General features: G+C 45.2%; 1 pseudogene across 1 annotated transcript; it reads left to right on the top strand.

Moving 5' to 3' along the window:
- The first annotated feature begins 54,191 nt into the window (after positions 1-54,191).
- LOC144792177 (uncharacterized) lies at positions 54,192-68,498 on the top strand (annotated as a pseudogene). The gene is made up of 5 exons (XR_013602515.1): positions 54,192-54,470; positions 60,450-60,546; positions 61,962-62,093; positions 64,878-65,041; positions 66,532-68,498. The product of XR_013602515.1 is annotated as an uncharacterized LOC144792177 (transcript).
- Positions 68,499-72,089: the final 3,591 nt, after the last annotated feature.

Below are 72,089 nucleotides of genomic sequence, written 5' to 3'. Positions count from 1 at the left end.
CAAAATCGTGCTGCACCATATGTATGTATGTACTCTGTATGCATTGGTATTTATATAGCACAAACCTAGCCAGGAAGCAGACGAGTGCTGTACATAAGGCATGAGGCAGCCATAATCACATAGTCTGTGACTCATCCACGGTCTGCCGAGATTCCAGCTTCTCAGAAAACTATTAATAGGAAAAAGAACTGGAATAGTGAAGAAAGTGTAAAACATTTTATGTGGCAGAGTTAACTAAACTATGCTAATGTACTACAAATGAAGGCACATTATACATCCACAAAAGTTAAATATGGAGTGCATTAAACTATTAAAGGAACATTATACTGCACATTCTGTAACATTGTTTTGCAGATAGTTTAGCATTTTAACAAATATCCACAACAAAAGGGGTGCAAATGCTTTAAAAAAAATAGATAGTTTATCCGAGAAAGAAAACGACACATATTCAGCAGACCTGTTAAAAATGTAATCCACCAACAATTAATGATTATGTCTTGTAAGGAAGCTCAGGAACACCATTTTTTTTAACATTGTACTTTCTCCCTCAGAGAGTAAATTGCTTGTGTTGTAATGGATACACGTTTTTTTTGTTTTTTTTGTCTTCATTGTGAAATAAACTGGTTGAGATAAAATGATAGGATTTTTGCAGAATGGAGGCCGTAGAGCTCGACCTTTGCTTTCAGGCCCTGTCCCCGGACATACACCTACATTTGAAGGATTGGAGGATTTAGTGTATGTGGGGTATCCTTTCAGCCTCCCGGCCCCCCTTCCACACCTCTTCTCACTCTTCCAAGTGGGAGTTATATCTGCACCAGCAGATCCCACTTAATTTCATTGCTTGGTTTCTTAATCATTGAACTTTCCAGATTACCTAGGCATAGCTGTTTCACTGTTACAATTTTCCCCATGCTGTTCCAATACTTCCCAAAACTCTTGTCTCTTGATATGTATTCCCACCCGATCTTGTCTGTTTGCCCTACGAACTGAACCCAGCCATCCCGCGAGGGTTGGAGGATTATGATGAATCCAGTTCATGCGAATTTCCCGAGTAGCTAATAAAATCAAGAGGAAAAGTAAGTTGTTTGGCTTTTTACTTAACCTGGAACTTCCACTACTGTTAATTCCACTTCTAGCCCCAAACATGACTAGCTCCAGGCGTACCTCTATTTTCTGGTATAGAACTTCTGAGAGAATCTTACCCACTTCTTTCCAGAAATCCTGTAGTTGGGGGCATCTTTGGAACATGTGGACATCGTCTGCTCTCTCCTCCCCACATTTTGGACACTTTTTGACCTCTCCTCTGCTTAATTTGGACAATTTCTTTGGAGTCCAGTATACCCTATGTAATGTGAACAAATGGTTCTTCCTAAAAGGTGCAGACTTGATTATGTGCCAACATGTAGACAGTGATATTTGCCATAAACTCTGTACATCCACCATCGGCAGATCTTTCCACTAGATCTCCATGGGTAAGCTGAATACCTCCTCTCCTGCCGTTATAAATGACCAGTACCAGGAAATTGGGCCCGCCCTGAGAACTACGCCTAATAACACTACAAGACACGGACGCAAAACTGTTTGGGGGGATTTTGTTGTCAATCAATCAATCAATCAATCAATCAACAGGATTTGTAGAGCGCGCTACTCACCCGTAAGGGTCTCAAGGTGCTGAGGGGGGGGGGGGATCGCTACTGCTCGAACAGCCAGGTCTTGAGTTGTTTCCTGAAGGAGAGATGGTCCAGGGTCAGCCGAAGGTGAGTGGGGAGGGAATTCCATGTCTTGGCCGCCAGGTAGGAGAAGGATCTTTCTCCGACGGTGGATTTGCGAATGCGTGGGACGGAGGCGAGGGCGAGGCTGGCGGAACGGAGCTGGCGGGTGGGTGTGTGGAATGTGAGGCGGCTGTTGAGGTACTTTGGGCCCGTGTTGTGGAGGGCTTTGTGTGCGTGGGTGAGGAGTCTGAACACTATCCTCTTGTTGACGGGGAGCCAGTGCAGGTCTTTCAGGTGGGCGGAGATGTGGTTGTGGCGAGGGATGTCCAGGATGAGTGGTGCTGAGGCGTCCTGGATGCGCTGCAGTCTTTTCTGGAGTTTGGCTGTGGTACCAGCGTAGAGTGTGTTCCCGTAGTCCAGGCAGCTGGTGACGAGGGCCTGGGTGACAGACTTCCTGGTTTCGGTGGGGATCCATCGGAAGATCTTTCGGAGCATGCGCAGGGTGTTGAAGCAGGATGACGAGACTGCGTTGACTTGCTTGGTCATTGTGAGGGAGGAGTCCAGGATGAAGCCCAGGTTGCGAGCGTGGTCCGTTGGCTTGGGGGCGGTGCCCAGGGCAGGGGGCTACCAGGAGTCGTACCAGGCGGAGGGGGATGGTCCCAGGATGAGGACTTCCGTCTTGTCTGAGTTCAGTTTCAGACGGCTGGTCTTCATCCATTCTGCGACGTCTTTCATTCCTTCCTGGAGGTTGGCTCCGGCGGTGGCGGAGTTGTTGGTGAGGGAGAGGATCAGCTGGGTGTCGTCGGCGTAGGAGATGATGTTGAGGTTGTGTTGGCAAACGATGGCTGTGAGAGGGCTCATGTAGACGTTGAAGAGGGTGGGGCTGAGTGAGGATCCTTGCGGAACGCCGCAGATGACTTCGGAGGCCGCGGATCGGAACGGGGGGAGGCGGACTCTCTGGGTTCTACCGGCGAGGAACGAGGTGATCCATTCCAGGGCCGCTCCTTGGATTCCGGTATTGCTGAGGCGCTGTATCAGGGTGTGGTGGTATACGGTGTCGAAGGCTGCCGAGAGGTCTAGGAGGATGAGGGCAGCAGTTTCCCCATTGTCAAGCAGGGACCTGATGTCATCGGTGGCTGCGATGAGGGCGGTCTCGGTGCTGTGGTTTGCTCAGAAACCGGACTGTGAGTGGTCGAGGGATCCGTTGGTCGCGAGGAAGGCGGAGAGTTGTCTGTTGACGGTCTTCTCGATGACTTTGGCTGGAAAGGGGAGGAGCGAGATGGGGCGGAAGTTCTTGAGGTCTGTGGGGTCCGCAGTGGGTTTCATCAGAAGGGCGTTCATCTCGGCATGTTTCCAGCTCTCCGGGAAGGTGGCGGATGCGAAGGAGCTGTTGATGATGTCCCGGAGTTGGGGTGCGATGATGGAGTCGGCTTTGCTGAAGATGTGATGTGGGCAGGGGTCGGTAGGGGACCCGGAGTGGATGGTGTTCATAAGGTGGGTGGTGTCTTCGGTGCTGACAGGGTTCCAGGTGCAGAGGGTGTTGGTGGGGGGTTCTGGTTCGGTGGTTGGGTGCGTGGTCTGTGCGCCAAAGCTGTTGTGTATGTCGGCGATCTTGCGGTGGAAGTACGAGGCGAGTGAGTCGCAGAGTTCTTGCGAGGGCGTGATGTCGTTGTTGCCGGCGCTGGGGTTGGAGAGCTCTTTGACGATGCTGAAGAGTTCCTTGTTGTTGTGGGTGTTGTTGTCTAGTCGTTCTTTGTAAGTTGTCTTCTTGGTGGTGCGGATCAGTTGGTGGTGTTTGCGGGTGGCGTTCTTGAGGGCTGTCATGTTCTCTGCTGTCTGGTCGTGGCGCCAGGCTTTCTCGAGGGTGCGGCAGGTTTTCTTGGAGATTTTTAGGTCGTTGGTAAACCAGGAGGCTTTCCTGTTGCGGGGTCTGTTGGGGGGATTCTTCATTGGTGCGATTTCGTCGGCGCAGTTGGTGAGCCACTGTGTGAGGTTGCGGGCTGCTTGGTTGGGGTCCGTCGTGTGGGTGGGAGGGTTCTGGCTGAGGGAGGTGGTGAGCTGGTCGGCGGTGATCTTGCTCCAGTTTCTGCGGGGAACCTGTTGTGGGAGGTGGCGGGTCGTAGTTCTCCTGAAGCTGAAGTGGACGCAGCTGTGATCTGTCCAGTGTAGCCCGGTGGAGTGGCGGAAGGAGATGTGCTTGCTGGAGGAGAAGATGGGATCAAGCGTGTGTCCGGCGTAGTGGGTGGGGGTGTTGCTTGAGTCCGAGGTTGGCGAGGTTATCCAGCAGGGCGGCGGTGTTGCAGTCCTTGTTGTTCTCCAGGTGGAAGTTGAGGTCCCCGAGGAGGATGTAGTCAGTGGAGATGAGGGCGTGCGGACTGATGAAGTCTGCGATGGCTTTGCTGAATAGTGTGCGCGGTCGCGGGGGTCTGTAGATGAGGGTGCCTCTGAGGGTGGTCTTGGGGTCGGTGTGAATCTGGAAGTGAAGGTGCTTGGCGGCGGTCAGGGTGTCGTCGGAATTGGTCGTGATGCGGATGGTGTTTTTGTGGACGATGGCGATGCCTCCTCCGGTTTGGTTGCCGCGGTCCCTCCGGGTGATCTTGTAGCCTTCCGGGATGGCTACGGCGATGTCGGGGGCTGAGGAGGCATTCATCCATGTTTCCGTGAGGAAGGCGACGTCTGGTGCTGTTGTGTCGAGGAGGTTCCAGAGTTCGACGGCGTGTCTGTGGATGGAGCGGGTGTTGAGCAGGATGCACTTGAGGTAGTTGTTGTCGGAGCTTGGTTTGGTGGGTGCGGTGCAGGTTTGGAGGCAGGTGAAATTGCAGATTTGGCAGGTGAAGGGTCCGTGGGTGCGTTTTGGGGTGGCTCGGTAGCAGGCGGGATCCCGGCCAGCGTTGAGTGCGTGGAGGGTGGCGGTGTCGTAAGATCGTCGGGTGCGCTGGCATCTTCGGGGACCAGGGATTCTGGCGCTGGGCGCGGTCCAGATGCGGACGTGCGCAGATGGGCTTGCCTTTGACGCGCCTTCGGCACGCCTTCGGCGCACCCGCTGCGCACGTCCGCTGCGCTCTCATGCCATAAATGGCGAAGTAGGAGGGAGGAGCAGCTGGGAGGCGGGAGCGGGGAGTCCAATGGCCGGGATACAAAAGAGAAAAGTGGGCGGGCCGCAGGGGAGCAGCGGCGGGGAGGGGGAGAAGCGGCGGGAAAGGTACACGGGGACGGCGAAAATACAGGGGCACAGCAAGGACAATGAACAGCAGACTGGCAAAATACAGGGGCACAGAATAAGGCACAACAAGATACAAAATGCAAAATACAGGGGCACAGGCTAAGGCGCAGGCTAAAGAAACAGGCAACAGCACTCCAGGCACACGGCTGTAGCGAGGCAGCAGCGGAGGGGTCAGGGGTCCTGGCACTCACGGGGGGGAGCCGCGCAGTGTGTGGAGCGACCAGCCCTGTCAAGCCTATCGGACTGGGTAAAGGAAAATAAAATTCTCCCGCCCAACCAAACAGGCTTTATTAAAGGCCTAGGTACGACAACAAATAACCTAGCCCTATCGATATTAATGGATAAAGCTATTGCAATAAAACAACCACTGTACCTTTGCTTTGTCGATTTTAAATCAGCTTTCGACTGTGTGGACAGAAATCTACTCTGGGTTAAGCTACGACTGCAAGGGATCCCTCCACAACTATTACAGCTGATTTGTCTCCTCCATACAAACACCTGGGTAAGAGTGCGGATGGTTGATGGCCGTTCACTAACCAAGGAAATCACGACATCAAGGGGCCTGAAGCAAGGATGCGTACTTGCTCCATTATTATTTAACCTGTTTTTAGCAGACTTAACGGCGGTACTTAATGATGTAAATGAGCATCCACCTAAGCTTGCGGACAAACATATATCAAACCTTCTATATGCGGACGATGTGGTCCTTTTAAGCAATACAAAAGTGGGTCTACAACGCCTCATAGCGCGATTATCTGAGTACGCAAAAGATAATAGGATGGTTATAAATGAATCAAAGTCTAAAGTCATGGTGGTAACAAAAAATTTAAGAAGGAAATATAAGTCCAAATAGTTTCTAGGAAAGTCACAATTAGAGCAAGTAGAAACCTATAGATATTTGGGGGTTATATTCAATGACAACGGAAACTTTCTTCCACAGAAACTCAAAATCCATAGGAAATCAAATGCTTTGACAGCAGCATTTAGGACTATTCAAAAATCTATTAGTGACCTTACCCATCGCCCGTTTCTAAAAGTGATTTCTGCTAAACTTCTACCCTGACTAACTTACGGAAGTGAAGCCTTAAAAGGGAAAGATGCAGCCACCATCAACGATGTTATCTGAAAAATGTATAAAATTCTTTTCAATTTGCCCTTCAATGCCTCATAAGCACATGTCAGGCTGGAATTAGGTCTAAATAACCAGATGTATGCTCGAAAGGGACACACATGCAAAGTCTGGTATAGAATCAAAAATGACCAAGACAACCTAATGTCCCAGTTAATCTGGAGGGAAATTAGTGGCAACAGCAAATCCCCAGTGTGGAAATACTTGGATGAGGCCTTGGAGGAATTTAAGGTCAGGCAGGTATGGGACTCTTCTATTACTCAGGAATCATTAAAAAAATTGTTAATAAAACAACAGACCATTTGTCATTGATAAATGACAAGGCCACTTACGCAAGAAGGAAGCACGCATGGCCCATAATAAATGGTTTTACAAAAATGATGGCTCAGCAATATATGGTCACTCCATGGTCGTTGAAAAATAAACAAATCTTTATGAAAGCGCGTTTTGGTGTATTGCCGGGTCTATGCCATCTACCTCCCTGGAAAAAGCAAGCAACGGAAACTGTATGTAGGCTGTGCAAAGCTGGTGAGGAGGATAGTATTCATCTCCTGTGTCTCTGCTCTGAACTGAGAACTGAAAGAGTAACTGTACTAAAAAGTCTATTAAATGAAAGAGGGGTGAGAACTTGCAGAAAGGCACTAATCTTATGTCTTTCCCCAGACGATTTACCTTTGAATTCCGCCTTGGCAACATTTTTAACAAAAGTATGGAAAAAATTAGAACTCTATGAAACAAAAAATTATTAATTATTTCATATTCTGCCCTTTAAAAAAATGTTTTAGTGAATATTCTCCAAGGGATTTTTTGCATTTTAAAAAATAAGTGATTTCTATTTGGATTCTATATAATGGTGTACTGCATGATTTTGTTTTATTGTAAAATTTTTATTAATCAAATAATAAAGAATATATATGTATAGTATATACAGACCAGTACCACTGTGCTACTTCTTTCTTCATTACAGCTCTTTGAATATTCATCTCAAAGTCTCTATTTCCTGTGCCTTCCTTCCCCAATGACTGTGTCCAGCTCAGCAGTTGATAAAATTTAAACTTGGAAAGTGCCCCTTTAGACACTAACGAGAGTTGGTCCCAACTGACTAGTGAATTCTCACTTATTAGTTGTCCCCATCTTGTTACCTCCATCTCTCAAGGGGATTGATAATACATCGGCTAAATATTCTGGTGTTCCTGGTGAATCCCAGATTGGGGTATTCTCACTATAGTACGAGATTTTTCCATAACCGTCTAGCGTGTTATCATAACTTAGCGGCGGACCATAAAATCTTTAATTTCACTTTTTAAAAACATTTGGATGTCCAAATTTGTATAGAAAGTAACTTCCTTCTGAGGTAGTCATAGCTTGCAGGTAAGGTGGATATAACTAATGTTCTTTAAATAAAACTCTAAAGTTCTTGAAGTGGAAAGCCCTATAGTATAGAAACAGATCCGTGCTGGCAATCCCGCCATGTTCCTTCTTCCTCCTGAATTTCTTCCAAGCTGATCTAACTCCTCTTGATGCCTAGATAAAACTGGTAATAGCTCCCTGTATTTTATTAAACCACTCTCTCCTAAATTCCAGAGCTGTAGAATTAAAGATATAAGTGAATTTTGGCAGTATCATCATCTTCAGCAAATTTGAGCGGCCCAGGAGCAATAACAGGAGTCTTTTCCATGCATTAAGTAATTTTCTTGTTTCAGCTAGGACCTTGTTAAAGTTTACTTGGGCTATTTTCCCTATATCCCCCACTACCTTTATACCCAAATACCGTATTTGTTGCTTTGCCAAGGGGTTGTTAGTCTCCCAAACTGCTCCAGTACATTTATTGTGCTAGGAAGCGAGCCTAGTAAATCATCTGAATATATCATTAAGTCATCCGCATATAGTGTGACCTTTTTAGCCCAGTGTTTATATTTAAAGGGAGTTATCTGTTGGTTAAATCTCAGGGCATTTGCTAAGGGCTCCATATACAAGTTGAACAACAGTGGTGAGAGGGGGCATCCCTGCCTAGTATCCCTTCCAATGATTATCTTATCCGTTAGAGTTCCATTTATTAATATGTGTGCAGATGGGTTCTTGTATATGGACTTTACTGCCCCGCAAAGCTATTTCCTAGGATATACATTTCAATCACTTTGTGTAAAAAAGCCCAACTAACCCTATCAAACGCCTTTGCAGCATCGAACATGATTACAGACAAGAGGATTTTCTCCTGAGTAACCACATCAATTGCTCCCACTAATTCATGTGTTAATTCTTGAATCATTCTGCCCTTTACAAAGCCTTTCTGATCCTCATGAATCAAACTACCCGCCACTTTACTCAATCTTTTTGCCATAATTTGGGTGTAAATCTTGAAGTCACTGTTTAGCATAGAAATTGGTCTATAAGATTCACACCATTTTGGATCCTTCCCTGGTTTTAGTAAAACACAAATTGTCACCTCTTCCCAAGACCTTGGTAAGTCCTGTCCTTTAACAAATAACTCATTAAATAGTTCAGTTAGTCGAGGAACGAGCTCTTCTTTCAGAGATCTATATAGCTTGTTTGTCAGGGCATCTGGACCTGCGGTTTTTGATGTTTTCAGTTCTTTTACTACTCCCATTACTTCTTCCTCTGTTATTTTGGAGTTTAAATCCCCTCTATACTTTCCTGTTAGGGTCTGTTTTATCCAAATCTTGAGATAGTCTACTATTTGTTGTTCACTAGCCCGAGTATCTTCTGTATATAAATTCTTAAAGAAACGACTGAAAGCCCTCCCAATCGTGGTTTCATCTAGACCTGCTTCTGCTTGGTTTTCCTCTTGGATACATAAAATCTTATTGCAACTTTGCTCAGTCTTTGCCTTCCAGGCTAATCGTTGACCCCAGCCCTCTCCATATTGATATTGCGCTAGTTTACTTGCCTCCCATTTTTCCTTGATTACAACTTCAAATATATTAGAGAGCTCCTCCTTCATCGCATTCTTTTCCTGTTTTATCTTATCCTTTCCATGTATCGTATTCTCCTCTTCCAATCTCCTTTCTAGAGCTAGGATTCCCTTTTCCAAGTTGCTAATCTTATTCTTGAAAGTCTTGTGCCTAAAAACAGCTGCACTGGTTACAATCCCTCTCATTATGGCCTTATAAGCATCCCACCGAAACTGCCATGAAGTCTTGTTTGTGTCCACTAAGAAAAAGGAATTGTTTCAGTTTTCAGGCTTTCAACTATTTTGGGGTCAAGAAGCAGGGTTCTATCCAAGGTCCGCCTGTTTTCACACTGTGGCTTCTGGGGGCTTATCTCCGTCTGGACGTCTGAGTGGTCAGAGGGGTGCACTGGGAGGTGTTCCACCCTTTTTACCTTGTTACATAGTGCCCTGTCTACTGAAAAGTAATCGATTCTCGATGATAGGCCTATTTTTTTATTCTTGAAGGTACATTTTGGATGTGTTGCTCCCTTTTCACGCCAGATATCTACCAGGCCTAGATCCTCTAGATAAAGTTTTAGCCAACTCCTCATTCTGGGCAGTGTAGAATTATTCCTGATTGGTAATCTATCTTTTCCGCTAATTATAACTTGGGCTGAAATATCTAAGAGATGTGTATACAAGTCCTGTGCTGCGGCAGGATCATCCATATTGGGGGCACAGTACCCTTCTAATACATACATTCTCCCAGATATGTGTACTTTTGCTATGGCCCATCTCCCTTTCGAATAAATGCTAGATGACTCTATTATTGCATTTGCTGATCTCTCAAACAGAATGCTCATTCCCTTGACACAACTAGCCTGATCTGTGCATATATAGGAGTCTACTCAACTTTTCTTCTTCAATATTTCTTCCCATTCTACTTTTAAGAGATGCGTTTCTCGGAGAATTATTATATTGCAGTTGGTGCTTTTTAGATATTAACTCCCATGTCCTTTAGTGGCACCTTTAATGTTTCTCTTGATATTGCACAAGTTAGACCAATGTTTTTTCCCCATATGCTCCCACACCCTTAGTGAACTTACTCTTACACACCCCTTTACCCAACCTCCATGTGCTCCTAACCCACCCATGGAGAACCCTCCCTCTAACTCTTTGGTGAGACGGTCTCACCAATTTGAGCAGTAGCGGTCGGTAGTGGGAGTAGCTACCGGGTGGTGACGTGGGGAGGGGGAGGGGCAGGGTGGAGGGTAGTAATCTATGGATTACGGAGGTTTACAGGTAAGTCAACATATAAATAAATAAAACGAATTTGGTTGCGCACACTGCATCCCCAAATGCGATGCAGTGCACAAACAAAATACATTTTATTTATTTATATGTTTACTTACCTGTAATCCTCCGTAATCCATAGATTATTACCCCCCATCCTGCCCCTCACCCTCCCCACATCACCCCCCCCACCTCCCCCCCGCAGCGACTCCCACCACCGACCGCTACTGAGTTTGAGCCCCTTGCTCCATCGGCATTCCTTACACTTAATGCGCCTGAATCTTATTTATTAGGGATTCTACTTCTTTAACCTCCCTCAGGTTGTGCATCTGGTTTCCCCACATTATTCTCAGGGACGCGGGGAAGTGCATCTCTTTTGACTCCCCCAGAGATCCCAGCTCCTGCATGTACTGCCCTGGTTCCCATTGTCTATCCTGTGTTGCTTTTGAGATGTCCAATCTTATTGTAAAAGTCTAGTCACTTTTCGTGTGGGATCCAGCTCTTATTGCTTCCCCTAGAATGTTCTCCTTTAGGGTATATGTTCTGAAATTGATTAGTATCTTCCTTGGGTTCTTCCTTGGTTTGCCTTTTCCGAATGGATCCCTGTGTACCCTCTGAATATCCTCTGTCAATACCTTCATTTCTATCCATGAGAAGAACTTTTTGAGGAGAGTTATCACAAATCCTTTAATGTTCTCACCCTCTTGACCCACCAGTACATTTAGGATTCTCAGGTTATTTCGCCTAGCTTGAATTTCCATAGACTCGATTTTTCCCCAGAGGTCCTTCTCAGTCCCCTTCAAAACACGGATTTCCTCTTTGTTGATTTCCACACATTTCCCCAGTTCCTCCAAGGTAGCCTCCACTACGTTAATACAATCCACTATGGAGTTAATTTTTATCTCCAAAGCTTCACAGCTCCCCTGAATTTGAATTTTTCTCCGAAATTGCAAAATGTGTTCTTATTTCTGAGATCAAAGTCTCTATTAAGCGCTCTGTTCCTCTTGCTCCTTCCTGGCTTTTCCTACGCTTCTCATGAACTTGTCCACCTGTGTCTATGGAGCTCTGAGGGGGGGGGCACTTGTGGCATTGACATATCCAGACCCACCGCAGGTAATCCACTGCTGCAATGTTCTGTATTGTGCGCCTCTCGCTTCAAAAATCCATAATTGCCAACGGAGCTCGTGAGCTCACGACTGGTCCACTAGCCGACAGCCAAGTTCTCCTAGTTGCTCACTAATGCTTTAAACGGATACACAATGTTGCCCCTAAACAACAAAAATGCTTTGGTGTACACACTTCTTGTGATAAAAGGAGTGTCGCTTTCATTATGCACATCCCAATTATGTTCTAAAATGTTATTGCATTCTGCCAATATCTCATCTTCACTTTATAAGACAACTGGAAGCATAGTTTCCAACAATAAATAGCACCGTAAATTTTTATTAAGTATTTCATATTTTCAAGTGCATATCTCACTTGGAGGAGCTTACGTATTCTGTGGGGCCTGCATGAAATACCTGCAGATTTGAGAACAATGTCCAGATATATATTTAGTCAAGACAAGAACCCCTTTTGACATTTCTAATGAAAAAAGAAATGTATGACTGTGCAAGAGAACAGGATTGTCATAGTAACAGATCATAAGGAAATCCTTATGTGAGTTTAATCTTTAAAATTCATACTCTAACCCAAGGAGCCCTCCGAAAGGGTTTCCAAAAGAGGAGCATGTGAATTATACGTATAATAAGATGCTGTTTATATCAAGTTAAAAGACTACAGCGCAGAGATTTAGTTCCTTTTCCACCAGGAAGGTTAAAGAGCCGAATATAAAAATCGCCCTTTTTGCAGAGAGTTAAAATTCAAAACTAAAAATTGTGGACAAATCTACTCACCTTTTATCAAACTAGATATAGAGGTGAGATAAACATGTTTTAACTCAATAAACATGTGGTTTGCAGATGGAGGAAAATATTGTAACCTTTCTTTTATTATGTGCCCATTACAGGAGACTAAGAAACAATCTTATATACTTACAAAGAACAGATTCTACATCCTACATAGAGCATATCAAACGCCAGAGCGCCTCCAGCGATTTTACCCAGACACCCAGTTCCTCTGCCCCAGATGCCAATCACAGGAAGCAGATTTCCACCACATGTTCTGGAGTTGCCCTACACTACAGCCGTATTGGAGCAACGTTCACAAGACACTCGGGGATCTCACGGGGCTTTCAGATATGAACACCTGGGAAGCCTGTGTATTAGGAATCTTTCGAAAGCAGAAGCAACACAAAGTGTCAATCCGCTTTGTCTCACTGGCAATAATGCTGGCCAAAAGAGGTATAGCTATGCAGTGGCAATCCCCCACAGGTCCCCCGATTGCGGCATGGGTGGGAGCAGGTCTAAAGTGGGCGGCAGCGGAGGAGGAAACACTCAGTGAGTAGGAGGTGAAGGGGATACACAAGCACCCCATTGCTACGGAGTGGACCCTTATTGTTGCACCAATTTTTTTTAAATACTTACAAAGAACAGTATCTCAAAATAAAAATGTGTGTCTCTTATAAAAGTGTTATGGGCCCAAAACTGTGCACATTTACACATTTTGTAACTATAACTGTAAGGATATGGTCAATGTAATCCCATTTGCAGTAGATGTTTATGTACAATTTGCAGAACACTTGAGTCTGAGGTTCAAAGTCAAAATAAATTAAGAATGAATTCTCCAAGACTAATTTTTACCTGGGAGTCAATACACAGATTGTGGAGTTTTCGGTTACTGAAATTCTGAATAATCAATTTATAAAGATACTAATACATACATATGATAAATTCAAAATTGAGTGAAAGAATGTGGTATTGTATTATTTGTTTGTCATTCTAAATTTGGAATTACTTATATGGGTGATGAATTTTATTAGTAGGTTTTACAATGCTGTTATGTTGTATTTATTATACTGTTTGCAAAGGAATGGATAGTATTACTGAATTGTATGATCATTTTATGCCGAATGTTATGCTTGCCTCCTTTTTGCTTCAAATATAGAATTGTATTTCTATACTGCAATATGCTTTGTTTACAGAAACAAATCAGTGAGAATATATCATTATCTGCAGCTTTAAGGGCAGTGTCTGATCTAAACATTAATCTGTTACAGTGAGTTAAACATGTTCCTGAGAAAATGTAAGCATTCTTCATACAGTGTTGAAATTGCATTTAAGTAATTACGATTTTTAGGTTTCGGCTACCGTGCCACTGCGTGAGCAGTGGGTGGGCGGAGCCGAAATCTTATGTCTCTACATATGGGGCTTTGGTCCCGCCTTGTCTTCCATTGGCTAGCTCCATAAATGGAGGCTAGCCATTGGAAGAGATTGGCCGTCAATCACGTTTTCCAGAGAAAACGCGATTCGGGGGCGTTTCTGGATCTTTTTTTAAGCCCCGCCCCTTGTTGCCATGTGTCCCGGGCCGCTCTGTGATTGGCTGCAGGCCCGGGGCACCCCCGTGACGTCATTTCCCGAGCCGCGCTGTGATTGGCTGCCGGCCCGGGACACCCCCGTGACGTCAGCCAATCACAGCACGGACCGGGCCTGACTTGTTTTCACTCCTTGCAACCTCGCCCTCCAGCGAATCATTTAAAGGAGGTGTAAAGTAAAATTTTACACGTGCACTTGCAGAGAATAAGGAGCACACGGCGCTCAATTTTTCATCTGGATTAAAATGTATCGAAAGCTATAGGTTGGCAGCAAACAAAACGTTAGTATAAAATATTTACGAAAAATCATTTACCCCCTTTGTATTTGTGCACCATTTCCACCAGGTATGGTGCTAACGAGCTCATGATTGACAGTAAATATCCCCTGCCGCGCGAGTCCCATCGCACATGATGCTCCGACCCCCCATCTAGGACCAGAGAAGCCTGGAGGGCGGCGGCCCCGCCCCTTCGAAAGGCTACAGTCAGTCCTGGCTTTTATGATAGTTTATGACAATGATGACATCAGTTTATTACAGACTTTGAGCACTAGCGTCGTGGCTTCCAAGGAAGGACACATCGGATGCGCACAGATCAGCTGTGAGGAGGAGTTCAAAGGTCACTGCGGCCTGTAAAGCAGATCCAGATGAGTGACGCGCTGCCTCTTAGGGCTTGACAGACTTTTATTGAGTAGACATAAGTTCAGCCAGAAGGGGCAGCGCCCAGACGCAATTCACTTTATGATGTGCCACTGACACTGCTTAACACCGGGGCTCTAAGTGGCCGGGTCTTGCCGGTGCCCAGCGCCGGCAGTTCTTAAAAGCAGGTGCCGAGACGGGTCCCCATCCGGCTCTCCATTTTTGCCCTCACCCTCAGGGTTACAAAACATATCTTAAATCTGCAGCAGTGCCACCCTGCACTGCCTTTGAGGTAACTTCGAAGAGGGAAGCATTTTCAAAACTATATACAACAAAAGCATAGTTGTTGCTAATTTTATCGTATGCAACTAACAACCATTGGCAAAGCCAATAGTCCTGGCTTGTTGTATGTGTAATGTTACTTTAGGTATCTGGATGCAATGATAGAAACAGCAAAATACCAGACGGGTGGCACACTATGCTAAGCCCTCAAAGATTTTTAGCTCAGGTGTTTTCAAGCCACTTCCTGAATTACATCGGTCACGCCCCTTTAAGAGACCCCCAGTTTTTTCATCCCACTTAAGCCCTGCTTAACACCAGGTTCACGCTCACGCCTTGTTTTGAGTCCAACGCTGCTTTGAAGGGGCGTCATGGCTACATAAGCGCTATAAAAGAAATACGCCTGACGAAATAACAAGTTCCCTTCTTCCTTAATACTATCTATCCTCCCCTCTTCTGTTCCTCTAAGCGCCTTAAAGCTTCCTAAGGGAAGAATACGCGCTTTCCAAGAAACCAAATAAACCAAAAGGCCAATGTCTTCAGGCTACTCTCGGGGATGCCCTCTTTCCCCCCATATTTCCCGTGGTGGTCCTTCCTTCACACCACACCCACACACACTCCCCCTGCCAGCACTCTGAAGAGAACAGAGAGTGTGCCGCAAGCAAGCAACCGGTATATTTCACAATTACTTTCTATGCTATTATGAAGTATGGATGTTATCTATGAAATGTAACTTCCGTTCTAATTGCAGTTGCAAAAATACGATGGAGCTTAATTTGTTAAGAGACTTAGAAATTTGACATCAGGCGACTGAAGATGACGTTTTGGTGGTCGCTATGAAGGTGAGAAAGGTATTTTTTTTTTTAAGGTGCGAACTCGTTCTTCTCAGCATGCAGCGCTTACCAGAGAAGCAGGTCCCTTTACTCTGGCGGGCCCAGGTCGAACCGCTGTCCTCAGGCCCGTTTCCCAGCCTCGGCTGACAGGTGTCGGTCCCGCAGTGAGCCCCCGCGGGCCTCGGCGTAGGCCGGCCTCCTCGCAGCGTGCATAAGTGGGCGCAGGGCCCTGCACAGCAGGACTGCTGGTGGACACGACCACATGGGGGCCATTTCTCGTATTTGCTTAGGGATGCGGCGCGCTGGCCCAGCCCTCTACACATTTACAGCCCTGCTTTGTTAATGGGTTGAGAAGGGGAGGGGGGGACACCTGACCTCTGAGCCCGCGCAGGCTGAGCCCATGTCACTCAATGCACAGGGGGATGATGGTGTGTGAAGAGGGCCCGGCTCAGCTATTCACACTCACTGGATCTATCCTCCCTGCTGAGGGGGAGGGGAGAGGGCCCCAGCTCAGCTCCTTGCTTCTCCCAGCCCTACATACAAGAGGGTGCCTACAGCGGGCACTGGCGCGTTCACATCAAACAGAAAATAAATAGACAATATGGGATCCGGCGCGTAAACGCTGGGAGAAGAGATGGATTCTGGGCCTGCTGAGTGGCTTCTCAATAGAAATGGGGCCAGGTTCCACTCATGATAACTTGTTACTTGTACCTTTATGGCTGTAAGTGAAAATTATACCTAAGCAACCTACATCTTGACGAACAATCTCACGGTGTGTGTATCTAAAGCGCTCCGATACCTTCGGGGCAAGCTAGCGCTATTTAAAACGTTTACAATAACGGGGGCAGGGCGTCCTGCCGATAAGTACATACCAGGCAATTTTGAAACCCACCACCCCCTCCCCAAACAACTTTGCTGAGGCTGGTGCCCATGTCCTGGGGTGTTTTCACACCCCTTAATAGACATCGGCATTTCAAAGCCTCGGAAAACTAACTGGAAAACCACTATTTACAGTGGTTTAAAACTCGTTTTCCCTTCCGCCGCGAAATCGGCTCCTCGCCAGGAGACCCTATGGATATCCTGTGCACCCTATGGGTTGGCTGGAATGCCTAAAACCAGGGCTTTAAGTGGTCTGGGTCCTGCCGGAGCTTGTTCTAACAAGCATTTACAATGCAACGGTTTCGCCTTTGGAAAAGTTAGAGCTATTGCCAATGTAAATGACAATGCCATTTATTTATCTGTTTTCAAAACCAACACATAAATACAAATTTTGTAATTTACAATGCCAATAGCTCAAACTTTTCCAAAGGCGAAACCGTTGCATTGTAAATGCTTTTTTTTTTTCTCTTGAAGTGAAATTGCCGTCTCCCATTTCGTATATTTTAGAGGTTTACAGTGTCTGGAGAAAATTGTCAAATCTTCAAATGCCTGAATAGAGATAAAATAAAGCCAGCATTGTGTTGGCAGATAAAGTTCAAATGCACTTGCTGTGGGGAAAACACTTGCCCAGAAATATTCAGGATTCCTGTGGGTCTGGGCAGGAATCCCCAATAGCAAGGGGGCCTTCTTGCAAATTGGATCTGACTTACCCATTTCGCAGAAGCCGACTTTCAGACCTTCTGATAGTCCAAATGACAAGAAGGCTACCGGAAGTCACAAGGAGGACACCCGACATAGTGAGGCACAGTAGGGCAATAAGGAAAATTGAGACTGCTGAGAGACCTAGGGCAGGTGTATGTGCAGCCAGCATGATATTGTTGGCTACCCGCATTCAGGATGTTGTAAACACCCTCAATGTGGAGCAAACATAATCACCAAGAGCAAACCATTTTCAACAGACAAGCTCAGCAGAAGCAGGGGCTCACAGCATCTCAAACGTCCCCTATCAGATAAGTGAAGTCAGGCACGCAGCGACCATTGGGCTAAGAGGGCTTTAGCCCCCATCAGTTGCAGAGGGATGGGTTGACTGGACTGGCCTACTGACCTGGAAGTCTGTGTCAACTAAAGGCATCAATCAATCAATCAATATAGTCTTTATTTCGATTTGTTTCAATCATAAAAGACAGTGTACAACTTTAAAAATAATTTTAAATGATTATGATACAATTATTCAGCAACCGTCAAGCCTTCGATCCAATAACATGTAATGTTCACCAATTTTAAACATTATTACAATAAAATCACAACAAGATAAAACATGTGATAACATGATTTGATTGTGTATTAAAAAAGCTAAAAACGGGGAGTAGAAGGGATCTGTTGGCATTACCAGACGATATTTAGTGATTAACAAGGCCAGCTTCATTTTCTTTCCTCTTTGAGCCCTCACCCCCTCCCCCACGCCCCTTGTATTCGCTTCCCCATGGTTTCACTTGTAAGGGGACCATGAGCAACATGTGGTGCTGGACTTGTCCAGTTAATAATAAATAAGCTTGTAAGTGGTATTATCACTTCCCCACCTCAGTCATAAATACACAGCAGGGAAGCCTGATGACGCTCTAACTACAACAACAGCCCAATGCTAGCTCTCTTCAGACTTTAATTAAGAAAGGGAGGCATCAATACCACTGCAATGTTCTGAGAACGACATTTCCTTTAAAAGAAAAAGTAAAAAAGTGTCTAAGAGGTTTTACTTCGCTTTTTAATTGTATTTACCCATGTTGCACAGCAAAATGTATTAAACAAACAAGTGTGGATGAAAAGTGTAAAGAGATACAACAAAATAACAAAATCTTATTTCACTATACTTCCATGTGATACATGCGCACTTATTTCACACGGGCACATTTACTGTAAACCGATCTTATTTTGACTAAAGTAGCGACAAACACCTGAGGACTCGAACCTTCAACCTGCCCATTTCTCAAAAGAGGATGCACAACTCAGTACACTGGAGAACGTTGGCTGTTATAAAGAGAGACATAGGGATCCTAAATCTAGATTTAGGGTTATATTTGCACTGTGGGCGAATACAGCGTAAAAATGAACTTTTTGGAGCAGGTGCCACATCCCATACTCCAGTTGCTGGGCCTCTCTGTATGGGTGCATCTTCCTATTGCTGGCACTTGGCAAATGGTCCTGCGATCATTATTTTTCTGTGTGGCACCGACTGGAAGTGATGCCACTCATTGACTAAGGGCCAGATGTAGGTAATTCTATTTTACAGACTCATAAATACCGAATTTTACCTATTCGGTATTTATGAATCGGTAAAATAGAAGTACCGAGATTTAGGTAAATCCAGATGTTGATTTACCGAATCGGTAAAAATCGGTATTTACCGATTCGGTAAATACCGACCGGTAATGCCCATTCATTCCTATGGGCTTTGAAGCCCATAGGAATGAATGGGCATTACCGAATACCGAATTCCACAAGGGTTGCAGGGGGTGTCACTTTGACACCCTCTAGCACCCCCAAAACAGGTTCGGGTGCCATGTGGCAGGCATACCTGCCCTAAGGGCAGGTCTGCCTGTCATATGGCACAGGTGTGCATGCACACATGTGCATGCACACCGGAATCGGTATTTTACCATCAAATAGAATTTAATGGTAAAATACCGATTCTGTAATGCTTGTGGGACTCAGAAGAGTCCCACCTACATATCAATTTTACCGAATCGGTAAAAATACCGATTCGGTATTTTACAGAATAGGTAAATTTACCGATTGGTAAATTTACCGATTCTGTAAAATACAGGGCCCTACATCTCAAATTGCATTTACCGGTCGGTAACGGCCGAATTCGGCCGTTACCGACCGGTAAATGCCTACCTACATCTGGCCCTAGGTCACTCAAGAAAACATTATTTGGCTGGTTTTTTTAATACTGCATGGTGCAAATGGATCACTTCTAGACATTGATAATGGTGTTGTTAGCTATCGAAAATGGGGCACATGGTGATAAAATGATTTACCCAGGATCAAAATGTTTTTGTCACTTAGGGAAGCCATGATTAGAACCCGCTCATTTCTTAGCCTTTAACTGAAACCTCCACCACATTAATTTGACATCCACAATTTGAGTGCCAAATCTATGACCCCACACATGCTCCTCCAGAAGCGCTTAAGTCGCTCGATATATCATCCCATATTAAATGCAACTGTGGGAAATTTTCAACAGATAACATTTTCTTATTGCTTGATTTTTTGTTCTAAATGCATTTATTGTCAGAAATAAAACACAAAACCACTGAGCACAGTGGAACATTTCAGGATATTTCCAAATTGAACTGAAAAACACTGTCCAATAAAATAAAGGAAAAAGTAAACAGTTGTATCCCAAAGGAGTTTTAAGTGGACATTTCTCAGGAAGGTAGGTCATCATAGTCTACACTGGGGCTCATCCTTAGCCTGATCAAAGGAAGGGTAGAACAGAGAGACAAGAAATAGAAATTCATAACTAAACTATGCAAGATGCCGTCTCTCATCTTCTAAGAAGAGTCCTCTGGCCTTTTTCCAGGGCCAAGTAACTCCCCAGGCCTTGGGCATATTCAAGACTTCAAAGTACCCTCAACATAGTTGGAATCAAGAACCTCCACCACAATTTCAGCTGTAGTGACTCACATAAAGTCATCCAGTCCCTACTGTAACCTCCCTGGAAAAGCCCTTGGAGTCAACGTGGGTATAGAAACACCTTTCCCCGTGGTCAATGTAGCATCGTCACTTCCTCTTCCTACTTGCCTGTCCTGTACGCCATTGTCGCAGCGCTCTTGGAAATGACACACCGACACAGGAGTATGCTATCTGCTTCCTTCTTTATTCTCTGCCAGCCTCACACTGACTTACAAACTACTAACTTCCTGTGTCGTCACTTCCTCTTCCTACTTGCCTGTCCTGTACCAAGCAAGGGTCAGGCGGGACGATGCTACAGTCAATTCCCAGGCATACAGAGAAGCACAATAAGGCTGTAAACATCTTGAAACCATCTCTCATACGACCTCTAGAAGGGCATTCTTCCTGCTAAGTGTAGTAGGATGCATGTTCTCGAAAAATCTAAATGCTTTTCCACTAACAGAACAAGTTTTTTTGCGGTGGTCCCACACAAAATATTATCTCTCCCTTCATTGGATTCCACTAACATCACAACTTCTCTAGCCATCTTTTTGATTTGGGGAAGAGAAAAGTTTGTTTGCCTTTCAGATCAATCCACAAATTTGAGTAGACAACAGGTCCAACAAATTTAGTATAATTTGCATTTCTCTTGTGCCACACTCTCATCTGGGATGCCTAGCACTTTTAAGGGGGTGCCCCTTAGCCGATTATGGACAGCCTCCACTGTTTTGCCATTCTCACAAGATTAGCACTGTACTGAACAGGAAAGACTTGATTTTTCACAGCTCTGTCGCAGCCTAGGCATATTCCAATTCTATTGTTGCCAATGTCTCTCAATCTTCTCTACTTCCTGTTTCCCAAAAGGCGTTCTCCTGGCCAAACCTTCCATTTTCTCCTCAATGCCCCTCACAAATTTCAAATGAGCTAATGTTATCTTTCCACTCAGAGTGCAAGGCTTTGATGGAGTTAAGCTAGAGACATTCACCAATCACCTTTTAATAGTATCCATGGGCCTCCTCATACAGATGCTCTCAGCCTTGCAGACCAAGCTTGGCTTGGTGTAATGAAGTCCTGCTTTTCCTTTTTTTCCTGCAACCAAAGTGAGGTGGAAGGAAAAGGAAGGGGAAAACTGCACAATTAGCCACCAATTTTCTAATGCATCATGATGTGAGGGAGATTTAGTAAATCGCTCCAAAAATATTTTTAAAACTTTTTATACTGCCACCAATTCAACTGGGTCCTGTTCGTTTTACAATACACCATTTGACATTGGTTGTCCCAGAAACCCAGGTCGCACAGGGGGCCTGTGGTTGGATACCACGGGGGGAGAGGTGGCCGCAGGAGTAACAGCAACCGCAGGTTCAGGGGCTAGGGTGCTCAGAGATTAGCCTTATTGTGCTGAGTAAGCGCTCCGGAGGGTCATTCGCAGTCTTGTCTGCTGTTTTATTTAGTTAGAGTTGGAGCGTGGGGCTCATTGATTTCATGGACATGAAAATCAAAACTGAATTGCTGCGAAGGCCAGCTTATCGTCCAGCCATCATTTCGTCTGGATTCCTCACAGGGATGTGTTTTCGATGTTTTTATTTGATACATCGTTTTGAATGAGCACCCCCTGTTATCTGGTCATACACCATTTGATGTGTGGAAGTTCCAGAATCTTTCACAAACTTCATCAGGCGTAACGCGCAGTCCGGCCGGGCCGAAGTTGCACCTGGATCCAAAATGGCCGCAAGTCTGACCGGTCCCCGCGGCACAATGCCCGAGGGCGACCGGGCACGTGGTGAGCGGCGGGTTTGCTTTCTGCCGGGTGCTTGGAATTTTCTTTGCCTCCCGCGTTCCTGTCCTGAATTGCATGGCCTCCTCGCCGAGCGATGCGAGTGGGGCGGGGGACCGCAGGAATGTTGCGGGTGGTCGCGCATGAGCCATGGATTTGAGCACACATGGTAATTTGCCCCGCATTTTTCGTGGGTCAGCATTCCGATGCACACCCCCACAGAGCGGAGATTCATTTGTGCCGCTGCGATAGTGCCCCCCGAGCGCCATTGCTGTTTACGAGGTGCCATAAATGCGTTCATGATGGCACTTCTCTCCCCTGCAGCCACGCGTTTCCTCAGCAGGACGCGCTACAGTGTTGTGTGTTTCCTGTACCCGTAATCGTGTTTCTTAAGGATGTCCTTGCATAGGCGATTGCAGGCGTCCATATAGACTCCTGATGTGGCGTAGCCCTACCACCCGTGGGGTAGTTTGATGTCACCGCCCGCTCCATGTTTGGGGTGCGCTGATGGCCTATATCTTTAAATCCATTCACCATCCGAAATCTGTGAATATATGCCGACGGTCAGAGCATGTGTGCGGAACACTCGGGTCCCGAGAAAAGTGAAGCGTCACACCTGGTTCTCGTATTTCTCGGGGCATCGGTAGCAAAGGAAAGGAATGTGGGGGCCTTGCTTTACTGGTGGACCCGCTAGCACCATAAGCATAGTGGACTACCGGCATCTAGCACATGCTCATGTGCCCCTAGTAGAAATCTGCCGACATACATGAGCTCGAATCATGATATATACAAATGCTATTTATTCTACGTTTAACAGGCAAGTTTGAGTAGGTGGAACTTCAGAGAAAAGCTTCACCGCTCTGTGGGTGCCTGCTCTCTATGCAGGTCTTAAGGACTACCAGGTTCCTGTAGGAGATTCATGATGGGGTTATGGAGAATAAATGGCTGTGGTCCGTGGCTTTTACTCCAAATTATCTAGGATAGTGTTTTGGCTGATTTCCAAGAGATTCTCTCAGATTCCACCTGGACTTATCAGTAGCTTTATCAAGCGTACGGGGACCATTGCACTTGGCTAAAATGATGCATTATGTTTAGTATTCAGTAAATGAAGAATACAGTCTATTATATTGCATTCATATTGCATCTGCCCTCTCTCCTCTCGCCTAACTGACCACCACTGTCAACACTAGACCAGAACCAGCCTGACCTGTTTTGCTCACATTTACCATCTACAGGAGGAGAAAACACTCACATGCTACCTGTCAATCATCTAAAAACATAGCAAAAGCGTACTGCTGGAGTTTGTCAATGTCTGTAGTTGATATAAGCTGCCCCAGCAAAAAGAGGGCTAATAGCATTGTTAAATACAGACGAGACCGACCCTGGAGAAAACAGTGAACGAAAAGCTCGTTTGTGGTGCGTTCCGCGCAAGGAAAGCATTCAATCTGATATTGATTAACATTAAGAAAGTAATGTTTCTTGGCTCAGTGCTAAGGCTCCCTATTGTGAGGGTAAATGAAAACAGCAAGTGAACATCGTGATAGAGATGCCCGTTTGACACCGTTGTGACTTGAAACAGAGCAGATGCCGAAGCGAACTTCCGGGCATTCCGACGCGAAAATGAAATACCGCTTCAAAGCTGTGGCGTTAATGTGCATTCATCTCAAAAAGAGCGGCCGCGCTTTCTAAACAACGCACAAACGACTGTGTTAATTGGCGCAGCCTCTCCAAAACCCAAGGGTGGATTCAAAGTTGCCGGTTGTTATTGTAGACAGAATTTCCAACCGCACTCTTTTGACTAAATTGCATTGCGAGATGAGTGATACTTGTTTCCCTGAGCGCTCCTAATTCCAGTCCTTTTCTTTTTTATTCTGTACGAAGTCAACAACAGGCAAATAGTTTCTAGTTTTTAAGTGGTGTATTTCCATAAATTAACTATCCGTTTTAAAGCTCCATGAAGATGATGTGCTATTGCTACAGTCTTTTTTCAGTTGGTGTTAGTGATGGGTCGGTAATTTCTTCTGGTAGTTTCTCAATGCAAAACCCTCATGCTACCTCTAGTTTACCGCTCAAAAGGTGTTGGGCCCTTCACACCATGTATTACCTTCAGGAGACTTAAATAAACCTGAACAGTCAAAAATGCAATTTATTATTCAAGCCAATAAAGAGAGTTGTTTAGTATTTTAAAGGGTTATATTTTCTAGTCAAAAGTTAATTTTTCTCTGACCCTTTATTCATTAGTAAAATATCAATCAGGTTACAGAATTTGGAGAACAGGAAAAATATCAATAATACAGAACACATTACAGTCTGCATATAAGCATTACATGTAGTTATGAAAATGTGGTGCACAATATCAGTCAAAATTCTTAAAGAGTTTCTAAGAAAAATAGTCCTGCAAAGCTAATCAATAATTAAATAGTTTGCAAAAAATCTCCCATTAAGAGAAATAAATGCATAAAACAAATAAATCTTTTTAGACCTAATTAATTAGTCAAAACATAAACTTAAAGTTTAGCATCTAAATCTAAAGAGCCTTTCTATCTGTTGCTGCTCTGTGCATCTCTGTGTCTAAAGAGCAAAAAGGAGCAGACAGCCCGCCCTTCACAGGCCTCAAAGGAATGTGGCCTGCAGTGCCAAAATATGATGTGGAAGCAAGAAACCTCCCCCTGAATCTCCTCGGACGCACCTCCCCTTCAGCAATCTCCCGGGACGTTTCTCGTACCTAACCCATAGAAGCCAGTTGAGCTGAGAAAAGCCAGCCCCCATCCAGAGAGGACATTATTTTATACTCTAATTATTGGCAGACTACACAAAGATGTAGCATCTTTCAGGAAAACCTGTACGTGATTGGTCAGTCATGATGGCATGAGTTCTCACTACCCTGACTCATTCTAAAATCCTGACTTTACCAGTTTTAACAAAAGAAGCATACATGAATAACTACATTTATAAACATTTGCAACATTTAGTAAGAAAAATGTTTCATTCTAATTCTCTTCCTTCCCTTCTCAGCGCAATCAGATGGATACTTTTAACTAACTGGTACATTGGCACAGTCACAAGAATCTACAGTTCAAGATGTCCTTCACTTCTTGTCATGAGGAAAGCTGCCACAGTCTGCGCATGCTCTCTTCTCTTTAATGCAAGCCATAGCCTTGCTGGATTCACAGGCTGCCATTTAATTGTAGGCCCCAAAAATAAAAAAAACACAAAGATAATATTAATTTCATGTAAATCAGCCCATTATGTTTCCCTCCCTCATACTAATACCCCTTATAAATGTTTACCTAGCCAAGCTATTAGTGAAAAGCAGCTTTTCTATTATTTATGACAACATGCAAAATAAATGTGAAATGTGCAACATAGCATTTTCATGCTTTAGTGTAAAATTTAAAAGCACACATAGTTAATACAGCGCACACAGCAACATGCTTTAGTGTTTTAGATAGCTTTTCATGTAAAAAAGCATTTAGTCCCCTGTGTAGTGTTTGGTGCATTTGTTAATTCACACACATTATAAAAAGAGGTGTTATTAGCTGAAAAGGTTTATCAAAATATGCAACAAGTCAAAGTCTTTTAAGACAGAAATAGTGAATTTTAGATTGCATGGGATGGGCTGGGAAGAGAAAAACACATTCTATTAATCTTCAAAGCTAAAAAGGCCACTTTTCTCTACACTGTAAAAACATGTGTTAATTCAGCACAAGCATTTCAGACTGAATAGGCCTCACTTTCATGTTTTTCATGTGTCATGTTTTTAACTTGCACCAAAATGTGCATGGCAATTTAAATGCAGTCTGTCTGTAGCATAAAAACAAAACAATGCCTGACTAGAAATGAAATCTGCTCCATCAATCCACCCTTCTGATGATTCAAATCATAATAAAATGATTTATAATTCATCACACAATTTTCATTTCACAAGTGACAATATATATATATATTTTTTCTTTTTTAATTGCAAAAGCTGAGCATATAACAATGTTACTTCTATTTCTAAGGCAAACACAAGTTTGGTCTGTAATCAGATCATATATAGCCAAGCTCAAATGTTTTAGTGCAGAGTTCTGTATGTAGCTTCTTGGAACAGTTAGTCTTCTTTAAAACAAGTAACTAAAATAATAAAAAAGAATTCAACAGGACAGTTTCAGCATTTCTTTGCTCATTGTCATCAGCTTGGCATCAGTATGGCTCATACTTTCCATGCAAATTGGACTACTTAGGTGCTGTGAAACTCTGACAGAGCACCATCAATCATTTGCACTTTTTCAACCAAGGCCTTTCACTCTTATTTTCACTTTGATCAGATTCAGATGTTTCACCACAGCATCTCTCAGACCAAAGCTGTTGCACCATCCATTATGCAGATCTTGTGTAGCAGCTGCAATCTGGTGAGAAATTGCACACTGTACATCAACCAGACCTACACAGCCATGGCTAGTGTTCTCAACAGTGTTTTCCACAAGTGCATTTGCATATGCATTTTCAAGCCACTCTGGTGATGCTGAAACACAGTCTTTTGCAAAAGGTAACTCTGTGCTGCCATTGTGTTGCTTTATTATGCTTGACACTTCAGGCAGATAGCTACAATCCATTCCTAGTCCAATCTGTTGTTCTGCACTCATTATCTTTGAGACCACATTATGATCTGATTTTAGAGAAACTGGCAATCTATGCCTGGGCATCAGTCTTTGCAATAACACATTTGCCACTTTGCAGTTGTCACTTTTCTCAAAAACAGTTCTGATACAACCCTGTTGTTCTGCTTCAAAAACATTTTCTTCAGCCTCTTTTAATTCAACTGTGAAGATTCCATTGAATGTATGTGCTAACAGAACACAAATGTGTGCAACTGAATTAGCATTTCTCTCTCCCATGACAACAGTGATTCCCAATTGAGCAGATATTCTGCATGTTATGGTAAGGGCAATCAATTTCGAATTTTGGGCTGGGGTAATTACTAAAAGCCATGAAGCTTTGACAACATAATGTATAAGGAGCACAGCATGTGCTGCTTTTAATGTGTCACCTTTCAAACATGGGCCATCTACAAAATGGACATTGTTGGGCTGACTCAGACGTTCATCCTTAAAGTCTGAATTTGGCTTTATGCATATTTTCATGATATTTAGACACTCATATTCGTTTTCATCATAATCCAATTCATTTGCTGACATTTCTGTGAAGTTTGGGTCAAAGGTCATTGGGCAATACATCACAAACCTTTGAACACAGTCATCTTTTTCAATAGGCAATGAGAGAGCGCAGCCCTCCCTCTCACTGCAAATTAGTGTATTTTCTTTCAAATAAACTTTCATTCCTAGTGCTGGGGCGCGACATTTTTTCTCTTTCAACTCTAGGAATGCTTTTGTGCAATTGTTGTCCAATGGAAGCGGATCAGACACACCCTTGTGTGTCAGCCTCAGTAAAGGCTTAGCCACTAGGGAAAGGTTTAGTAACCACTCTCTACAGCAGCTAACCATTCCCAAAAATTTCCTGACTTCTTTCTGAATTTGAGGTGTATTCATCTTGGAAATTATTTCCACCTTCTCTGGTGACACCTTTCTACCTCCCTTTCCAATTTTGTGTCCCAGGTATTCATCTACTTTTTGACAGTACTCCTTACTATTCTCATCCAATGGCACTGTGACATGAACTTGGCAAAAATCAATAAAAGTAAGCCATTCTTCAGCACGTGGAATGTGAAAAAATATATTGGCTGGATTCGGTACCACAGGACAACATGGAAAAAATATGCTTTTAATCTCCTGCACTATTCTGTTCTTTTCATTTATTTTCTGTGAACCTGTGATCAGAAAGTTACACAAATTTCTAATCAATTCCATCAAAAATCCTTTTATTGGTAAAATTCCTGCAACTGATTGTGTTCCTGAATACATGTCATCGTGTTCAAATTTTAATAAGACATGTTCTGCACATTTTATTAATCTGGCATCCTTCTCTTTGAACTCTCTTATTTCTGTGTTTTTTATTTTTTCCAAAGCAGAAGGTAATTTTTCAACTGTCTTTTCTGAAAATAATGGTACAACTGTCTCTTATTGGGCCATTTTAAAATTTACATCCACATCAGCAATCTGAAAAATAACATTATCTGGTGTACAGTAATCTGTGCTGTTTAATTTACAAAACAGTTGTTTTTCTGCTAGGCCTGAGTCACAGACAACAGTTTTGCAATCTTCCTCAAATGGGCCTAATTTTGGTGCACATTCTTTTAAAACTGGGTTTGTAATGTCTTTGTTTAAAACTCCTGCAATTAAGTCTGGACTTTCCACTGCCTTCACAATGGACTTGGTAAATTCAGAATTGTGAGGGTAAAAACTCTCATTTTCAAACACAGCAAACTGTTGAACTGGTTTCTGTTTTTGTCTCTGGAAATAATTCACATTTGCTCTGGACAACTTATTTAAATTAATTTTAGCATTTTCCATATTTTGTGGGACCATCTGTGCTTGAAAAATTCCTGCCTTGGTACCTGTTTCTGAACTAACATTTGCATTTGCTTAACTGGCATATTTTGCATCTGCATTTCTCCATGTTTTTGTGCATCATGTTTAAAGTTATTTTTCTTCTTCCAATGCTCAAATCTGTTATAAAGACGGCAAAAGGACACATTTTCCAACAGTACAACATCCATACCTGAATTTGCACAAACCAAAACACCTTTACTTCCGTCCTGTGTTCTTTAAATCTGTACCCAATCAACATCCTTTGCTGGCACTCTGCCCTTCAGGAAATAAATCACTGCTATGTTTTCTCCATAACAACAGAAAATGATGGTGCATTCATGCAAACCCCTTTTCATTGTCTCTTCACTTGGCCTTTCCACAACTTTAGATTCAAACCACAATTCTTTTTGCATGGCAATGTAAAATAACATTTCCAAATTATTGCACAACTCTTTTAAAATGTCAACAAATCCATCAGATTGTGGGTACCACAGCAGAATTCTGTCTCTCAATTGTGGGATGATGTTCAGAAATGCTGCAAGTTCACTTTTATCCTGTTGCATATGCACATACATTTCTCCCACCTTTTCTCTCAATGAGTAAGCAAAAGCTTCTCCCTCATTCTGCTTACTAATTTTCTCAACTAGGTCTGGTGGCTTCTTTTCCTTATCCAGTTTCCTTTCTAGGTCTGGTGGTTTCTTTTTCCTCTCATGTTTTCTTGCCCACTTGTCTCCTAATTTCTCAAGCCCATTGCATTTAAAAATATATTTTATTTCTGCAATGTGCAAATGCATTCCTGAAGAACACATTTTCTCATTTGCTTCATCATCCATGTGTACCCTAAAACCTTTCTGAAATGGAAAACTTCCTGAAACATCAGTTTCATATTTTTGAGCCAAATCTGTCAGTCCATTATGTGTAGTAAATGCACATGCAGCTGTTTCCTTATTCAGGGAAATTAATTCTTTTTCCTGACACTGGTTCACATTTCATTATTTAAACAGCAAGGACTGTTAATTTCTTCATGCTCACATGTTGAATTTAAAACACTAAGCTGATTCTCTTTTTCATGGTCTGTGTTAATATGTTCTCCCGTGTTCTCTATCTTTTTAATCACTGCTGCTTCCTCTAAGCAGGTTTAAAAAATCCCATTTTCAATTACATTTATTTTATCCTGGGCTGCAAAAGTTGTAAATACCATTTTTCCCTCACCTTTCAGTGCTTGGGGTAATTTCTGTTCAATAATCTGTGTATTCTTAGTTTCTGAAATGAACCCTGGCAAAATCACTGATTCTGCAGCTCTTTGAACTTTTTCAGTAGGGACCATATTAATTGGGACAGTCATTGTTGTAGGCATTATCTGTGCATCTGCAGTTTGTAATTCTTGAACTGAATCAGGCACATTTGAAGCAGTAACACCTGGAGGTATCACTGTCAGTTCTGAATCAACAGGTAATGGTTCAATCTGAAATGTCTGCACAGTTCTCTCAGTCTGTATTTCTCTCTGTTCAACAGAAGCAGTAGCCCCTGTAGTTTTTACTGGTGCACCATTTTCAGTATTAATCATGTGAACCACCTAAAGTGGTGGACACTCAGTTAACAATTCATCCATTATTTCATACCCTGAATCATGATTTTTTTGAAGTTCTTTATCATCACTAATTCCCTTCTCCTGCATCTGGTGTTTTATCTTTTTATCCTCACTTGCTTTTTCTCTTGCTGTCTTTTCCCAAAGGCTTAAGGCCTCAAATTGTGCAGCTTTAGATTGTGTCTTTATTTCACATAACACTTCCCTTAATTTGTCAATAATTTGCAATTCAAAAGTACCATCTTTTGGAAACCTCAAAGCACCTTCTTTTTCAGTAATCTTGCACCATTGGTGAACCCACATACATGTGTTTTGTCCCAAATTGGTAGACATAAAATGCACAGGTGTTCCTTCAGGAGCATCACCTATAAAAAATGATTTTTTCACTTTACCTCCTAACAGCTTCTTTAAACCTTCAAACAGTTTCATTTTTGCAATAGTTCAATGCAATTTCTTTTCTCCAAAGCTGTCAGTCTCAATTTTAGTCAGTTTTACTCCTTCCACTGACCCTCCACAAAATCTTACTGCAATATTTCTCTTAATCAATAACTCTGTTAGTAACAACATAAATACATTCGCTACTCTGTCTGTTGTGCTAAATAAAGGATAGATTTATATTCACTGCGAGTAACACATTCCGCTTACCCTTCACAAAGTAAGACTTTCCGTTTACTCTTCAAACACTACAGGTAAATCCCTTCCGCTTACCTTTCACTCAATCTCAGAAGAACCTGCTACTCCTTTGGACTTATCCTTCAGGATATATCTTAGTCCAAAGTTTCACCAGTGAACCCTTTTGCTGTCAATCAAGCTCAGAAGAACCTGCTACTCCTTTGGACTTATCCTTCAGGATATATCTTAGGCCAAAGTTTCACCAGCGAACCCTTTTGCTGTCAATCAAGCTCAGAAGAACCTGCTACTCCTTTAGTGTGACCCTTTCTAGGTGATATCAGACCAAAGTTTCATCAGCGAACTCTTTGCTATCAATCACTCACACAGAAAATAGTCCCTAATTTAACACTGCCAGCCCTACCTAGCTTCTCAGTGTTATTCCAACAGACGAGTAACCTCAGTGCAGTGTGGCTTCCATTTACCACCCGCTATTCCTTCCCGGGATTCCACAGGTGTGCATACCTGCGTGTTCCAGACAACATAGAACAAGACACTAACTTAACATAAAGAGTTAAAACATGTAATCAATAACCAAAAAAAGTATGTCCTATGAAATTACCAATATAATCAATAACACCATCAATTCAAAATGAGCAAAATGTCACCAACAGTAAAAAAACTTAATATTTTCAACACTTCAAAAATACATGCTAGCATATTAACAACATTTCACAACCCTATTGATACTCACACCACTTCTTGCATCACCTTCCAGTACTGCTTTGCCAGTCTTCAGGTTCTGAGCATTGGAGTCAGGAATCAGGACTTGGACATGTATCTAACTTGGGCAATTATTTTACTTCCCTCTTAAGGTCAATGATCCATTAGTTGAGTAGTTGATGGTGAAATCAATAATCACTAATCACCAAACTAATCAATAATGACCATCCTCTGATTACCAAAAACTGATGGAGCGGTAATTTCTTCTGGTAGTTTCTCAATGCAAAACCCTCATGCTACCTCTAATTTACCGCTCAAAAGGTGTTGGACCCTTCACACCATGTATTACCTTCAGGAGACTTAAATAAACCTGAACAGTCAAAAATGCAATTTATTATTCAAGCCAATAAAGAGAGTTGTTGAGTATTTTAAAGGGTTTTATTTTCTAGTCAAAAGTTAATTTTTCTCTGACCCTTTATTCATTAGTAAAATATCAATCAGGTTACAGAATTTGGATAACAGGAAAAATATCAATAATACAGAACACATTACAGTCTGCATATAAGCATTACATGTAGTTATGAAAATGTGGCGCAAAATATCAGTCAAAATTCTTAAAGAGCTTCTAAGAAAAATAGTCTTGCAAAGCTAATCAATAATTAAATAGTTTGCAAAAAATCTCCCATTAAGAGAAATAAATGCATAAAACAAATAAATCTTTTTAGACCTAATTAATTAGTCAAAACATAAACTTAAAGTTTAGCATCTAAATCTAAAGAGCCTTTCTATCTGTTGCTGCTCTGTGCATCTCTGTGTCTAAAGAGCAAAAAGGAGCAGACAGCCCGCCCTTCACAGGCCTCAAAGGAATGTGGCCTGCAGTGCCAAAATATGATGTGGAAGCAAGAAACCTCCCCCTGAATCTCCTCGGACGCACCTCCCCTTCAGCAATCTCCCGGGACGTTTCTCGTACCTAACCCATAGAAGCCCGCTGAGCTGAGAAAAGCCAGCCACCATCCAGAGAGGACATTATTTTATACTCTAATTATTGGCAGACTACACAAAGATGTAGCATCTTTCAGGAAAACCTGTACGTGATTGGTCAGTCATGAGGGCATGAGTTCTCACTACCCTGACTCATTCTAAAATCCTGACTTTACCAGTTTTAACAAAAGAAGCATACATGAATAACTACATTTATAAACATTTGCAACATTTACTAAGAAAAATGTTTCATTCTAATTATCTTCCTTCCCTTCTCAGCGCAATCAGATGGATACTTTTAACTAACTGGTACATTGGCACAGTCACAAGAATCTACAGTTCAAGATGTCCTTCACTTCTTGTCATGAGGAAAGCTGCCACAGTCTGTGCATGCTCTCTTCTCTTTAATGCAAGCCATAGCCTTGCTGGATTCACAGGCAGCCATTTAATTGTAGGCCCCAAAAATAAAAAAAACACAAAGATAATATTAATGTCATGTAAATCAGCCCATTATGTTTCCCTCCCTCATACTAATACCCCTTATAAATGTTTACCTAGCCAAGCTATTAGTGAAAAGCAGCTTTTCTATTATTTATGACAACATGCAAAATAAATGTGAAATGTGCAACATAGCATTTTCATGCTTTAGTGTAAAATTTAAAAGCACACATAGTTAATACAGTGCACACAGCAACATGCTTTAGTGTTTTAGATAGCTTTTCATGCAAATAGCATTTTGTCCCCTGTGTAGTGTTTGGTGCATTTGTTAATTCACACACATTATAAAAAGAGGTGTTATTAACTGAAAAGGTTTATCAAAATATGCAACAAGTCAAAGTCTTTTAAGACAGAAATAGTGAATTTTAGATTGCATGGGATGGGCTGGGAAGAGAAAAACACATTCTATTAATCTTCAAAGCTAAAAAGGCCACTTTTCTCTACACTGTAAAAACACATGTTAATTCAGCACAAGCATTTCAGACTGAATAGGCCTCACTTTCATGTTTTTCATGTGCCATGTTTTTAACTTGCACCAAAATGTGCGTGGCAATTTAAATGCAGTCTGTCTGTAGCACAAAAATAAAACAATGCCTGACTACAGATGAAACCTGCTCCATCATTAGCGGTACTGTGTACATTTAAAAATGCGGCAATACAGGGTGGAAGATATACGACAGGTAATAGTTAATGCATTTCTTTATAAAATGACTATGCAGCATCCTTGGGTAAGCCTGCCCCTATTCATAAACATACTATGGGCCTCATTTGCGAGAAGGTTTCGCAGCGCTGTGCCGCAAGCCATTTGGGTCGCTGTGCTGCGTTACTTTCAGAGCACAGGGATGCGTTATACTTACTATAATGTGACGCATCCCTGTACTCTTCCCTGTGCTGGGGCACAATTGGTTGCCATGTGTCAACGCATGCGCCCTTGCACCATAGTTTCGTTGTGGGGATGATTGTTTTTGTGCAGAAAGGGGCACCCTCCTGCACAAAAACAATTCTAAGAGGGGTTTTCCTCTTTCTATGAGTTGCTGTAGAATGCAGCATGCATAGAGGGAGAGAAAAGCGAGGAGAAATAAAAGTATTTCTCCTTGTTGCATCTTCTTACGCCTTAGGTTTATGAAAACTTGTAAATGAAATTAAATGAAACGTAGACTTATAAAGCGCAATTGCTGCCCTGAGGCGTCCAAGCGCTGACTAGAGAGTGGAGCCACTTGTCAGAGGCGATCAGCTAGTGGATTAGTTATGAGCGTTAAAAAGAAAGGTCTTTAATTGCTTACGGAAGGAGGGCAGAATGGCATAAATATGGGAATGAGGTAGAATTCATGGGTATTGCCTGGGAAGACCCATAGGAACACCCGTGGAAGAGCCCATTCCCGCTACGTGCTTCTTGAAAAGGGGACGTATTTACAAGGACACCAAAAGCCAGGCATAGTGGCTGCACGTGTCCTTGTAAATATGGAGCACCAAATTATGCTGCCAGTGCGTCACAAAAGTGATTTTCCAACCAGAAATTCAAGCACCTCAGGGATCTGTAATTCCAGCATGGACAACTAGCAGAGTATTACTTTTCCCTTGTTAAATAGGCAATTAAGTAGAAATCAGTGTTTCCATATTGATTTCCACAGGTGATTCTTTCTTTCCAGGAAGTTATCCAAGGTTATATTCTGTTAGGTTATACTTGACAAATATGTTCTTGGAATACCCCAAGTGTGTTTAAATACAACCTGTGTGATTACTGCACAATGGGGGGTTATATGTATAAGAAGGGGCTAATATTAGTAAATAAATAGTTCCTAATTTAAGACAATGTAAATCTAAAGCACACCAATGCATGTGCGAGGGCCTCAAAGGGCCTCCCCTTTGTATTTGAAGAGCAATGGCCATTGGGTGACTCAGTCAGTTAGGGGGCCAAGTTTATTCCGGAATGGAAAGTAACTTTTGGAAAGAGACAGTTGGAAGCTAACAGAAGCAGTGAAAGAAAGGAATGTTTGAAAAGAAGCTATGAGAGTATCCTGTTTCTGTGGCTTGTTTAAGAAACTTCGTAGTGCAGTTCCAAACCATAACAATATAGTTTGGCAAATACGGGTTAAAATGTATTGTAAACTGTTTTACCACAAGTGTAGATAACAAATTGATGAAATACTGGTGTCATTTAATGCTAACAGAGATCACATGACATGCTGTAAATAATGATAAAGAGCTGTACGACATCAGTGCAAACATTGTTTTGCTCAGATAGGAAATGTTTTTTGTTAAGGCTACAGTCTTAATGGGAGGTGCTAATAAACTCTCACAATGCCCAAACTATCTGATTCCTTTAAGTTTACGTAGTTTTTAAGAGAAATAACTGAATCACACTTCATACCTTGACGCAAGGAGGAAGGCTGGCCTTAGAAACGGGCATGTGGTGTAAGTGGAACAACAAACCAAAATAATAACACAGATGACAAATCAAGAACTTTATTGTCAGAAACTGTAATATTTTTGGGGATAGGTGACGGCCTATTACATCTTTTTCCAGGGTGAACCCCCAAAGTCACAAAATTACCTTGAGCCCGCCTACTGGTGGCTATGGCACAGAGCAGACAGGCTTACCTTAGTGTGGTGTGTAAAGTATTTATGCAGTACCAAAATAGTAGTTAAGTCAAATTGCCAAACAATAAAAATGTCAAATTAAAGTTAAAAAAAAAAAAAAATCAACATGACGAACCATAGATATGAATTTGGGAACTTGTAAGGACAAATAGCGCCAAAAATCACTGAGCACCAATTATAGTCCAACGTCACAGTAGACCAGGACCTAGATGCAATTTCAGGCTGACCATAATGGAGCATGGATTGGATGCACCACCCAGGCTCATGCCAGGCAAAGATTTTACCTTTTGACTTAGGGCCTTATTATGATGTCGGTCAGACCACGACCAAAGGCTGCCCCTCATCCGACCGCCAGATTACAATCCAGGCGGTCTGACTCTAAATAGTTGGGCGGAAGACCGTCGCCTCCTACAGGATCAGTGATCTCGTCAGGGCAGCGCTCGGAATCGCAATCCCGAATGGAGGTGGTGCCGTGGCAGGCACAGCTGCCGGTGTTGGAAACTGATTTTTCAGGCATCAAACAGGGCCCCCTTCCACCTGAGCCACCAGGGTGAGGAAATAGAATTGACAATTGTGCCCCATCGTTTCCCTTCTTCTGCCTGGTAGCCATTTGATTCAGACAGCATAGCGCAGGGTAGCTTTCAGGATGTGGGGGATCTGGCGCGTTCTTACGCTGCAATTTGTAAGAGGTTTTTTTTTTTTTTTGCAGAGTTTTATATAGCGCGAACTAGACCCGAAACGAATCAGGTATCAGAGCTCTTTACATAGCACAGAGTTGAGGGTATGGATGCATTCGCGCATCACGACACAGGCAGTATGACTATCAGTTGCCCTAGGTAAAAGCTTAGTTGGGCCCCCCTGTCCTCTCCCCGGGGTGGAGCAGCTTCGGTTAGATACAGGCCACCCCTCCCATGCTCATGCTTTCAAGAGCATGACACGCACAATTCTAAATAGGTCTGCATTTAATTAGGGGAGGGTGATGTGTTTGTGTGCTGCAGCAGCTCATTAATGGTACGGAAATTAGTAAGTGACCCCCCAGCTAGAATGTAGGAGGTTTTACCTGATCTAAAGAGCCCCTTCAGTGATGTTGGGGGAACATAGGGCACAAGGTGAAGTGTCGCAGGGGGCACACTCCATGAGTGGGTTATCTTTCAAACCATGGCTTCCGAGAGCCTCTTTCTGGCAAATGGGACGGATGAATGAAAGGTGTCTCCCGCACCCTGATGGTTTTGGGCACCATTGGAGCTCATTTATTTTATGCAACTAAGAAGCATGCAGTAAGCAAACAGTTGGCCTGGTTGAAGATGTGTGCTCCGGGTCTAGATGTGGGTAGGTAACAACAACGGTATTAATGCGAACTGCAGGGTTCTCACGCAGGGGAAAGTCCTGGGCTAGGTACATCGGCACGCGCGCAGCCTGAGTCAGAATTAGGTTTGGTTATTCAGGTTAAAGTAGGGAGATCTCAGGCGGTATTTACATGCTCGAAGGGGCATAGGGAGTAAGTAATAGTGTCCCTAGTTGCCCAACTGGTTTTTTCATCTGAACAGGGTGCTTTTCAAACAGCCGCCTGGGATCCAACGAATGCCCATTAGGGGTGACGGGTCACGTGACGGACATACCAGTCACCCTGCACGGGGAACGTGAGGGGAGATTGGCTAAGTAGTCCCACAAGAGGCTTCAAGGCATGATGGGGACAATTAGTGACATGCCTGGAGTGGTAAGCCTGGTAGCTAGGGGCAGGACGCCTAGGGTAATAGCTGGATGGGCGTGCACAGGCAGGTGATTTCAATGGGGGCCTTAGCCAAGCTTGCTGCCAGGCTGGGGGCCCACACAACTAAGGTGATTACCTAAGGTAGCAAGCATGAACCAGGAAATTTATGCTCAAGCCCAACGCCAGAATGGCGAGATAGTCCCCAAGGGGGGAGATGGCCATTGTGCGCCTTACTAGGTCAGGGACAACCACTACTGAGGGCTGATAGCAGGGACATGACGGGTCCTCAGCGAATCCTGGAAGCCTATAGCTAGACATGTGACCCACTCTAGTAGTCGATACCAGTACTGGTATAAGTATCCAGGGTCACAGGTGTATAACAGGGTCCGGCCATCGGTAGGTTTGCACCCCACAAAATGTGCAACGACTTAGGTGGGACACCGTGCTTTATTCCTTCATTCCTGTGGTAACCCCATTGCCAGGGCGCCAAGGATAACGTGAACATAACTTGAAAGTGTCTCGCCAAAGTAGCAAAGTCAGGAAGGATATGTCTCTCCTTGACGTGCGGGAGGCACTAGAAGCTGCGAGACGTAACTAGGGAACTCTGAGGTGGGGGGCTCTGTCATCGACGGTAGCCTCCGCCAGAGCTGTGGCGGAGTTACAAGGCGATCTGGAGGCAGACTGGTACAGTAAGGGTACCTCTGCGGCAGACGGGTACAGTAAGGGTACCTCTGCCTGGCACAGTAAGGGTGCCTGAGCCAAAGACCTGGAGCTGCAGGGAGGTTCCGGGAAAACAGCGACGGCGCACCGTTAGTCCTTCGGGCGGTTGGGGGCCTTACCAACCGGGGGTGTGCCACATCACGCAACGCCCTGAAAGGGGGGGCGGGAGTATAAGACATGATCACGTGATCCGTAAGTCGATCAGCAAAGGCTGCACTGTCCAGGCGTCGACCCACCGTGCCGGCTGGCTCATAAGGCGGGCGGGGCAGCGAGGGGCTGCCTGCCCTGGATCGCCCGTAAGATAACCCACAAAAACGTCATACTTTTTGTTGTATGAAAATAAACCTGCAGCAGTTCTCTACCCATAATAATGTCTCTTGTGTAATCATTATATGGGCAAGTGTATAAAATGCAGGGGGTAAGCGGATGACGGTGTGGGCACTAAGCCAAGGAGTACTAGGGGAGGAAGCTACGTTGTGGACGGTTAATGGATTGTGACTGTTGTTCATTATAGCGTTATTGTGTGAGATGGACCTTCCAATGTACGGAGTGTCAGTGCTTGGAGTGTATCTAAGCATCATCAGTACACAATGGATTTGTTGCACATATCGAACGTGTTTGGTGTTTCTATGTTTCACGACAATGTGATATGTTGGCATCTAAGACACAGCTTTCGTAAATCCAAAACCTTTAGGTTTTTCAACATTGCGTGAACAAACCGCAACACGAAAGAAACAGAGCATTCACAAAGGCAACACATGCACACGTGCAGCCAAGCACACGTGCGGTGCACACAGTCTGTCAGTTTGTGTTGGGGATGCAGGCGTCACTGCAGTGCACACATATCTGCCTGTGGTGTTGTCCTTGCTTGTCCTCTAGGAAAGCCACAATTGTTGCAATTGCCAGTGCTTGATCTCACTTGCATTTAGTGTACCTGTATACTATGTTGTAAAACGCTCTGGTCAGGGCGCACTATACAAGGACTGAAAATAAATAAACCAGAATGGCTCATTCTTTGTCAGCACCACATGCTCTGATGACAATTCTCCCTCCAGGTGAGAGAGTTCACATGTCCCTGTAAGCGGCGACGAGCTTAGACATCCCAACAGGATGAAAACCGGGCATGTGCCATCTGAGTGCGCTTGCACTTTTTGTGGCAGGTGAAACAAACACAACGCCTTCCCAGACGGGTCCCCCTCCGATTCAAGTTTAACTCTACCCCCTCTTGCACTGCCCCCTCCCCCTGCCTCGCTGGGTCCAGCCGCATTCCAGCTGTTTCCTTCACACACGCCCTGCCCCTGGCTATCTAACACACCCCTGCTTCTTTCACGCCCGCCCCAGCGCTGATTAAACAAGTCTTGTGTGTTTATCACGCCGCATAACAGAGGCTATATTTAAGGAAAGGCGCGGGGGCTCGCAGGGCGAGGCCTGTCTCCGGGCATCCCTGGGGGCGGGTCGTGCAGCTGTCAGAGTGGGTGAGCGCCCTGGCTGCACAGACCGGTCAGTCTTGTCTGCAGCACAATGAGATTCCTCAGGACCACAAGTCCGGGCACATCGAGCAGGAGGCAAAACCTGCTCAGCAGAGACACCAGGGTGCCTCGTGTCAGGGGAGGCGATCAGAGGGGTTCTCCTTGCACTCTGGTGCTTGTAGTTTTGTTTTGATATTGTGAGCAACGTGTGCGGGGGTGGTGACGTTTAGAAGATGCAACAAAGTGCAGGCTGAAGTGAGTGTTAAGGCAGTAGTGAACAGGAAAGAGGTGAGATGTGAGATATGCAAAGAGAGGATTTCACAAAGATGCAGAGATAATAATGGTGCAAGTGCCTAATGTAGACTGCAGAGGAAAGTGATGCAAAGGGGAGAACAGGAGAGCATGTGACTCTGAAGGCCACTACTCCTGCCACAGATCATAGTAATGTTTAATTTACTTATATTTTCAGAAGTGACAATTTTCCAATTCTAATTAATCACAAGAAAATTATTGTTGTTACTAATTTATCTTAAGCAGCTAACACGCATTGGCAAAGCCAACAGTTCTGGCTTGTTTCAGGCGTAGCTCAGTTGCTGTGTTATAAATCTGGATGCTATGACAGAGAGTTCACAGACAGGCAGCAAACTGCTGGTCAGATGGCACACTATGGGATGCACAGGATTTTAGTTTCCAATCTTAAGCCATTCCCTTTATTACGAGGGCCAAGCCGTTTGGAAAGGATTCCTAGTTACACATGCTGGGCCACACCCCTTATAGAGATGCCCCACTTTTTTCTTCCTACATAAAGACCTGGGGATTTGGAAACTGTCATGAGGTAAAACCAAGACCAATATCCATAGTATTAAGCTTGCGCCCCAAGCATTTGGCAGCAGAAGGCTCCTGTGAAAAACTCTGGGGCTCACACTTATTTTCCTTTTATTTAGACTAAAGGTACTGATATCATTTCCAAAACAAATATAAGGACTTGATAATCTGCTCATAGCTGATATGGGGCATTTTGAGAGTTCTTAAAAATGGCATAAAGAGGGGGCTCTTATTTGGTAGGATGAAAAAGGTGGAGGCCTCCTAAAGGGGTGTGGCCTAAGAGCCATACAAATATGCCTTTCCGAGAGTGATGTGTGAGAATGAAAACTGAAAAACTCAATTGGAGGAAACCAAATCATGGCAAACTAATTTCAAGGAAAGGCAATTTTAAGGAAATACAAAAAATCGAAAAATAAAGGAAACATTTTAAATGTAAGATGGCTGTAAGAAAAATCTAAACACTTGGGGAAGTTTAGGACTACTGTGTGTTTTTTTAGGCATCAGGGATAGGTAATGTTAAGGGGACTGGTATCTTCTGAAATGCCCTGGGGGAACATTCCACTAGGGGTGCTCATTTAAGAAGGTGCTTTTTAGGGTTACGGGTGTTGAGGATAATCACTATTACTGAGCAAGGAGTGTCTATGCCACTGATAAAGTCCTCATACTTAGAAGGAAGGTGTGGTGGGGGTGTACCAAAGTAAGCACAATCAAATCAACATGTAACATAACAAGTACAATGGATCGCCGAGAACCCACTCTGGTCTCCTGTTTGGAAAGTCAAGAGTTGGCAATGCAGGGTGGTCTGCCACAGAAACAGGATATACTGGACTGTGCTTGTCATTAACCCAAAGTGAAACAAAGCAAGCAGTTGTGTTTATTTCTGTAAATCCCAAGAAGAGAATGAAGAGTAGTTGTAGTGTCACTGTCCACTGTACCCTAAGCATCATCAGCAGGGCACCATAAATGCAAAGTACTGAAATAGAAATTCCTTATTTTCATGCAGCACGTTTGCGATCTCTAGGTGCTTTAAATACCATATGTTACCATTACCGGACATGTGGTACTGAGGACCAGAATGAGTCCCAAAAGCAGCCCTGGCAAACAAGTTCAAACCAGCTCCAATCCCTTCCTCCTCTCTCAGCTCTCTCCACAGTCGGACTGAGACATAAAATTGGTATGGGCACCATAATAAAAGTGGCCCCCATTAGAGAATCACATATCTAAACAAGCATTGGAAATGCAATAGGTCTCACATTGACATTAGTTTGAGTTGTTGACATTGTAAATGACAGTTTTTTTTCTTTAAAACATAAATAAAAGGCATTGTTATTTACAATGGCAATATGAGGGTCTCAGCTGTAGAATTGTAGAGACCGCTCACTGGTGGCCAAATACATAATCTAAATAAAAAAACAGAGCCTATTTCATGCTCAGCAGATATCTGGAAACACTTAGAAATACAGACCTCCATGCACACTTAAAATACTGACTTCCCCTCACGCTGTCCACGCCCAGCAGACCCCGTAGTACAATGCACATAACATCTCTGTGTACATTCAATAAAAGCCAGTATACATACAGACACCTCGTTCATTTAGTTTATGGTACATGTGAGTTCTCAGTGTACGCTCTCCCATGTAGCTTCAGTAAGCAGATTAGCCTGTGTACTCTACATAGATAGACTCCCAAACACACAATATACACAGAACCCTTACACTTAACACACAGATCCGCTTACACACTTGACACGCAGGCTCTGTGCACACTTGATATACGGACACCCGAGCATACAATGCATATACTGTGTACAGAGCACATTCATTACAGGGGTCGCCTCCTATTTTAGTAAACATACCCTGCACATAAATAAGTATTGTGAATATTACCATTGAAATTCACTATTTGCACACATGTATATGGTGTACAAATGCAAAGATGCCGTCGTACACAGAAGAAGGTGTAGACTCTGCACAAGGGTCTCCATCTAAAACTGAGTGCGCATTATCTAGTGCACGCTGAGTGTACGGCCACCCTATACATTCGGTATGCAGACAATGGCACATATTTAGTATACAGACAAGTCAGCCTGCAGATCTTGGTTCACGCTTTTAGTCTGAGGACACCTGATACACTCAGTATACACCGATGTGCACACTCAGTATACCGACCCTGCCACATATTTAGTACACAGACCCTAGGCCTATATCAAGACCAGGGGTACTAGTTTTGCAGACTCAGCGTACATAGCTCCCATTTGACACCTAGCGTACTGACTTCTATGTGCATTCAACAGAGAAGCACAGAATATGAACTATTTTCCCTATCCATGCAAGCCCAATTAAGTATAGAGCCGCCCTGAATGCCCAGTACACAGAACTCCTTTTGCAAGTTTAATACACAATGTACACCTACCCTGCTGATTTGTACACGATCCTCCTGCACGGGCTCAGCTCCTGCGCCATTGCACAACATACGGTGAGGACCAAGTGGACCCAGATGAAACACAACAGTCAGGAGCACTCTGGGGCCCAAATGACACCCAGCAGATCCTCTCCCTCACCAAGGACCCTGCCACCGCCAAAACCAAACTCCATGAGGAAATGAAGGCTGTCGCTGAATGGATGAAGAAGAGTCGCCTGAAACTAAACTCTGACAAAACGGAGGTCCTCATCCTTGGCTCCACCCTCTCCGCCTGGGACGACTTCTAGTGGCCGGCCACACTGGGAGCTGCACCGACACCCACCAACCACGCACGCAACCTGGGGTTCATCCTGGACTCATCACTATCAATGATCCAGCAAGTCAACGCCGTCTCCTCCTCCTGCTTCAACACCCTCCGCATGCTTTGCAAGATCTACAGATGAAACACCACGATACAGAAAGACGGTCACCCAAGCCGTTGTCAGCAGCAGGCTGAACTACGGCAACGCCCTCTACACTGGAACTACGGCCAAACTCCAGAAAAGACTTCAACGTATACAGAACGCCTCCGCACACCTCATCCTCGACATCCACCGCCACAGCCACATCACTGCCCACCTGAAAGACCTGCACTGGCTCCCCATAAACAAGAGGATCAACTTCAAGCTCCTTACCATGCTCACAAAGCACTCCACAACACCGGATCAACATACCACAACAAACGACTCACTTTCTACACCCCGAACCGCCTGCTTCGCTCTGCTGACCTCGCCCTCGCCACCGTTCCACGCATCCACCGAACGACCACCGGCGGCAGATCATTCTCACACCTCGCCGCCAAGACACCCTCCCCATCTACTTGCGATAGACCCAGGACCTGCTGACCTTCAGGAGACTTCTCAAGACCTTGCTGTTCGAGCAGTAGCAGCATCCCCCCCTTAGCACCTTGAGTCCCTCAGAGGTGAGTAGTGCGCTCTACAAATGTTTGATTGATTGATTGATTGATTGAGGGTAGAGCTCCGCCTGATCCCGAAACTTCTTCCAGAGACCCCCGAACTCACGGACCCCCACCAACATCCAACGTATTCTTCTCACTCCCGGTCAATCACTCCGAGAAAACAAGTTAAATCAGTGGCAGCATGCTGCCTGCCTGTGTGGCCAAAGAAGTACGTACTTCTTAACTTTGTGGAGTACTGACTGAGTCGGCTACACTGCATCCTGGCGGCCGTGGGCGGTGCTGGTGACTCCACAGGGTTCGTGTCCGCATGGGACTGCACACTGCTGCATGCAGCCACTTCCTCTCCCTCCTGCAGCACTGGCGATGCGACCTGATGTGTGGCGGCCATCCGATGCTGAGAGTGCGAGTCCGTCAATGCTTGCTGCCCCTCTGGCCGGGGTCCAACCACCCCCCGCCAACGTCGATTTTATGTGCAGGCAGCAGCACATGCCGCACAGTGTGTGCACCCATATTCGAGTCCCCGCGCCGCTTCTCTGTATGCCGTTGTTACTGCTAGATGTACTCTTGCACTGTTAAAACTAGCCGCCAATGCCCACTGAAACAGGAGTGGCAAATGTGCAAACAGGTGTGGGAAACGTGCAGGCATTTTAACACAAGCTGTCTACAGCAATGTTAAACAAGTAATAAAACAAGACTTCAGAAACATGATCCGTCCGTACACGCCTCCTAAAGATAAGAAATACCCTCATGACAGCCAACAAGCAAACAATCCAGTCTGATTGGGCTGTCCCAAAAGGAGACAGGGTGGGAACAAAGAAGCCTCATTTTCAATCGTAGGCCACTGTTTTGCATAAACAATGACGCCAGCCAATGAAAATGATGGGTGGGGCTTCAAGTCCCCTTCTGAAATCTCCTCGATCACAATAGCCCGCTCAGAGCGTCCAGCGGATGCGCGCTGCAACGCTAGGCGAGACCTAAAAAAAGTGGCCTACATTTCCAAATCAGGACAATTTTGAACTTGTAAAGTCATGCTGTATGGGTATTTTGCAAAGAATGGGACACTGTATGCAGGTGAGTTTGATGCAGGCAATCTTTATGGTAACATCAGAAAACTCACAGTAAAAAACACCCCGGCCTGGTCATAGAACATGCCATAAAACTGCTTAAAAACTGGCCCATAGATTGATCTGTCGGACCAACCCATTGGACATTGCCTGATTGCCCTATAAGCCAGTCCAACTCTGGCTCTCTCTATCCCTCCTCACTTTAGTTCCCCTCTCTCTCTCTACTGAAGACCTCTGTACCTCCTGTAAATACCCGAGGAAGCTCCTGGAGAGGTTGAAGCACTAGTCTCTGACCTTAAAAATCTGCCTCCAATGGCTTCAGCACACCGGACAAATGGTAGTCCAGGTCTGATGGCACTCAATTTCCCCTGTTAAGAATGCTGGATGACTAACTATGCCTTGCCGGGGTTTGTACTTGGCATTTCTACTCATTGAGCCATTCTACCAACATACACTACTCATCTATGTTTCTGGTTTAGTAGATTTGTTATGTCTACCTCCTGTATGTAGTTTACCACTGGAATGACAGGCCTAGAAATATGAGCACTTATGTTGCAGTCTAGGAAGACGCCCTCTTTCTAATTGTATAGATATGCCCTCAAACATTCACTAGACAACAACACAATGTCTGCACTTCATTCGTGAAGCCTTATGACATCAATTTAACTTATTTATTTAGAAAATATTTACATAATTTTATAACGCGTACACCAGGCTTAAAATGTGCCTTAACGCTGTAGATGAGTTTTTGGGGAAATATTTATTTAACATTTTTCATACAATACAGAGAGATAACAAAAACAACAGACATAACAGTCACAGTTTCTTCCCCAGCACTACCAGATGCAAACACTATCTACAGTGCCCAGTGAGTTAACTTGTGGGCATTGGGATCTTTACTCCTCGTCGATACCAATCGCATATCACAATGAATATCATTCACTTCGATAAAACAGTAAAAATAACACTTTATTAATCAACAATGCACTTATATTACATCTGGGCTTCCCCATCTAATGAAAACTCCTAAGATATATTTCGAACCTCTGGATGCTCAGCCTCTTCATCAGCTCAAGTGCTGTAGATGAGTTTGGTGGTGTTTTGCAATTTCGAAGGAAATGATTACTTGATACCTGGCATACATGGACACAGTAAACAAACAATATTGAGGAACTTCAGTAACATTACAGTCAAGCCGTTGCGCTATGAAGGAATGTGTCCGCAATGGAGGTTGAATACATCAGTTGTGTAATGAACAGTCTATCCAACACTGTATGGCACAGTAAATGACATACATAAGTGCTGCATACAACCGCAACAAAATAACAGGTAAAAAAACAAAATAAATACAATTATACATTCAATTGCAGTAAGCAAATTACCCGTTTTCAAAAGAGTAAAAGACAGCTAGACCACATGGGCAAACTAACTAACTTTTCCCTTTCTGCTAAGACTGCCTATACACCTTAATATGAAAGACACAGGAATGTTAGCTATACGCAGTTGTCTTCTTTGTCACTATTGGGAAAAGCACCAGTGCCATTATGAATTCCCACTCTAGAAGCCACAGCGCTGGTGGGGCGGGAGGAAGGTCCCACTCTTTCCAATGGCTTATGAGCTGGGTCGTACTAAAACATGAATCAGATCTTTCGGGGCAAGCAAAGACCATGACAGAATTGAGGGGTGTGGCTAATGGCATTCAAATCAGCTGAGTTGGTAAAGGAGACAAAAGAAAGAGAAATTATGAGAATTTGTTAAACAAAATAGAGTGATGCAAATAGAGTGAGTGGAAGAGGGAAAATAAGGGGGGAAAATCAAGGAAGTGAGAAAATTAAAAAGTATGTCTTGATAGAAATGGAATAAAGTCAAGGAAGTGAGAAAATTAAAAATGACGTCTTGATAGAAATGGCAAAGAAGGAGAGGAGGAAGGGTGGAAGATAAGATGGATGGGTGGATGGATGGATGTATGTATGGATGGATGGATGGATGGATGGATGGGAGGAAGGAAAGAAGGAAGGAAGGAAGGAAGGAAGGAAGGAAGGAAGGAAGGAAGGAAGGAAGGAAGGAAGGAAGGAAGGAAGGAAGGAAGGAAGGAAGGAAGGATCAGTGCTTAATGTGAGCAATTGGTTTCAAGTGTAGCCCAACGACACTCATTTTTGAGGACTGGAACATATTTAAGACTTTGAGCTACATCAAGAGAGACAAAAACACAAAAGGGGAGAAAGTATAAGGAAGAAAAAAAGGCAAAATCGACATGTCAAAGGGAGAAAGCAGGGTGAAAATGAATGGGACACTATGCATGTGAGTTTGATGCAGGCAATCTTTATGGTAACATCAGGAAACTCAACATTAAAAAACACCCTGGCATGAGGCCATAAAACTGCTTAAAAACCGGCCCATAGATTGATCTGTCGGACCAACCCATTGGACATTGCCTGATTGCCCTATAAGCCAGTCCAACTCTGGCTCTCTCTATCCCTCCTCACTTTAGTCCCCCCCCCTCTCTCTCTACTGAAGACCCCTGTACCTCCTGTAAATACCAGAGGAAGCTCCTGGAGAGGTTGAAGCACTAAGAGGGGGAACGTAAAAAGGAAGAAACAAAATGCAAAATCGACATGTTAAAGGGAGAAAGCAGGGTGAAAAGGAACCTGCAAAAGTGAGTTAAAGTGGCCGAGTGTGTCTAGTGGTAGATTACTGAGGAATGAAATGGATTCAAAACTACACAGCCTTAGTATTCGGCACTCCGGCCATCAATAACGCCGGACACGGGAGGAGCCAAGATGGCAATCGAGATGGCTGCGTAACCGCTCGGCTCTGTGAGCCTCCTCACCCCGCACATATATCCTGGCACTTATCCTGAGCTGCAACGGCATCTACGTGTAGGCGAAGAGTCACTTTCACTTACCGCTTGCTCCTGAGGCTTCAGCTCGCTGCAGACCCGTTGGAGTGTCCCCGACTGTTTTGAGGCCTTCACGGAGCTGGGACCGGGGTCTCGAGTGCGGAGAGTGGCCGGCCGCGACCGCAACAACAGCGGCCTCTGGTGATGGTGAGGACTCGGCCGGAGGGAACGGAAGACCTGAATGCCGATGGCGACAGTGCCGACCCAGCCCAACTTGCGGAGAACCATGTGGGGGGTGTGATGCAGCTGGGTCGCGGGAGGTGCACGATTCTTAGCCCCCCGTTCCGGTGTTGTATCCGGGCCCATTACCGACTCTGCCCGGAGTCAGCGTGCTGTCCCCAGGGTGCGGCGGAGTTTTTAGCCTTTTGGTGACTCTCCGCTGAGTAACGTGCCTTGGCTAGTGAGATTCCAGTTGTGAATCCTGTTCCTCCCTGATGTGAGACCCTGTCCCGAGGTGAGGTGGAGAAGGACGAGGCCAGAGCAGCTAAGATAGCGGAGAGCGCCCTCGTACGCACACCTCACCCGGGCAGAGAAGCCGCTATGAGAGAGAGTCCTGGGGTCTGGCGACACGAGAGAGAGCCCACGTCCAGAGATGTTTTGCTGCGTTAACAACTCTGCATGAGACCCTGATCCGGGACGCCCGGGATCTGGGAAGGAGGATGGCCGCCATTGTTGTACCACCGCTCCACATGGGTAGTGATGAATCACAAGGAAGCGCTGATGTGTCAGCCTTTGCGTCAGCGTTGAACGTTCCAGCTGCGCCTACGTTTGTGGAGTCGCCGATGGACCCGGTCCGTGACATCGCTTTGGACTGTTCTGTGGTGTTTGGGGGTGACTCGTCGGGGCATTTATCTGTACGGCGGCGGATGCAACAACATCGATCCGTGGTTTGGGTTACCCCGGCGGCGCCTCCACCATTGTCAGATTGTGTGTCTTTCTCCTCCTGGCTGGTGAGACTGTGTTATTCCTGGGGGATTTTTCCGACATCGGTACTGCCACATACGGAGTTCCGCCGTGCGTACTTGACTGGGACATGGGGGCTACGGTCCCGTGGATTATTGGCGCTTCTCGGACTGCCTGGTTTGGTTGGACCCGCCGCACTGTACTGTAAGCCGATTGCTGAATGGCCGTATGTGGGTGTTATTGATAGAGAAGGCCAGGGATGATATCGTTTAGGATATGATGGAACACATTGTCGGCTGATGGTGTTTTGGAGGGACACTCCACGGGGATGTTACCGCTTGACTCTGTGATTCTTGCTTACTGTGGCTCTTCTGACTTTGCTTCTGATGTGTATTGTGCGCGATAGGTGAGGGGGGGGGGCAGGTGGTCTGATCGATGGCCCTTCTTCATATTTTTTCCTTTCTTTTTCTTCCTCTTTCTTCTATATTTCGGGTCTCTTTTAAGGCGATAGGCACGCTGCTGGGGGCGGGTAGGCCGTAGCCTTCTGCAGGGGTGCAGGGTGGGGGGCAGGGGGAAGAGGGTTGTTTATTTGTCCTTTCTTTGTCTCTATGGCCCTTTGCTTTTTCTTTTTCTAGGTGTCGTCGTCTTCATGTTTCCTACTATCTGTTTTGTTTTCAAGGGTTGGGGTGCTGATTCGACATGACGTGTATGTGTTGTTTACATTTATCCTGACTCGTATGCCTTGCCCCAGTGTCCTCGAATGTATTCGCACTCATTGGGGATTCTGTTTTATGTGGCTATTGTAGGATCATGTGTGACTGTCTGGCACTTATTCTGATATTTTTTCTGTTTTATTTTTTTTATTGTAAAATTAACCTTCTTAACTCCTGTTTCTCACGCTGTATGCTTAAATACGAGTTGTATCCTGGATACTTGCCTGACCCCGGCTTATGGACCGCCGTCTCTTTTATATTGCTCTGCTTACCTGACGAATTGATTAGCGGCCGGCTGGGATGGTTGTAGGCCCATGCTTGTATTAATGTGAAGTGATAATAAAGGTTTAAAAAAAAATAATAACGCCGGACACAGACTTCGGAGTTATACTTTGGTCCCTCACACTTACTCTTTTAGGAATTGTAATTGTATTGTATTGTATTTGCATTTATATAGCGCTTACTACCCCAGACGAGGCGTCGAAGCGCTTTTTCGGCAGGTGGCACGCTACTCCGGGACCCACAGAGGATTAGTGTTGAATTAGTATAGTGAAACATGCAAGTACATTTTAAGTGGTGGATAGGTTAATCAGTTATTTGGATCTGGAATGATAGCAGAAGGATAGAGTAGGACAAAGGTTTGTATTTATTTATCGCTCGCTTGTTGACGCATGCTATTCAGGGAGCCTATAGAGGATTAGTGGTGAATTAATATGGTGAAATATGAGGTAATTTCAGTGGTGGATATTAGTCTGTTACTTGGAGTGAGAAGGCTAGCGGATGGATAAAAGGGAAGAAAGATTTGCATTCATATAGCACTTGTTACCCCTGATGGGCGTTGAAGCGCTTTTCTGGCGAGTAGCACGCCACTTCGGAACCCATAAAGGATTAGTGTTGAAAATTAGTATAGTATAAATATGAAGTAATTTGAGTAGTAGATATGTTATTCAGTTATTTGGGCAGTATATTAATATAGTTGAATATGGAATATGGAATTTGAGAAGTGAAACATGTTAGTCTGTTAATTTTTATTGAAAAAGGATAGTGGAGGGATAAAAGAGTGAAGGTTTTTTTTTTTTTTATTGCTCTGTTTGTGGTTGTGGATGGTGTGGGCTGGGTATTGTTAAATGAGAAAAAGGGCAGCATTTCTGGCCCTAGTCCCGACCAGTCTCGAACAGGCCCAAACAGGCAACTACGCTTGTCCTCTACACCCTTAACAGGCCCAAACAGGCAACTACTCTTGTCCTCTACACCCTTAACAGGCCCAAACAGGCAACTACCCTTGTCCTCTACACCCTTAGCCTCGACACCCGGGCTGAGACGCCCTAAGCCTGGCCCTTTTTGTAGCCCTAGTAATCAGGTGACCCCTTCAGCCAATGGGAACCCTAGCCCTAACACAATCCAATCACAACACTAGCCCTAGTATCTAGAACCAATAGGAGACCAGGACCTTGCAGCCAATCTTAACCCTAGTCCAAGCACCCAATCAGTTCAAAAACCCTGATCTCTACGTCCAATAAAGGCCTTAGCCCTACCACTAGTCCCAACCCAAGTCAAAGCAGCCAATGGTACAGGTAGCCCTAGTCCCTCCTTCCAATAGAAAGCCTAACCCTACTCTTAGTCCCACAACTGGTCCAACAACCAATCACACCAGAAGCCCTAATCACTACTTCCAATTAAAGCTCTAACCCTAGCCCTAGTCCCACCCTACTCCCAACAACCAATAACATAGGAAGCCCTAGTCCCTACTTCCAATAGAAATCCTAACCCTAGCCCTAGTCCCAACCCTGCAATGATTGATTCACAGACCGAGAAACCAATCAGAACCCTCAAATACCCAACCAATGAGGACATTAACCCTAACCCAATAGAAACACCAGATACAACCACCAATCAGTGTACACATGTGCCAACCACTAGCACACCATATAAGGTCCCAGCAACCTCAGACAAGGTTTGCTGGCCAGGGAGTTGGAAGCTGCTTGCTCCTGTTCAGAATCTCCTAGGAGACAGACAGGCTCAATCCACAACTTTGGACTTCAGCAGGTAAAGGCTTCACTAACTCGAAATCTAACAATACTGTTTGAATAAAGCTTTACTCCCCCTGCTGGCCAAAAAACGAAGTGCACAGGCCCCAGTAAATACAGTTTCAACTAACCCTGGGCGAAGAACTACGCTCCGTTCGCGGAGCTTGCGGAGTTTTGGCAACTCCGCGTTCTACGGAGAACGCGAAGCTGTCGATTACTCCGTGATCCGGTGCGTAGCGTAGTTCTCGCGCGCTGAACAACATTATCGCGTGCGCCGGGGTAAGTTCACGCGATATTTGACGCGATCACGCACTTTGGCAGTGCGAACGAGAAGATGAGTTCCCCAACATGTCTAACACACAGCTATCTCGAGCATGCAGGCAGCGCCCCGAACACGCGCACCGCGCTCCCGAAGACGAAAAACGGCACGCGAACGGGTCTAGCAAGCTACTACGCATGTCCGCGGAGCTACGTGAAGGTCGCGGGGTGCAACTGCGTCTTCGCGTAGCTCCGCGGAGTGCGGCTCCGCGAACTACGCCCAGGGTTAGTTTCAACAGCTCACAGAAGCACCCTCTGATGTAGAAAATCCCTGTTGCTGGGGGGGGGGTGGGGGAGGCAGGGGGGCTGGCCTCACTGGCATGTGAACACAAAATGGAGGCTGGGGTGCACTGTTTGAGCACACAGGCCTAAGCACAGAGCAAAGGAGAAATTTGGAGGGAAAACAGATTTGTCACCAAGGAATGAGAGGGACAAACTACAGAGGTTGGACTGCAAATCCCACAATTCAACACACTAAATGAAGGCAATCATGGGCAGGGAAACCACACATTTAAAACACAACACAGGTGATAAAATATGCAATTACAGGCAGGCTAAAATTACAATTTTTAACTGTAACAACCACAGGCATAGACAGTAAACACAGAAAGTGAAAATCGTTTTTAAACAACTTTTTGTCTTGGGAAGAGACAGCACTAGTCTGTCTCCTTACCACTTCCTGGGTGAAATAATCACTGGATGAAAGGATAAGTGCTGGAAGGTTGGATGGATGGAAGGAATGATAACTTATGTGTGAAAAGATGAATGCATGGAAGATGGGAAGGATGGCCAAAATAATGAACTGGTGGGTTGTGGGATGGATGGTTGGCTAGAAGAAGGAGACAATGGATTGGCGGATTTATTCATTAAAAGCTGAAAGGATGGATGTGTGGGTGGATGGATGGCTAGAAGGTTTGATGGATGAAGGGATGTATTTTCGACAGGGCCAGACTGGGACAGAACATTGGCCAAGTCACAGAATTAAAAGAGGCTCTCGTTCTGTTGAGGATTTTACACTGGCTATGGATATGGAGTTAACACGTTGGAGTGATGCAACAAGTGGTAACGCAGAGGAAGTTGGAGATAAACTGAACAGGGCAAATCAGATAGCTAAAAAAATTGTCCAGCGTTTGCAAATCAGGGTAGTTTTAAACGTGTAAGGGCAAGCTGTACAGCGGTTGTGCAAAGGTATGGGAGACTGCTTGCATTTGTGCTTGCTGAAGGCAATGTTTGTGGTTAAATCAGAGAAATCTATAGTGCAGCCGGCCCACCAGACCATATAACAGGCCAGCAAATAGCCCAAAAACATTCCACACACTAATCTGTAATGCTTCGCGCACTGCCCTATAGGTCCGTCAGACCCTGCTTCTAAGGATAGTACAGATCAGTCGGTTCTCTCACGTTAGAGGTATGTTTCAAAGTCAGTGGCCTATCATTTTCTGGCTACTCTCTTTCTTGTCTATAAGTTGACAGCATTGAACTATAAAAGAGTGTAGCAAGGATGTCAGGAGCCCTAGTGCAACAGCCATAACGGCCCTCCATCCATCCTATGGTTGGGTACTGTAATACAGCTATATTTAGAGTGCAGGGGCCCCCACAGCTCAGGAGGCAGGAGCCACTACACCGGTCCCCAACTGATAACCACGCCCTCTGGAAACATAGGGCACAAAAGCATGCGTAACCGTAGTAAATTTGAATCCAAACATGCTTAAATGTTCTAAACATCTCATGATCTCTCACTACTCAACTCTACTCTCAACTCTATTCACAACTGGATGTTAGTTCACCAACTCATACTCAATCCCTCCAAAACGGAATTCTCTTCTGTCTGGCCTTCTAAAATCTCACCTCTCCCCCCTCAAATTCGTCGTCCATTCAGCAGCTCGCTTCATTTCAGGGTCCAAACGAAGTGACCACATCACTCCTATCCTGTCTTCTCTTGGATGGCTTCCCATCGAGGCTAGAGCTATTTACAAAACGGCATGCATCGCCCACAAAGCTTTGCACTCTTCCTTCCCTCGCTATCTGCGAATAAACTGAAATTGTCTGGAGGCTCAAGACCTTCTCGGAATGCGGAAAAGTTCCTGCTTTTACCCCCCTCCTTCAAAAGGGAAAAATTGATAGCTCTATAGTTCTCTGGTAATGCGGTGAGAATCTGGAACTTGCTTCCTCCTTTGCTCCGTGCCATCACTTCCATCCAGATCTTCAAAGCGGACCTCAAATCTCTTCTATTCCAAAGACACTTTCAGAACTAATTCCTTCCTTCTCAGACCCCACCAGGAAGTACTTTAGTCATTGTAAATTTGTCATATATATTTATATATTTTTTTGTGCATTCTGTGCCTGCTGTGTTTAATATTGTGTTCCTTTTGCCTGCGTTGTTTTGATTCTATCGCCTGCTATTTTTGTTTGCTTCCATTTTTGTAACATTTCTCTCATGTAACATAACTGGTTCTATTGTACAGTGCTCTGACACATTCGGGTAAAATCCGCGCTTTATAAAAATGCATAAAATAATATAAATAACTAAATAAATAGTTAAAATGCTTAGTCCTTCGACAATTCTTTCTGAATGTGGACAGTTCTCATGGTTTACTTTACATCGTGCCTCAACCCGCGTGCTCAAGAATCCGGCTTCGATTGCCCCATACAGCCCCTCCTCTCCCTCAGGCAAACAGGATCTGGGCTTTGCAAGGGAGGATCTTGGCAAGGCGCCGCCTGCCACCTGTAAACCTTCATAGGCTTCCCCACCCCCCTGAGCGCAAGGCGCAGGAACTGTCAATGATGACATCTGAGCATTCTCTTTCACTATCTCGCGGTCCAATCAGAGGCCAGAAGCCATGACGTCAGACCTGCTTGGCCTATAGGGATCGAACACGATCCTAGATATGGCTAAGACGCAGGAATTGCTGATCATTTACTAAGAATTAGAGCCGGGGAACGTTGAGCTCCTGGGTCCGAGCGTTCCGGACAATCGAACGTTCACGGAGGGATACGTAGTATCCGGCCAGCCCAGGATGCTGCTCATCTCCGGGAATCCCGGCGCCGGCAGCCGGCCCATATCCGTCATGGTCCCGGCGCTTCACAGCGCCCCCTCCAGCCCGGAGTCCAGCGATCTGCCCCCGCGCAAGAGACAGCGGCTCACCCACCTCAGCCCGGAGGAGAAGGCGCTCAGGAGGTGAGGCATGCAGGCGGTAGTGAGGCAGGCAAGCTACCCTCCCCCATACCCAGCGATCATGGGATTCCTGGACTAGGACATGGTCTACCCTGACAATCATGGGATTGCCTAACTTTCCGGGGTCTCGAGGGCTCTGATCACATGAAATTGCTGTCCACCCGTAGGTCTGGGATTACGTTTATGCATATCGACTTTTGATCGATCACCCCAGCCCCCCCGCTCTCCCCCCCCCCCCCCCTCCTCCGCCGCATCGCCCCCTAGCCTCCAAGGCAACGCCCATGTTTCAGGGTCTTTACTCAATGAACTGGTGCCAGGCTCGAGGCAATAGTCTGCATTGCACAATCCCAGGTTCCCAGCCGAGGGCAGGGACCTGGTAACATCTGGCAGATCAGCAGCAGACTAACTATATCCGGGCTCTTGGGATCGGGGTTTAAAAGTTCCAAAGTGAACCGGTTTCAACAGAGCTAGATAACCCTTCTTAGATATGCTATTCAGTTGACATATAGGGGGTTTCCCTGATATTTGCTATTCTGGTAAAATGCTCTGTGCCCCAGGGTTGACCATAGACCAGCCTCATTGAGCCGCCTAGCTTTACAGGAGACAGTTAGGCATTTGTTCAAATATCATCCCCAAACAAACGTAATGTCTTTATAATAGTTAATATTTATACATGAACTGTAGGAGAACGTTCCACTGCAGTCAATGTAGTTTTGCTCATGGTTGATTAAACGACAGGGTTCTTTTTATGGACGTTTTTTTCTACTTTCAGATATGATATTATAGCGCGATGTTTAATAATGCTCCGTATTGTGCAGCTGAGTTTTCTACAGTAGGCTTCTTTTGGGGGCGGGGGTCTTAAATGACAGTGATGCTGCTCTAGAGATTACATCCACCCGAGCCTTGTGATGAAACTATTCCACTAATTCGTGGTATGCAAACAACGATTTGCAGATGTCCGTGCCCCACGGCACCAACTACTTACTAGGATGTATAGCACCTCTGTGGAAACAGTTTCGAGAACTGCCTGCCCCCTGTCGAGACCCAGAGTGCCTGTTCCTGCCCCTCTCCCTGGCTGACTCAGCCCGCTCAGCCTGCGTGGGCGGCCCCCTCCCTCCGGGGAGACTCGGTCCGCCCCTGCTCTCCTTGCCACGGTGGCAGATCAGCTGAACTAACATGGCCGGGTTGACGCAAGTTCCTGCATTTAAAACGACACTCTCGGGAGGGAGCGCGAGGCCAGTTTAGATAATCGATACCAGCCACGCACTCTTTCTGATTCCTGAATAAGCACAAACTTATTTCGTCCTCAAATTGAAAATAAAAGGTGCTAATTATTACTAGATAGTTAGGCAGACTGGGCGTGGGCATTAGTAAGGGCACGGTGCCAAATTCTCAAAGCTGTCTGGAGGGACAAGCGCCGGAATGAAGGGTTGGAGCAGGGTGCGGGTCAGAGCCCGAGGCGTAGGGTAGGGTCAGAGGAGAGGTTTGTAGTGGGTGTAGGCCAAGGGGAGAGGCCCTGAAGCTTAGTGTGTGCGGAGTTTGACGCACTGTTTGGGGGAGGGTCTGGGGCTTATTGACAGAATGAATGAATGTTGCAGTTGCACTTACAGAGCGCACTGTCACTCTTGATTGAGCGCCCTGCATAGCTATGCTGGGGATCAATAGTGTCATACTGTCATATGTGATATGGAACCCGGTCTACACAACTACTACTAAGAACTAACAAACGACCCCTTTAACCCCACCCAATTGATTCCCTACTGTGTCACAGCTTATTTTTCTTGGAAGTTTCTCCAAAACATACCTTTTAATCCCAAAAGCTGGGTCACAGCCAAATGAATCGGTCACCGAGAAAGGGGGCATACTTTCCTAGTTTCATGGTGAAATATGTTAGTGCCAACCTGTAGCTGGCAGCGTCGTTTGATTTAGCCAATGAGGGAAGTATGGCTGTTTTAGAACTCTGGAGAAGCTCGTAGAATCTGGTGCTGCCGACATCAAGGAGGCGGGCAGTATGTCGCGGCTGACATATAAAGCCTGTAAAACGTTGTTGTTCAGATCTTTGAGCGTGGTGCGATTCTGACATTAAGGAAGCTGTTCGAACCTCGTCGTTCAGACACCGAGACTCTTGCAGTGTTGTTCAGTTGGAACAAGAGGAAGCTTGTTGGCCTCGTGGTACTTCAGACAACGAAGAGTGGTTATAGTGTCAGGGTGGAGGTTTGAAGATTATATCTTGGAGGCACAGAGGAAACTTACACCATGACTTCTTGAAGACCGTATGATATGGCTCGATTCAAGCACTGATAAAGTTCTTAGGATGGTTTAGTAAAACACAGAGCCAGCTAATATTGTTAATTTTTTGCACCAGTGAAGCTCATCTTTTTCCTTGGTTCAGACAGCTGTACCATCTGTTCACTATAACCCTTTGGTGCCATTGCGACAAAGCGCTACAATCTGGCATGGCTTGATTGTATTCTACTCTGTTTTCTTTTTACCTTCCTTGCTTGGCAGAAAGGAGTTCAGTACATGGTATTTCTGTGCCATTCGTGCTTTATGGTTTCAGCAGGAAGTACTGACATTAAAGCGCCTCGTGTTCATCCCGGTTATCCTCATTGCACACAGTTTCCCAGTGTCTGACTCAGTCTTGACAGTAACTGAAGCCATCCCGCCCCCGTTGCTGGCAGAGCTCCCAGTTGCCAAAGACCTGTTGGCTGTGGTGATTATGTGCACCTGATGCAATGTGCAGCAATACCGCAGTGCTCTGAGAGTGCCAACAGCCCACGTGTTTTCAGTGCCACCCATGCCTGTCAGTAGATGCAGATTACTTGTGCAAGCCATGCCTCTACAGCTTGTGCCTTGCAAAACACTCTATATTCCCTGGTGCCCTCAAGAGACTGCTTGCCTTTCAACTGGCTGTCTTACATGACACCCTCAAAAGATCAGGGGCCTCTCAAGCAGTCCAAGCCACCCTCTAACAAACCACATGGTCGCACCAGAATGTTTTCTGTGCCTTACAACAGGCCAAGTGGCATTCGCTCCAAATCTACACCAGACTCTGCGCCTTGTACGCCCGCCCCAACAGAAACTTATTTCTTTGGGGGAACCCTCGACTTTTGAGACCTGAGGGAAAGATGGCAGGCAGCACATACGCATTTAAGTGAGGAGTAGGCCAGACAGGCAGCGCCGACTAGTTCTTGAACCTTATAGATGAAGAGAATCAGTAGTAATCCTTAGGTGGTTGTCGAACCAGCAGTGCAGACAAGTCTTTGTTGGTAACTGGTTCTTGGACGCCCTTCCATTGGAGACGGGATGCATGGCCAAGTGTTCAGTAAGCATGATGGCAATGAGGGTGTTGGTGACGGGTAGCAGGGCAAGTCTTTAGTGGTATCTGAAAGGCATCCCAATCAGGACTTCCGGGCCAACTGGGTCAGGAATTTTAGAAAAGCCTTTAATGTTGACTTTGTCAGGCATCTTACGCACTACTTTGGGGTCAGCCAACATGGACCCAAGCCACAAGCGGTGACTGGAACAGGCAGTGCAGCCAAGCCTTTGGTAGAGTGGGTCTATGCGAATCATACGTCCTTAGCTGATGTAGAGACACAAATAGGGACTCCCTTAGACGTTGACAGTGGAAAGCCATGGCAGCAGGTTTAATGAGGACCTGGAGGGCGGCAAGTGCTTGGTGGCAGGACATTTTCACATTAGAAATCAGCAAGGACAGGCCTTGATGAATAAGCTGTTGATGGCAATGGGAACAGGCGCAGTAGACCTGGCTTCAGCAGTGACGGTGTCAGACATTCTTAGAAAAAAAATAATAGTGAACGTTGGCTAATCTGTGCTGAAAACATGGGTTTGCAGTGTGGTAAAGGTTTCGACAGCAAATGAGATGGGTAGTATGGTCAGCGGCATCTTTTTACCACACGGTGTACTCTTAGTTCTTCCTCGGCCTGCCTTTTCCGGTTTACACTGCAGTACTTTTAAGGCCTCCTGAAGAAGCTTCTGCAGCAGTTGGAACAGATGACCTGTGTGCACTGCACTCTGCAGAGCACAGCAAACTCTATACAAAACAATCTATCAGGAAACAGTACATTTCACACCAGGAAAGGCTCGACCCAAGCTAGCTTGACATTTGTGCAGCTAGAAGTGCTCGAGGGTAGTCTTAGGATGGACTGCTATGGCATTACACCACTAGTTGTGCTCTGTTCACAAGGATCTCTCTGTCCCTCCTGCCATGTGAAGGCCTTCATCAAGAACACCTGTGTGCCTCCACTGAAGGCAGCATGGTAAGAAGGGCCATATTAAGCACGTGGTTTAGGCTTCCAGGGCAGTGCCATCTTCCTCATTTCAGAAGCATCAAGAGCCCTCTCCTGCACACAGGAGCAACGTTTTTAGCTTCATGCACATCATCCGCACACATGTATGAAATTAACAATATTTTCGTAAATAAAAAGCTTGCCCTGTGCTTTGTTTACGTGGGTAAACGTGACTCTTTTCGATTTAGGTGCGAACTCTGTCAGAGGGGTCACAACAGTAATTGTGAGGGCAAAACCAATCATAGTCTGCCTTTCTCCCCAAGTCTCTCTTCGTATAGCTCTCTCATAATGTGCTCACTCGTGCAATGGTGATGGGGTCAATCACCCTTACAAACTGTGTGGTCCTCTCTTCCGCCACAACAGCAACAGACTCAACTTCTTGGGTTAGGCCGTAGCAAATTTTTTTGTGTTGAAATTTTTTATTGAATTTGACAGTGAAAATACAGCATGAGAATAAGGATACAAAAGGCAATATTATATTGTTAATACATAAATAAAATATTCTATAAAAGGTACAAAATACCTGTGAATATATGACACTTGATAATGAATAAAAGCATATAGATATGAGGTACATAAAGACATGAAACAAGGTGGTATAACAACCACTGCAACCAATACAATGACACAGTAGAAAATATAGCAAAATACACAACAAACCTGAACATGAAATTACACATCTCCTATTTACCTCCCCTTTTGGAGTCAGCAAAGTACAGAAAGACCAGGTGAAATAAATTGATACATTAAACATTTGTAACAGCACCTGAGACTGCATAGCGCATTGTCCCTGCTGGGCATCCTGTGACTCTTGGTCACGCCGATCATAATCTCCGGGATACCCGAGGTTGCGCTAGAAGTGTGGGGCCACCAGCAGGTCGCGTCCCCCTTCTAACCAGCCTCACCCCTGAAAGGCTTCTCCCGAAAGAGGCGGCCAACTGACCCATCTAGTGCCCTCAAGAATCGGTGTCGTTATTCAGCTAAAATGCAGCAGCGGCCCGTGCAGGTAAGAGCGGTGTGACGGGTGGGGGGGATTTTGACAGCGACCTCAAGGGGAAATTAAATAAATAGTGAATTTTCCCTAATCTTCCTATATCGAACCCCCCCAGCCATGTTGGGGTGATTTGGTGTCAAAATTCAGCGACATCAGCTCATCAGAGGAAAAAAGAGGGGGCCACCAGGTTTCCGCCCACTTTTAAAGGGTCTTACTCTGCCCCCTCCCCCTCACATACCCCTTGACCACCTCCAGTCATAACCCACTTCCTCGGGGCCCACCCCTCCACGGTGGAGCGACTTATGATGTCCTCCAGCAAATACCCGTTCTCTGTCTGGCTCTCTTCTGCTCTCCTCCCCATATCTCCAAAATGTTTTCCTGTATCACACAAAATAACATGTGTAACTGATGTGCATTTACTGTAAACTTTAATGTCAACACATCTCTCGTTAAATAATTTGTATGTTTTAGATAAACAAATGGAATGGTCAAATCACAAATGGCGAACTTGGTTAATGTTAGGGTGTCCAATATCTTGTTTCAGAGGGCCTTTGATTTTGAATAAATCCCACCCATTCCGCGTTTGTAACCCATGGCCCTCTCCCCCATGCTTGTGTAGATGTTTCTGCAGTGTTCAAACGTCTTCCGGTGTTAATGGCGCTCCCTTTGCCTCCACAGGAAATTGAAGAACCGGGTAGCCGCACAGACAGCAAGAGACCGGAAGAAAGCTCGAATGGGGGAGCTGGAACTACAGGTCGTGGAGCTGGAGTTGGAGGTAAAGGCCGCATTCCCATAAGGGGGTCACTAGGAGTTCTTTCCAGAGTCATTGTGTGTGAGGTGCGCATGCAGGGATACTCCCAACAGTGGTCAACCCGGTTAGCAGGCCACTTGCTTGTACATGGGCAACTCAAAGATGCCCGGGCATGAAGGGGTACACATGGGCAATGGGTACACTATGGATATGGGAACAGTTTAGACCATGGGCACTCATAAACTTTATCTCGGGGCCAAATTTACAGTGTGGTTTGTGGTCGAGGGCCACACTGGTGGGGTCAGGGTCAATGGGAGGGCGGGGCTAGAGCAAAAAAGACTGTGACCAAGAGGTTGAACACAGGCCCCTGCAGCGGAAGCATTAGTCCACTGAGCCACCAGACCCGACATACACACGTCTGTCTGTGTCTGTGTGTGTGTCTCTCTCTGTCTGTGTCTCTGTCTGTGTCTCTGTCTGTGTCTCTGTCTGTGTCTCTGTCTGTGTCTCTGTCTGTGTCTCTGTCTGGTTGTCTGTGTCTGTGTCTCTGTCTGGTTGTCTGTGTCTCTGTCTGGTTGTCTGTGTCTCTGTCTGGTTGTCTGTGTCTCGGTCTTTGTGTCTCGGTCTTTGTGTCTCTGTCTGTGTGTCTCTGTCTGTGTGTCTCTGTCTGTGTGTCTCTGTCTGTGTGTCTCTGTCTGTGTGTCTGTGCCTCTGTGTCCAAACAGGAAGCTTCCCAAAAGACCCTTTAAAAGTAAGCTGTGAAAGGGCTTACAGCTGACTTCTCTTTTGGGAAGCTTTCTGACGGTGCCATGACCTCACAGACGCTGGCAGTAAACACAGAAGATGGCCGCAGGAGCATACGTAGGAAATACCTCTTTCATACGTATTCACAACGTATGCTCCCGCGGTCATCTTCTGTGTTTACTGTCGGCCTTACTTGAAACTTAGAAACTGCCATGCAAGGTCCGCGGGCCACCCATGAAGGCCTGCCGGGCCGTACTATGAGTACCAATGGTTTAGACCTCCCTTCATCTAGGATGTGGTGGGTGGGTGGGTGAAGTTTGTGTGCAGCCCAGCAGTGCCCCCTACAATCCCTCCATGGTCGGCATGTATTGGGCGCTCAGTAGAGGGCGAGGCCTGTAGGCATTGTGTACAGGTCTATAACTATAAAGTGATGTATTTACAACGTTATGATTGATGGTCCCTATCAAATACAACTGCCAAGCATCCATTGCACAAATTGATTGTATATTTTTTAATTGTTTTATACTGTTTTTTATCATTATTTTGTGGATTGTGTGATAATTCTGTACTTTTATGGATGTTTTATATATCCGAATAAAGATCCTTTGACTTTGACAGGTCTATAACTGCTGCATGTTCATCCTAGGGACGATCAAGTATTTCTGTGGCCATTTCTGATGGGTCTTTCTCTTGTCTAGAATCAGAGACTCCTACTTCAGAACGACCACTTAAGAGAAAAAACACAGCGCCTCTCAGTGGAGAACCAGGAACTCCGAGAGAGGCTGGGCTTGGATGCCCTGAAGGTGGAAGAAGACAATGAAGAAGCCAAGGTGAGAGGGTCCTTCGGGCTGGGAGGGGAACAGATCACCGCCAGATCAGCTGGGGCTGGGGACTCTCTCCACAGGGAAAAGTGTTTTCCAAACTGAGGGGAAACAAAATGAATTTTTTTACGTTCGTCTACCCTTTCCACTGCAGAATTTTATGCTTTGTAAATTCTGCACGGAGGGAATAGGCAGTCTTATGTCAGTCACATAATATGTGCTAGTACACCTGGAAATCACTCCTGGCGTGACTTTTGAGGCGTACTATTCAACCCTCTGTGAATAGCAAAAAAGTGTAAAGGAATTCTAAGGCAGTGCAGTAGAAATCGACATCCACTCCTACACTTGGTGCATCGGGCCCATATTCCCCATGAGCGATTAGAGGCTTCCTGGTGAGACCGGCTCTATTCTGGAAACGCATTACCATGTGCGAGTAAAACGATGGCTGCAAGGAAGGCTGTGCTGCAGTTGGTCATTTGTGATTCTCACAATCTGTGATGTTTACCCCCCCCCGCACCCCCCACCCCTCCCCCGGCTCGTTCTCGTTGCTTGTGATCTCCCCTTCAGTGCTTAATTTGTAAAAGAATAAGTGTCAGGGCCACCTTGTTTTCTTATAAGCCTGCTGATGTCGCTGCCAAATGTCATGGTTGCCTAATACCAAGGATGTGTGTTCATTTCACCTCACTCCGCTTGTGTCCATAAACATACTCTTCCTGCCCCTTTATCTAGCTCTTGCAAGTTCTTCCTCTCATCCCTGCTGTCACCATTTCTCACTGTTCTGTGTTTCTCTTCCCCTTTTGCTGCTTTTCTCTCTTGTTCTCGGCTAATGTTGATGATTAAAAGTAAGTCCTGGTCCCCAAAAAAGAGTGCCGGTGGGCCCCACCGGTAACCACTGGCTCAAATTAAGCACTGCGCACTCCCCTTTTGCCCCTCCACCCCAAGTGGCGTCGTGAGCCACACGCCTTTGCAGCTTAAGTGCCATTTCCACTGACCTCATAAGCTGGGTCTCACCAAAATGTTTATTAGTTTTATTGGCCTCTTTCTGGAGGTATACAGACAAAACCCCAAGCACTTTATGGAAAAACCAGGGCCGGGCTGAGGGGTCGGGGGTAAGGGCTGCTAAGTGAACCAGGAGATTAATAGACTGGTGAAAATATTGAATACGGGCAGGGAGCATCAACTAGAGTGAGTTCAAGAGACCAGGGAGAGAAAGAAAGATAGTAGATAGAGATTGGAAAGAAGAAAGTATAGAAGGCAAGTTGAAAGGAATAGAGGAAAGAAACATGGAAGAAAGGAAGGATGGAACAAATGGAGTTTGAAAAGAACAAGTGAAAGAAGGGTTCATGGATGAAGGATGAAAGGATGGTTATGGGTCGATGAATGTGCCGAATAGAATGGTCAGTGGATGGATGGAATAATGAAAGATAGAATATAGTGGCTGGGTGGGTGAAGGCATGAATGTGTCAACTTATGTTTGGAATGGCGAAAGGATGGACTGAAGGATGAAAGGATGTGAGAATGGATGAATAGAGTGAAGGTTTGGAGGATGAATGGATAGATAGATGGAAAAAGGGTGAACCAAACTATTCTAAGAAGGATCAGACTTACTTGTTTCACCCACTTGGTGTCATTAGAGGTTTGGAGGGAGTTATAGGAAACTCTGTTGCCCTTCCTCTTCCAATTTGCTCACAAAGGCTCCAATGGGACTTGTCCTATGTTGCTGCTGATTACAGAGGTCCTCACTGCTGCAGTGACCTTTCCCTTGCCTTGAGTTCCCTAAATTGAACAGATAGGAGATTAACGTGAAGGTTAATTTTTAAACATTTGCATTGATAACGTGAAAACAGAGGCTTTGCTGGGGGGCCCAGGAGTCCGTAAAGTTTGTGCGACCTCTCACAGAAGGCAAGGAATGCTTCAAGTGCCATAGGCAGTGTACAGAAAATAACACCTGTGCTGCTGGTGGAAGGGAGAGGTTGTGTCTCTGGAAATGGGCAGTGATCATCTTGCTGAAAAATGTTGGTTCCTTAGCGACAGGTGTGTCCCTTGATGGACGCCAGTGACTTCAGAGCACGTATAGCTCTCTGAGAGACCACTGAGGTGCATTACTAAGGGATCCTCAGATTGTCATCTCTGTTCCATTCCCACAATGTTTCCCAACCCTAGGTCGCTGGTGCATGTCAGTGTGACATTCTCCCGTCAGCCCATCGTGTAAACGTGTGGTTTACAGTTTTTATTGAACAATCCATGGGTTTATCCATCTACCACCTGATCAGGGTATTTCCTGCTGTGTGTGGGGGGTGGGGGGGATTCTGTTGGATGTTTTTGTAACTATTAAGCCTAATGTGAAGTGGTCTCCATCTCTTATTTCAAGCCTGACCACAAGTCCTGCATGCAGCGAGGTCTGGGACAATATTCCCTCTTTGGTTTGAAAGCATGTAACCCATAGCTACATGTGCAGTGAGGTCTATCATGTTACCTTTTTGCTTTAAGAGGGCGTGTGCCACTTGCCTTGTTTTGCAGTGAGGTGTTACCACCAGGTTCTTTCTTTGAGAGCCCATGTGTTGAACACGCTTCCCGGCAGTGTGGTCTTGGCTAGACTCATATCTTTGAGAGTCTGACCATCCAGCCTGTACACTAGGACCTAAATGCCTGTCTGCCTAGCTTTGGAAGCCTGTGACCATTGACTGTGTACACATTGGGGTCCAACCCTCATTCTTCCCCTTTCTTTGAGTGTGCGCACATCTGCAAGGCCTGCAGTGAGACCTAAACAGTCCTATCTCTCTTTCTGTGCAGGTCTTGATCCAGTCCCGCGTGGAAGACTTGGGTATGGTGACCGGGTCCGCTGAGTCCGCAGCACTCAGACTATGTGCTCCTCTGCAGCAGGTGCAGGCCCAGACGTCATCACGCCTGATCATCTCCACGTTGATGATGGCAGCGCTGACGAATCCGACGCTGAGGTGAGACGCGAGCCCCCTACACCCCTTCACTGCCAGCAACACAAACCGCTGTGCTCACTGGCCGGCTGTTCTTCATAACCCAAACCCACCCCCACACATGCACGCGAGACATCACAGCACTTTACAAAGTATTTGATGTGAATTGAAGAAACACGGTAACGTCAACAGGCCTCAAGAGCAAGGAATATTAGACTAACATTTTATCTTCTAAAATGATCGTGGAAATTGAAAAAAGAACATAAAGCATGGAGAGTGATCAAGCTATAAATAAAATGACGCACCCTGTTTATTAGGATGGTCAAGTATTATTAGCTATAGAAATGTAATGAAAAACGTCGTTTAGAAGTAGAGAAAATGGGCATAGAAAACTAACAGACTGGTTTAGAAGGGCTTCCTTCTGTTAGTAGAGATGATACTTCATAGATCGGTTTTTCGGTATCATATCCTGTTCCCTGGGGGGCTCTCCGCCATCACAGTTCAGGCTTCTGCGACAGCACCTGAGCCCTCGTTCAGAAGTGTGCTGCTCCTCTCTCTGGGATTAAGGCTGTGCCTTCTCCCCCCCCCCCCCCAAATCGTACTACTAAACTCTGTTGTGAAAGCCTGTGCCCCCCAGCTAAAACGTTACCTCCCTGGGCAAAGCTAACCCTAACCCACCCACCCCCACCTCAACCCACCCCTCCCCCAGCTCAAACACTTTGTAGCTCCATGGCCATGGAAAACGGACTGTAACCTTGGACATTGCGTTGTTGACTTGTTGCAGATATAGCCAAAGCCTACCTCTATACCTGATAACACGGTTAGGACTGTATTTGTCTTGTGTGGGGTTGCGGCGGGGGTATGAGGGTTAACATCTGTAAATAATTCTGTTCTTGAACAGTCACTTTCCACCCACAAGAAAGATTAGATTAGAAGTAAATGGAAAATAGGGTGTTTACATTTGGCTCTAAAGGGATATAACCATGTGCCTTTCAGTAGAGCTTGGAACAACCTCTCCAAGCCCTTCATGAGTCTTTCCCCGCCTTAGCGTCACCTTCTGAAAGTCAGAAGAGGTGCATATGTTCTAGCTGCTGGCCAGAGAGGGGCACTTAAAAAATACTTTGTGATATTACACAGTTGGTATTTTTTTCTCTTCCTGTTGATCAGCACAGGATAAGTGCATGGAGTTTGGCAAGCTGGCAGAACGTTTATCTCAGTGCACCTCGTACCTTGGCTCCTCCACATCGTGTACCTGTAACTTCGGATAATATATGCTTGCAGAAGGCACTCAGTGCCATTGTTGTGCCTATGTCCTCTGCCCGTACTCATGCCCATGAGAGACTAGGAATGTTCCAACACTGTTAACCAGTCACACTCATGTAGTTAAGATTTAAACCACAGGCGTCCTGGGTCTTCTGCGCAGTGTTGGCCCCAAGAGACAATCTTCTCTCAACAGACTGTACTTTAAGTGAATTGAAAAATTAATAATTTGCCTCTTTCCTCCCTCTCTGCAGTCTGATATATTACTTGGCATTCTGGACAGCTTGGATCGGCTGGACCCAGAGACGTTCCTCTACGACAAGGACCTGGAGTCTCGGTGTCTGGAGGAAGAAGTCGGCAGCGACGAGCATACCATACCGGCCTCCCCATCTTCTGCTCTGGGGTCCCCATCAGCAAAGCTGGACGCCATTAATGAACTTATCCGCTTCGACCATGTCTACACGAAGCCGCTAAGCTCGGAGTCGGACGCTTCTGAGCTAAGCAACGAAGCCTGCGTAGTTGTTAAAATGGAGGAACCCACTCAGAGCCCCACGGGCGAGGAACTGGCCAGCCCCCTCGCCTGCGTGAAGCAGGAGATCCTGGAAGATCACTTTATCCAGCACTTGTGCATGGAGAGCCTCCTCTCGGTCCCGGAGCCCACCCTGCAGAAGCCTCTCAGCCTGATGGACACTGCCAGCGACTCCGGGTACGAGGGCTCCCCATCCCCTTTCAGTGACCTCGCATCTCCACTGGACTCAGACCCCTCTTGGGAGTACACTTTTGCCAATGAACTTTTCCCCCAGTTGATCAGTGTCTGACTGGTACAATGCCGTCCCTCCTTTTCTGGAGAGAGACTCGCATTTCAGACTGAGACAGAAATGGGGTGGAGAACATTTTGCCCCATTATTTTCTTAAATTAAGCCAAAATGTACATAGAAATGAAATTGTTGACTTTCTACTGGTCGTTATAGAGAGTCTGCTACTTATTTAAAGACCTGAAAACACAACATAAGTATTTCTCATTGACATATGACCACAAAACTATTCAGGCCACTCCTCTTGCTACAGAAGTGTGTGACCCCTTTTTGACGCGAAAAGGGTCATAGGGCATAATCCAGCTCAATGGAAAGATGAATAGACAAATTATCAGCAGCACGTGTGTTTATAGCTGATATGGATCATAAGGAGAGTGTTTAGGGCAGGGGCAGTCGATGGAAAGTATAAATCTACCACGTGCATGATCAATGCTTTAACCACTGTGAAAACCACAGTTGCCCTTCTATCTGAAAGGTTGTTACTTTTAGGCAAGGTCAGCTCACCAACTGAGTGTGGATACAGAATACCTCTTGTTTTAATCCTCCCCAAGCTTTCCAGCTGTACCTTTTAGTATTCGCTCTTTCTAAGGGGTCTAGCAGCAGCTCAGTGGAGGTACGTGACCGGGTAGGTGATAACTGGGCCTTAACACCATACATTTCCTCAGGAGATTAAATGAGGCTAGTAACATTTGTATCAATTTATGACCAGGGTCCTTGAGAGTTAATTTGGGTCATCGGCTCCACGTTTATTCACCAGCCCGACATTCTTTCCGTTTCAAATGCCAAAAAAGTGCTACATTCAGGCCCAGCTCAATTGAAATCTTAGCATACCGCCTCAGCAGCAACAGATTGTGTGTTTGTTAACATAGAGAAAATCCTCACCTACCCTTAGATCACATATGTTCTTAACATATGCATATGTTAAGAAGCGTGCACATGCCAGTCCACTGAGGTAGATCCTTGTTAGGATGGTACCGTGACATACGTTTGCTGAGAGGGTGATTCTGTTGATGTCCTTTGAACGCAAATCACCATTACCCTGTTGAAGACATCGGTGGCATGAGACTTTATAACATTGATTTCAAAGCGACAAGTGATACCACTGAAGCCTTCTCTATATAGCGTAGGTCATTGTGTAAGTGCATGAAACACCAGTTTTACACTCAACCTTAAAGACATGCTGGGATTACTATTTCTGCTTCGTTGCATTTAAGGGAGAGCATCATTTATGGTACCCCGCAACCGTGGTTTGCTGTTAGCATCTGGATGCAATGTTTTGTCAACAGTCACTGCCCCTTGTCAGCCTGTAAAATTTGACAATTTGTCTATGCTGGAATAGGACCTTGTGCTTCACAGAGCCTTACAGTTTATCTGAGAACATAAATCTATTTTGTAAAAGAAACAAATTTACTGTGTAAATGTGTCAACATTTATTAATATTATTGTATTTCCCTTATCCTGGATGCTTTAGCATATGAGTTGCTTCCTCTATTTTAATATTTAATACTACATGTGCAATTAAAAAGTGCAATGCAGCCCGTGTGTGCTTTGGCTTAATTTTATTTGTGAGGGATTACATGCACGGGGCAGTGTGTATTCTGCTTTGGAGCATCTGACAGAGGAGCATATAGAGGGTTTTGTGAAACTGAAGCTATGTGTTCACTCTTAAAAGATAAATATAAGGAAAACAAGGAATTGCCACATGTTGTGAGACCAGCAGGACTAAACGCAGATGAGAAACAACAAGGTTCACATTGTAATGTACACACAACATCAAAACCTATGATGAATCTTGATAAGAGCATCATATCTTAATGATGTTCAAAAGGCACAAATACATTTCAAGTTCTGTGAATATCCGAGTGAAGTCATTGACCAATTTTAAGAGCAAAAAAGCTTTTGACAGCTGAGTTATACCAGACGACTAAGATTTCACATACATTTGCAGTGCTTCAAATGAGGAGTTGTTGAATACCTGCACACTATAATTTGAAAGGTAGAGTATCCGCATCTTTTAACACAACATATACTTTTTAAAGGAGTAATATCAAGTTCCTAGTTCCATTACAAGCGCGGCAATATCTACACTTACAGTGTCTGCTATATTGACTCTGTAGTTCTGTTTAGGTCTGAGCTTCCAACGAAAAAGTACCTTTTTTTAAAATTTGGTGTAAACTTAGGATGAATTTGTGCAGATTCATCAAATGGCTCCATTCAGCTAGCGAAATTGACTATGTTTTATCATGTAGTTAAAGGTATATTGCAGCGCTTGTAATGGGGCGGGGGTGCGAATGAGAGTAAAAGAAGTATCAAAATGAATGTTTCTATTTTAAATCCCATAGGAAACTGTTTTCCACTACCCCAAAAACGTTGAAAGGAATTACACCAAACTTGATATGGCAGTAGAACTTTCCTGTTAGTTGTAACTACTTGCACAGCTTGGCAAAGCCATGGCTGATCCGTAGCCCCATAAAAAATAAAAATAAAGAGGCGTCATTGGACTAGGGAGTTTTATCTCCCCTGTCATCCATGGGATCTGCAAATCTGACTGACTGGCCCTTACAAAACAAGCATTTGCAATGAAATAGGTCTCGCAGTTGTGAGTGTTTGAGCTATTGGCATTGTAAATGGTAATGCCTTTTTAGGTCTCGCCCTGCGATTGCAGGCCAAAGGCCTGCAGTCGCAGAGCGAGACTATTGTCATCATTCCGGCTTTCAAGGACTCAAGGGGAGCCGGAGAGGACAACAGACTGTCACGCGCACGCAGCAGCAAGCACGCAGCAGCAGCCTGCCAGGATCAGGTCACGCGCTCCGATTCCGGCAGGCTCTTCACAACACACATACAGCCCCCCCCATACACACACACATACATACATACAGAACCCCCTCCCCTCCCGCATACACACACGCCCGCATACACACACGCACGCACACACATAGCAGAGAACCCCCGGCACTTACACACACATCCCCTACCTCGTCTCGGCGTCTTCGCGCTCCCTTGCCCCGCTCCTCTGGTGTGCGCGCGCACCACTAGTTTCGATTCCCGCGTCGGCTCCTCTGTGGTGCGCGCACCACAGGTTTCTATTTAAACAGCCAATCAGGAGGCAGAACTCCTTGCAGACATGCTCCCTCTCTGGTCCGTTGTCATTTTTAACTGCGTCATGTTTACCTTTGTCTAGTCCTTCTTTTATGTCTTTGTCTCTACACCCTTCCACCAGTTAATCTTTAGAGTAGAGCTTTTCTTGTCTGTGTTGCTATTATGATGTATCGCAAAAAAAAAAAACTAGAGCGACAGCTAGTAATGTAGCGTGGGCCTGCACTCAGTGCCCCATTGCGAGTGGGATTAACCTCTCGGCAGAGAAAGCCTTCCTAAGATGGCCGCTAGGTTGCACTCGCTCCTTAACCAAGCCTGGCGTCGAGCCCGGTGACGGCGTCAGAAAGAGACTCCAACCAGCGCCGTTCATGGTGCAAGATGGCGGCCTCAGGAGGAGAGTTTCATGCAACGTGATCAAGTTATTCGGCAATTAACATTGGTGTGCCGACCAGCAGGGATCGGTAGAGCCGATCCCGTGCCTTGCCTGATAGCCCAATGCCTTCGAGAACTTAAATGACAGGTAATGCTTAACTGAAGGAAGCGTCGCGAACCACCGTGGCACAACTGCCTACATTCACACGCTTAGATTGTGGGATTTAGATAATTGAATCACAACTGTCTGTTTAATATTAAAGCGAAACAGTGGCAACGCCGCGCTTGACCATACTTCTTTCAATAATCCTTCCTGTGCATTGTCATTTCATTCAAGCAGTCAATCTGGCACTGCTTCCTACTTAGAACAACATGATACTTCTGTGTAACCAGGGACTGGAGGCAGCGTTATGAGTCCTTGGATTAAAAAAAAAAATGCAAATAATGTTTATTGTATTAAAGACAACACCCCACTTACTTTATTTACCCGGGACTATACATTTAATGTCTTCAGTGACCCTGTGACCTAGTAGACATTGGTAACTACACAGCTCCAGCGAGTCTCGTTTTTGGGGTCTAGCAATTTGACGCTGTCACCAATACTCGCAACTTCTATTTCCACGATCATAACTTTGTATGTACTGTGTACACGTTACCTGGGGGGTTGGGGGGGTATACATACGCTCCTTTTCTCCTGACATCATCTACGCATCTCATACGTCATCACCTTCCTTTCCATCTGTCTTTTCACTCTGCCCTGCTTGTTTGTGATGCATGTGTTCTGCTCTCGAAAATGCACATTCTTGAGGACGAAATTGCGCGTGGTTCTGTGTCGAGGATCCTGTCTATGCTTTGGAGATGGTGCAAACACGTCTATGTCTATGTCAACTGTGCCGGCATCTCATGCATATCCGTTGTTGTGGAGGAGAGGAAGTCTGCATCAGCCAGACTCTCGCACCTCCCCTCCCTGCATGCGCACCGGGGTAGGAGAGCATGGGTGGGCAGAGAGCAGGCAGAGCCAGGCAGTGGTGCTGAAGATTGCACGGGCGCAGTGACACATCCAAGGACAGGGAAGCACGGAGGGGCAGAGAGCAGGGTAGTGGTACAGAACCTTGCACAGGCTCGTGCTGCTGTGGCGCATATGCGGACAGGAGAGCATGGGTGGGCACAGAGCAGGTAGAAATGGGCAGAGGTGCTGAAGCTTGCACAAGCCCGTGCTGCTGTGACGCATCCTCGGGCAGGAGGTGGTCTCTTGTGGTGGGCAGAGAGCAAGCAGAGCCGGGCAGTGGTGCTGAAGCCTACACGCGCCCGTGCTGCTGTGACGCATTCGCTGGCAGGAGAGCACGGTGAGCACAGAGCAGGCAGCGCTGGGCAGTGTTGCTGAAGCTTGCACGAGCCCGTGCTGCATGACGCACCCATGCAGGAGAGCATGTGTCGGGTCGTCAAGCCCCATGGATGGGCAGGCAGAGTGGTGCTGAAGCTTGCACGGGATCGTGCTGCTGTGACACATCCAAAGGCAGGACAGCACG

Source organism: Lissotriton helveticus, chromosome 11 (genome assembly GCF_964261635.1).
Source record: "Lissotriton helveticus chromosome 11, aLisHel1.1, whole genome shotgun sequence".
NCBI lineage: Eukaryota > Metazoa > Chordata > Amphibia > Caudata > Salamandridae > Lissotriton > Lissotriton helveticus.
The sequence above is the reverse complement of the archived record's forward strand: the minus strand, read 5'-3'. Positions and strand labels throughout refer to the sequence as shown.